Raw genomic sequence first — 72,089 nt, 5'->3', positions numbered from 1 at the left:
TTGAACAACCAACAAGGTTATAAAATACATAAATTCCTGGTTATAGGCCTATACAATACATGATTTATAATTATTTGGAAACTTCCCATCACTGCCAGTACGGCGAAGGTGACGGTGATGCAGGGTTGCAAGCTTCACTGGTTGTTTTAAAAACTGAGTCGCGGGTCACGGTTTTCTTGGGTATTTCCAAACCCAGCGCAGAAACAGTTTGGGTGTAATATGTATTGCATAATCTTCTTGAAAACTCAGTCAGAACTATTAAAAACCAGAGGATGGGCGGGGTTGGGCAGTGGACACACACACACCCCAACCCGGTATCACGCCAAGGCGTGAAATAGATACGTTGGTCCACATCGCAAGGCGTGTTCAAGGTCACGCTTTGCCTGACCAAAGCGTGAGGAGTACACGCTTTCTTCTCCATTCTAAATGAATGGGGGAATAGCACCAACAGGGGGCGAGACGTTCTCCTAGCATTTGGTGAAATTGTTACGTAGCCTATATTAATCTTTATTATCTGAATGGGAAATGCAATATTTTAGGACAGAATCACCATTAAACGTGTTTCTAATGACAATTCTAGCGAGAAATGCACTTTTTCTTTGAATAATCTGCAGTCAGTGTGTATTGTGTGTAATGTGTATGTATTTTGCTTCCTAACACACACACACACACACACACACACACACACACACACACACACACACACACACACACAATGCATTTCGCTGCTAAAACAAACAAAATAACAAAAATAAAACAAAAAAAATATTCCCTCAAATATTATTACTTTCAAAACATTGGCCAAAATGGAATGTCTTTTTTTATTTGGGCTGCTAAAAGACTGGCCAAAAGACTTGTATGCTATGGCAGAATAAAGAATAAATTCATGCATTATCATTCAACTTGAACATGTGTTTTTACAGTAGGCCTATAGGGTGGTGGAGGGATGACGTACACTCAAAAAAATAACTTGTTGAATTTACTTAAAAAAATCTTTGTAAGAAATTGCACTTAAAAAAAACTAAGTAACTTTAATGCTTTAATAATCAAGTACAACTTAATTGCCGGCAACAAGTAAAATGTACTTGCTGCTAACCTTGACATTTGTGAAAATATTAAGTATATTTTACTTAATTATGTCAATACAGGAACATCATGTTCATCCAAATATTGAGTAAATCTTACTCGTCTATAATATTTAGTGTTATGAACTGAATAAGTAGATTTTACTATACTTTTACTGTTTCTATTACTCAGTTGTATTTAGTGGTTTTACACACTAAAATTACATAAATGTTGCTTAATTTATTTTGATAAATATTACCAAATGGCAAATAGCTAAATGCTCAAAGCACTGATAAAACTATTGTATGAAAACAAATAACTTGAAGTGTTACTTATTTAAAGTAGCCCCACATACACAACTTCAATAACTGAATAAGTCAACAAAAAATAAGGCACTGAGCTTATTAAGCTTGAAAAGACAACAAGATATGGTACTGTAATGAAGCAATTTTAAGGACTGGATGAAGATGAAATGTCAAATCTTTTTTCCTATTGCAGTTTCTCAAAACGATGCGTATGTACGGGAACAGTAAAGCATTGCGTTTCGTAAGATTGTACAAACTCAAACGAATACAATGCATAGTAGACGAATGAACAAGAAAGACATTTAAAAAAATTTGAATATCTTAAATAAACATATTTTCCTCTTCTTCAGTCCTAACAGTACGTCTTAAAATTAAGTAGACTTTAGTGGTACTTAATTCAGTTTAGTCTGCAACTTAGCTTTGTTCTAAGAATCTTTTCCGTCTTGTTCCTTCAGGTTCTTTCTTCGAAATTTAAAAAGAGCCACGAGCTGCGACCACCTGCATGCATCATCCGCGACCCGCGAAATTTGAAAAGCCATGAGCTGCAACCGGCATCAACGCATCATCATCTAAGTAAATATGGCTGAAAGCCAAACGGAGGAGCTGGTGAAAAAGAAAGGTGCAACTTCCATCATTTGGAATTGGTTCGGATTTAAGCGGACCGACGAGCAGCAGCAAGCTATACTCTGTAGAGTGTGTGGGGCAACAATTCTGGCTAAGAGCGGTAACACGACTAACCTGTTTTACCACCTCAAAACGAAACATATCGGTGAATACCATGAGAGCCAGGCAATGCAGCCAACCCCAAGCTCAAGTCTGAAGAACGCAGTAAAGAAAAAACAGGAACCGATCCAGTCCTCCATCCAACAATCATTTTCAAAGGGAACACCTTACAATAGGAAGAGCCCGCGATGGATGGAAATTACAAGGGCCATAATTGTCTACTTGTGTAAGGACATGGTCCCCTTTCAAGCAGTAGAGAGGCGCGGCTTTAACGCCATGATCAGAGCTATTGATCCACGATACGAGGTGCCTAGCAGCAAATACTTTACAGAAACAGAGATGCCAAAATTGTATGCCGAGCTCCGCGAAAAGGTTGAAAAAGAGCTGTGTGACTTGAAATACTTCGCCACTACAACAGACCTGTGGTCGAGCCGTACCATGGAGCCTTACCTCAGCCTGACCATTCACTATATAACGGACGATTGGAATCTTGGCAGCCGGTGTTTGCAGACGTCGTACTTCCCCTCTGAACATACGGCCGAGGAGATAGCACAAGGACTCAAGGAAGCGCTTGAGTCATGGGGTTTTAAAGAAGAACGCCAAGTGTGCATCACTACAGATAATGGATCGAACGTGGTCAAGGCCGCGTCTCTGAATGATTGGACCAGGCTGCAATGCTTCGGACACAGGTTGCACCTTGCCATCGGTAGGTTAAAACATTTTAATATAATAATATTTTAACATGAGATAGCAAAATTTAAATGGACCCTTCTGATCCGATTAGGCCTATATTTCTAATCGGAATAGATCTATTCCTAATTCCTATCATGCAATCTTAATGTAAGCTATATATGGCATTCACAAAAGTGGTGAGCGTACGTTCGTATTTCTCTCGCGCTGTTATGTTGGTCTTGACTTATATGATATATGTAAGGGATAATGTTGTCCAGAACGCCGGTCATTATCGGGAAAATAAGCACTGACAGGGCGAACCGGACCCCGACGCGCAGCGGAGGTGCGCTTCGCCCTGAAGGGTATTATTTTCGATAAAGACCGGCGACGTTCTATATATTATCCCGCTTATTACAAGGCTAATTGCCAAAACGAAAAAATATCTTCACACGGTGTGTCTTTTTACAATTACCATTCGTAGTGATGATCAGCAGAGAAATAGTCTGCAAATAGCGCGTGTTCTCCACCGCAGCTAACATCATGAATAAAAAAAGAGAGCCGCAATTTTTCTCAAAAGTTATAGCTCTAATAGTAATGTTGCATTTGCGTTGAGAGATGTAGATTATGCCTCTGTTCAGTTGTATAGCCAATGCTATTTTAATGTTGCATTTAAATAGCGTGTGTGTGTGTGTGTGTGTGTGTGTGTGTGTGTGTGTGTGTGTGTGTGTGTGTGTGTGTGTGTGGATTATAGATTAAATTAACTAATAATATCTTACAAATTTGTCAACAGAAAAAAGCGTGAAAGACCCCCGAATCGGCCGCGCGGTAGCCTTGTGCAAGAAGATTGTGAGTTCCTTTTCACACTCTTGGAATAGAAGAAAAGAGTTGAAGAAAGCCCAGGCAGAGCACAATCTTCCCTTACATCGACTCATCACAGAACCACCAACAAGGTGGGGTTCACGCCAGATGATGATCCAGAGGGTGCTAGAACAAGAGAAGGCCCTATCACAGGTACTGAGGGCAAACAGGAAAACCAGGCACCTGGTACCCACTTGGCAAGATACAGATGTCTTGGAATCTGTAAGCAAGACCCTCGGCCCACTGCTGGAATTCACAGACGCGCTGTCTGGGGAACAGTATGTCATTATGTCCTACATCAAACCTGTTCTCCATCTTTTTAATAACACTGTTCTTGCTGCAGCTGAAGATGACACTGAGCTGACCAAGGACATGAAAAAAATCATCCTGGAGTACCTCAACGAGAAGTACTCGGACCCAGAAACGGTTGACCTTCTGGATATGGCCTCCTTGGTCGACCCACGGTTCAAAGATACATATATAGCTGATGACCGCCAGGAGTTCATGAAGACCAGAGCGGTGGCAGAAATTCAGTCACTGTTGGAGGTGCAAGCTCCAATGGTCACAGAGCCACACACAAACACAGATGTTGCAGCTGACGGTGCTGAAGCTGCTGATGTACCTGTTGAGAGGCAAGCCAAGAGGGTGAAACGGAGCCTGGGAAGCTTTTTCAAAAAGGCCTCCGATGGCACAGCCACTCTCGCTGACAGAAAGGCCATCGAAGTGGAGCTAAAAAGTTACCTGCAGACAATGCAGGTTGATGGAGAAACTGACCCACTGGACTGGTGGCGGCTGTACCAAACTAATTTTCCAAGGTTGGCAAGACTCGCCCAGAAATATCTCCGCATCCCGGCCACAAGTGCTCCTTCTGAAAGGGCATTTAGCATTGGTGGTAACATAGTTACATGCCATCGGTCTCTGTTGAAGCCAGAGACTGTGGACAAGCTTGTGTTCCTGGGGAATAATCTTTAGACCTGTAACAACTGAAAAACGGTGTAAACACAAAATCCCCATTCCAAGTTCCCATTCCTAAGATTTGTTGTTTCTCTGTTCTTTGCATCTTTTTTTACCTACATTTGGTGCGTTCTGCACGGTTTTTGCACTTTTTACTGTCTATGGCACTACTGTTAAGAAATGTTATACTTGAAAGTAAACATGTTCTTTAGTTGACATATATGTCCCTTATACTGGAAGTGTATTCTTTATTCAAAAAATGTATTTTACTAATTTCATGTTCATTTCAAAATTGTATGTGTGCACAATAAATGTTCTCAAAACGACATACTAAGTTTCTTTCTTCTTTTGTTTTATACATTTAGCAGTTTGGCTTTCCTTAGAGTCTATGTAACCTGTTCTGAAATGGTTCTATTATGATTTACAGTATATATCGTGATATATATCGTTATCGCAATAGCTGCAATGTATATCGCAATATGGATTTCAGGCCATATTGCCCATCCCTAACGTCCAGACGATATAATGAATCACAAAGGACTTCGTCGGGTTCTCCGACGTCTCTGGTTCTTCCACTTCACATCAATCTGTAGTAGACAGAACCGCGCGCTGCCTGCTGCCGGCGCGAGGCACCACCGCCCGGCTGCCCGCTGCCGGGCGGTGGTGCTTCGCGGCGGTGGTGCCTCGCGGCAACCGGCGGCAGGCAGCATGTCGCAGTTCATGTACTTCGATGTCGTTCTGCCATTGCATTCAAAATTCTGTAACTAGCCTGTTACTACGAACTAAGCAACTACCGTACACGTATTAGCATTTAGCACTAGCTCAATCACGACTCCTTCAGAATTCTTGTGGGTGGTTACAAACCAACCAAGTGGGCAGGGCCATGAATAATAATTTGACAACGCTACGTCACAGTGTCACCTTATCCAGATCGGCTAATTTCTTCTGCCTTTTTCCTTTCATTGCCTATTGCATTCAGCAGACAAACTGCATAGATTTCAAACTTACCACAGCTCACAAACTTATTCAGACCTATGTTATTTAACAAACAATAGGAAAAATGTGATTTTAATGGCATGGGCTCTTTAACAAAATCACAAATTAATAGGAACTTTATGTAACCAACTGTATTTTTAAAGGTAATAAAACAATGCAGTGGTGCATCAATTCCAGGTTATAAGGAGACTGGCTTGTATTCTTAATAGAACTCTGATAAAAGGAATAACACACAGACACAGTGAGGCACGTTTGACCTTTTATCTAACGATCACTCAGAATCAATCAGATTATTTACACAATAATAATAATAATAATAATAACAACACTGAACCTAAAACACTGAACTCAAAACACTGAACCCAAAAGAGGTCCCCAAGAAAAATAACAAACTAAATAAAATGGGTACCCAGCAAGTCTGCACTCGATTCAATGAAAGGGGGGCGTTCTGTTCCTACCACTACCGCTACGGCCGAACGTTCTTGAGCAGGGGCCAGTCGATGACAGGCTGTCCTCTTGTTCAAAGTAACGTCAAATCTTCCTCCATATCTTCTATTTCCTCCGTGATAACCTTTTATTCGTTTCTCTTCAAGTCTATATGTTCACTCTTCAAGTATATGTTCGCTCTTCAAGACTTTGTTCGCTCTTCTTAAGGTGCGGCCACACCAGACGCGTATCTCGCGTACTTCGCGTATGAAATCGCCATTTTTTCCATAGGGAACCATTGGTTTACGCGCGTATTACGCGTAATACGCGTATAAGCAACATTTTACGCGCGTATTGCGCGTATGAGGCGCGTATATTTACGCGCTATACGCGCGTATATCGCGTACATTTCAAGAGTTCAAAAAATTTAACTTTTTACGCTCATACGCATGACGATTAGCCATGTTGCCCAATCAGCGTTGAGCTTGACCCGACGTCACTGGCAGAGAGTAGTGAGCTTGGACAGAAGCATACGGCCGACATCTTTCTTTATTCTGTGTGGAAATAGTAACATAGTTACGCCATTAAATGCTTTTATGGAAACATTTCTAGCGAGAAATGTGCATTTTACTTTCATAATGTTCGCTCGGTGAATGTGAAGGATGTTTGGTTTGATAGTTATGACGAAGAGGGAACGCTCCGTTCACTTGCATGGACAGAGTCTCTGGTTACTAAGCAACCTCAACGTCTTGGCGGACTATTTCTCTGCTGATCAACACTACAGACACTACACAAACAGAAATGGAGGTGGATCAAAATATCATCGTCGCCGTGTGCGGCCGTCCTGTCCTGTACGACACCACGATGGTGTCGTACAGGGACAGGAACAAAACAGAGAGGGCGTGGGTCGACGTGGCAGAGGATATTGGCGTTCCTGGTAAGATCAGTGAATAATGTGTGTGTGTATTTTGCTTGGCTTCAGCTATCGGTTGTGTTCTACTATGAAAAAAGTTAGCGCCGGTTAGCGGTAGCACCAGTTAGCAGTAATATTAAGTGATACTACTACAACAGACTGTCCCGCTTGTCAGGTTACACAACTTAATATGTATATATGTTCTTGTCAGTGGACGTATGTCGCAGGAGGTGGAAGTCACTCAGGGACAGGTATAGCGCGTATTACGCGTATTGCGCGTATGCGACCATTTTTGACACAAAATGGTCAAGCAACATTTTACGCGCGTATCTCGCGTAAAAAGTACGCGAGATACGCGTCTGGTGTGGCCGCACCATTACGCGTCAAGCAGAGAACCACTTTTCCCGCGCCCGCCGATTCTGTCGCGCTGCGATGACGCTACTGCCTGTCGCATGTTTTGCCCTTTTAGGGAGCGTCAACAAAACACGAGCTGTGTTCGAAATCGTTCCCTATCATGGATGTAGTGCACTAAATAGGGTGCACGCCATTTTGTAGGGTGTTCGAATTCTCAGTGGTCCACTATATAGGGCACTATATAGTGGACTTAAAATAGGGTACATACGATGTACCCTGCATGTTACTCCCGTATACCACAATGCAATGCGGTCGTCATTTTCCGGAGGAGAAGAAGAAGCTATCCATTCACAAACCTGTCAACCCAGCAACCCTAAACGTTCGTTTTCAAAAATGTGCAAGTAACCGAGTGGTTAGTGGCATTCGTGAAGTTTAAAAAAAAATTAGCGGCGCAATATATGGTTTCTGTCGTGTTTTATTGCACATTTATCGCCAGTTGATTTCAGTTGGAAGACTCATTACTGCACGATGATATTACTCCGCCGAACCGGAAAGGTGGGCTGTTTACGTTGGTTTGAAGTGTACCGTGAGCACTTCGGATTAGGGAAAATCACATAGAAAATCACTGAAAATGGATTATGAAAGGTGGCTTCTGGAGGACGCACTCGATTTTGACGGCAGAGGATATCGTTTTGAACCAGAATTCACCCAAGAGGAGCTACGTGAGATGGAGGCTAGGGCTACGGAGGCGCCTGAAGCTCCGGCTGAAGCGGTCCCCCCAGGATCACGGGCGGGTGGTGTGCCTGTGGGAAGTGCAGGCAGATGCCGACGGAAGTCGAAAGTAGGTGCTGCACGGAGTGGGACCTTGTGCGGAAGTTTATATGCGGTTGTGAGGTATCTGAAAAAATAGTTCAATTTAGCAACTAACACGGATGGAAAACATATATTGCGCCGATATTTTTTTTTTAAACTTCACGAATGCCACTAACCACTCGGTTACTTGCACATTTTTGATAACAAACGTTTAGGGTTGCTGGGTTGACAGGTTTGTGTATGCACACAGACAACCATTGTGAAGCAGGCAGGAGCGATTCAAAATGAGCCAAATACCCGAGAAAGGACTAATAGTTCAAATTTCGGTGTCACCCACTCTATTTCATCCTAAACAAACCAGAAAGGGGGCTCAATGTTCAAAATACCGGAATTGTCCTTTAATGATGGAGTCTCCGGCTTTCGTGTAGAAAAATATCCCAAAAAAAATTGGGATTTAACATAGAAAATGTAACATTCAAAATTAGTTAAAAAAAAATTTAACAAGGAAATGTAACATTCAACATCAATACAACCTCCAGCTTTCCTCGTGAGTGCCCGGTTTGTTTACATGATGTGGGCGCATCTGTCTGCGTCACACAAATACCCGGCGCATTTACTGACGCAAATGACGTTTAGAAATTTTCAGCGTAGTGTCCGAATTCTCGTTCCCTATTCCCTATATAGTGCACTATATCATGTACACTATATAGGGAATAGGGAACGAGTGTATAGGGAACGATTTCGAACACAGGTACGGTCTCCAGTGAACCGTTTCAGTTAGCGGCCGTCAGGAATATATACTGGGAAATATATATATACTATAGATATACACCATACACACTACATTATATATATTATTACAATATATACATTCATATATATTGACACATACATATATTAGCAGAGAGAGTGAAATAGCATGGGTTACAATAACATTTCCATCCAATATTTTAGTAAAATAAATGACTAGACTGGAATCACATACGCAGCTTTTCACTTAACTAAATTTAAGATCTGATTATGGTTCCACGTCGACGCAACACAAGGGGGTTACGGAGCCCTTACGTCCTTGCGCCTCCAAATCGTTTAACCTTGAGTCGAGTCGACGCAGTCGCAAGGGCTAGGATTGGTAAATACGCTTTTTATGTAAAAAAATCAAAAGGCAAAAAATGTAACTTTTGCCTTCATAACCATAAACTGTTTTTTTCTCACTAGTAATCTGTAAAAGTGGAGAAGTTTTGTGTTCGGTCATCATAGACTACGAATTTAATTACCAGAATGGACAAGGACGACCAACTAGCATCTTCTGTATTTGTTGCACAATGTTCGAGTCGTATTCAGCTTTTAAGTTGCTAGAATCCATACCACTTAAAGCTTCTAGCAGTAGACCAATTGGAAAGTTATAGCATGCACAGACAAAGACCAACTATTTGTTCTCTCTTTACCACAGACATATAGCAACACGTGAACCCTACGGAGAACCATAAAGGTTCAGAAGCGACTGCGTGGTCTTTGCGTTGCGTCAACCTGGAATCATAATTCAGGCCTTTAGCCCATCAATAATGAATTGAATGATTTAAGTCGTTTTTATTATGTACATTTTAAGCAATGATTAAAAAAATACTAAAGGCACGGCCACACCAAACGCGTCACCTGCGTACCACGCGTATAAAATCGGCAATTTTTCCATAGGGAAGCATTGGTGTACGCGCGTATGAGGTGCGTACACGCGTATCATGCGTACCAAGCAACATTTTACTCGCTGTAGGGGCGTATGAGGCGCGTACATATACGCGCGTATATATACGCGCGCACATATACGCGCGTACATGTACGCGAGGAGTTCAAAAAATGTAACTTTTTACGCTCATACGCGCCGCAATAGCCAATCAGCGTTGAGCTTGACCCGACATCACTGGCAGAGAGTAGTGAGCTTGGACAGAAGCATACGGCCGACATCTTTCTTTATTCTGTGTGGAAATAGTAACATAGTTACGCCATTAAATGCTTTTATGGAAACATTTTTAGCGAGAAATGTGCATTTTACTTTCATAATGTTCGCTCGGTGAATGTGAAGGATGTTTGGTTTGATAGTTATGACGAAGAGGGAACGCTCCGTTCACTTGCATGGACAGAGTCTCTGGTTACTAAGCAACCTCAACGTCTTGGCGGACTATATATCTGCTGATCAACACTACGAATGCTGGAAACACACCAGACACACCATGTGAAGTTATTTAACCCGATTATTGTTATTTATATCCGAGATTATTTAATCTAACCCGATCTAAACTCTATCACCCAAACACGGCGACGTTTGGGTTTCCTACCTCGGACTCCAGAGCAGCCATGTCCATGGCAGCCACGGCCGGCAACTTTCTTTATTCTGAGTGGAAATAGTAACATAGTTACGCCATTAAATGCGTTTATGGAAACATTTCTAGCGAGAAATGTGCATTTTACTCTCATAATGTTCGCTCGGTGAATGTGAAGGATGTTTGGTTTGATAGTTATGACGAAGAGTGAACGCTCCGTTCACTTGCATGGACAGAGTCTCTGATTGCTAAGCAACCTCAACGTCTTGGCGGACTATTTCTCTGCTGATCAACACTACGAATGCTGGAAACACACCAGACACACCATGTGAAGTTATTTAACCCGATTATTGTTATTTATATCCGAGATTATTTAATCTAACCCGATCTAAACTCTATCACCCAAACACGGCGACGTTTGGGTTTCCTACCTCGGACTCCAGAGCAGCCATGTCCATGGCAGCCACGGCCGGCAACTTTCTTTATTCTGAGTGGAAATAGTAACATAGTTACGCCATTAAATGCGTTTATGGAAACATTTCTAGCGAGAAATGTGCATTTTACTCTCATAATGTTCGCTCGGTGAATGTGAAGGATGTTTGGTTTGATAGTTATGACGAAGAGTGAACGCTCCGTTCACTTGCATGGACAGAGTCTCTGATTGCTAAGCAACCTCAACGTCTTGGCGGACTATTTCTCTGCTGATCAACACTACGAATGCTGGAAACACACCAGACACACCATGTGAAGTTATTTAACCCGATTATTGTTATTTATATCCGAGATTATTTAATCTAACCCGATCCAAGCTCTATCATCCATCCAAACACGGCGGCGTTTGGGTTTCCTTCCTCGGACTCCTTAATCCAGCGCAGCCACAGGCTGGGGGGGGGGGGGGGAGTTTTGGGCGGTCTCATCTACGCGCGTATGCGTACGCGCGTATCTGACCATTTTTTACACAAAATGGTCAAGCAACATTTTCGCTGCGTTACGCACGTACATGGTACGCGAGGTACGCGCTTGGTGTGTTCGCACCTTAAGCCCTTTATAGGTTTAGGTAAAAGCCAGCAGCGCGCTGCTCTAAGATGCTGAAAGCACACACCAAGTTAGCAACCTCTCAGTCTTTGATATAACTGCAGAACTCACATGTAAGAGAATTTCACGGTGTAAGTGTGAAATAAATATCATGCCAAGATAATATAACATTAAGAGCCACTGTTTAAGTCGACGTTTTGAGTAGGTTAATGTGGACCTCAGTGAGAATATAGGCTAGCGCTAACTTAACAAGTTCAAGTGCAAGTCATCGTCAAACATGGCGCCAAAAAGTTATTTGTTTCTACTGGACGTCAACCATAAACACTTTTTTGAGAGAATACATTTTAAGTTAAACTTGTGCTTACTATTCAGAAACTGCAACTCACCTCTACAAACGTTAAGCTAGTCTCGCCTGGTAGACCAAAATGGCGATGGCGAAAAACGAATAGGCTATTACAGGCACTACAAACAGTATAGCGCTAACGTATATTGCGTCAAGCAGACTATAATCAAACTATCAAAATGTACACAAACTCTACGATTCTACGATTACAAATATAAAACAGAAAGGCAATTACTCACTCGTCTCGACCCGATCCACCAAATTGCGATCCAGAGATCTTGCTTCAGAGCTTCAGAGCCTTCTTCCCGCTTCTTCTCTGGCGCTTCACTGACTTTATGTTGTCAAACGGCGCATGCGCGAAATCCAACAAGCTGTTTCTTCAGAATAAAAGTTACTTAGAATGTTCAGGTGTTGGTGCAGTGACAATACATAATTTAATAGTATGAGTAAATATCTAGTAAAAAATACTCTTCCAAGTCAAGAACATTCATTCCATGAAGATGTTGTGTATAGTTTGCATGTTTTTTTCTAGTTCCTATTTGATCTTGAGAATACACTGTAAGAATTGCTCCTTTTGAATAAGTATATATTACAATGCCTAAAAGTCATTTTTTTCAGTGTATGTTGGCCAACCCAAAAGGGTTGGCCAGCATACACTCAACCTGTGGCTCCAGCCACACCACGCCTCGAGTAAATATCTAGTCTTTTTTACTTGATATTTACTCGAGGCGTGGTGCCGGCTCCTTTTGACCTTTTGACCCCAGACTTTTGGGGGAATAGCTGAATCAATTCATTAGTCAATCAGAATTATGTAAATATCTTCCCGGTGGTGTAAGAGGGCGAACAAGGTGTCCTTCAACATCTACGCTTCCAGGCGATTGCAACGGTGCCACACATGAGCATATTCGAACATGTTTAATGGTAGTAATTAGCTGTCGAAATTGGAGGCCTTAATCAATAATGAGCAGCTATTGATTTGCTTCCCGATAGAAATTTGTGACAAATTACATGTTATTTAGCATCTACACGTTGAGCTGAGTCCAATGACACCAAGCATGACACTCTAGCAAATGGTAACATGTATTTTACATGGTACACCTATGGTCTAGGACATGATCTCGGTGTGGCAAGAGGGCGAGCTTGATCTCATTGGACTCAGCTTAACGTGTAAATGCTAAATAACATGTAATTTGTCAAAAACCTCCATCGGAAAGCAAATCTATAGCTGGTCATTATTGATAAAGGCCTCCAAAATCGACAGCTAATTACTACCCCGAAACATATTCAAATATGATCAAGTGTTGAGATGAAAGATGATATCAAGAAATGTATAGAATATTCCCATTCACATTATGATTCTTCGTCATAACTATCCAACCAAACATCCTTCACATTCACCGAGCAAAGATTATGAAAGTCCATGCCCCCCCTTCCTGCACTCGGGGTCCGACTGGGCCAAGTTTCGGTGCGGGGCTCCCAGTTAGGCCCTAGAATAAGGTATTACAATTTCAGGGCGGTAGGACCTTCCTATCCCAAAAACAGTTTTTCCACCACATTCTGAACCATTAGGTCTTGCAGGCTACACTTCTGAGGGGCTTTGTCCAAATGACACTCCATTTGGGAAAACTTTTTTTCTCTAAGGGCTAGAACTCCAAATATGATATGTCGGATATGTCGTTCACGGGGCCCCGGGAAATGTGTGTAAACATTTTACCATCCCTAGCTATCTCGAAAAGGTCGGCAAAGGGGCGTGACCTCCAACAGTACAGTAAATGTACATAAGACAGAGCTTAGTTTCTAGTCCCCATTTTTTGTGGGATGGAGGTGTACATTTGTGGCTAAAGGTGTGTAGACACAGCTGGCCTGTGGCCACGTTTTTGAAGTCGGGGGTCAAAAGGTCAAAAGGAGCCGGCACCACGCCGCTTATGAGATAACAAAAAGTTAATGTGTGTTTCTCTCATAACTTTTTGTCATTATTAAAGAGAGGCCTGATTCTCAGATATGCATGTTGGATGGCTAGGGTGTAGGTCTGGGAAGAACTTCAGGCCAAAATCTTGCAAGCGAGCCGCTGGGTGAGTTGCAACGAGATGGAGCACTTGCTGAGTCATTTCCTGTAGTGCTGGAGCCACAGGTTGAAGCGTATGTGTCCTTTGAGACCCTCTTTGATATATAAGAGACCCTATACAGCTTAATTAAATGTTGTCGACTCAGTCACCTATTGCATCACTTCCTTTAGGGCTTCGGCCTCCTAATTGATCATTGTAGTAGGCTATAATTGAATGCCCTCTTTCATATATATATGATACCTCCACCACTGGGACGTGGCAACAATTCTTCAAATCCATATGGGGAGGGGGGGATGCTTGTGGACAGTAGGGGTTTACCCTAGACATAAATAGGAAGTCAAATCAGGAGAAGGAATGACCTCTCACAAATATTTATTTAATAAATTGTTTCAAATAACCCTCCCTCGTTAAATCAATGAGCTTGGTGTTTTGCTTTCATTATTAGTTATCAAATTAGTTATCAAATTAGTTATAGAAGAAGTCTAAACTGCAGAAAATAAACACATCCAAGCTGCCTATTAAGGATACCTTGGAATATCTGTCTATTTTTCAACCATCGGACCCTAGTTTACGACAAAAACAACCCAATTGACGGCAGCTCCTTTGCCGCGTGGTTTTTAGAGCCACGAGTATTAGAGGGGGCGGTCGATAGCAACCACCATAGCAACCATGACGGTCAAGTGACTGGATTCAGCCCCGTTGAAAAAAATAGAATACCTCCCTACACACTCAGTAGTAGATTAATGATATTTAAATTATTATGACCATGAAGTCTTTATTTGCATGGGTTTACATTTCGTTATGTAGCATGGAAAAATCGGAGAAACACTCCCATTCAGAATGCATTGGTTTACACTTCGTTCTTTGGAGCACGGTTATTTTTATTTATTTATTTTCCGTTTTTGAGGAGTTGAGGATTTTTCTGCAATAATCCAAAATCCAATGGAAAACCCGTTGGCTTTTTGTCAAGGGAACCGAGGGCGACGCTCACTTCCGGGTTTGCCAACATACGTCATCCCTCTCCACCACTCTATACTGTAAAAACACATGTTCAAGTTGAATGATAATGCATGAATTTATTCTTTATTCTGCCATAGTAATACGGTAAATAAATGGCAAAAATAGGCTGAGAACGAATTCGTATTTACGATATTGTAGCGACCCTGGGACAGTTAAATAGTTTGTGTGTTATGTGTTGCATTGTATTTCGTTGTCCGTTATGCCCAGGCCCCCAAGATAGGCGCATACTTCCGCAATCCACCAGTGCTCAGAGGCCAAGCCTGGTATTGCAGCTGTTTAAGCTGGGAGTGGACGGGGGTCCGTCATTTCATGTGGCCCAGAAGTAGATATCGCCGTCCACTCCAATACAAGTGGGGAACAGGATTGTGTCTCCGCAAAAAATGTCTGGATATCAATCAAAGGCTCATAATTATAATTCTACCCTGTTCTAAAAAGTAAGTTTTTTCTTTTCAAAACGCCTCCTCAAGCGTTTTATTAGCAGTTTATGTTGGGTGGGCAGCTGAAAGGAGCCGTACTGAAACAAACGGCTCCTTGCTATGGACCTATTTTGAAGTGCACGGCTCCGTCTGAGATTTGTCCTTTTACTTAACATGAATGGCGTTGAACACGGATATATAGCACACATATCATTGAAATAGCTGGAACAGGCACGGACGTATTGATTACCTGAATGATTATGGGAGACCTACGTAATTTTCATAATAGGCCTATTGTTAATTGTCTAATATTAACATTTCAGTTGCGTTGGTAGGTATTTCATTTTCATTTGCTTGTTTAGCTATGTATGACAGGGTTATGGTTAGCTATGTATGACAGTTGACAATGTTGGTGTATTACAATTCATTATTTGGGTAGGCTACTCCAACTTCGTTGCTGGTCGATATGTAAACATTTACTTTTATATAAATTATTGATTGCATTTTTCGTAAATAGTTAGTTGGAAGGAATCTGTTTCTTAAGCAATAACATTGAACTGGATTTTTTAGGCCTACATACGTTTACTATGTTACTATGGTATTATATGGAGCAATCTTACATATTTATGAAGTTTCCAGATCAATAAAGTTCTATCTCTTTTTATTTGAACTGCCTGTATGTCCTCTTGATTATAGTATTACAGTGTGTGCCTTGGTTATCAGCTATCATAGAATGGTGTCCAAATGGCTGCATGTGTAAGAAATAGGATTTGAACCAAGTGTTACAATAAAAAAAGCTTTTATTACAAGACCCCCCACCCCAAATTTTAACAAAACACTTTTTTTGGCTGTTTGGCTGGGGCAGAAGAGTGGAAGGGGAAACAAAGACAGGTAGCCTAAAGAAGAAGTAAGGAAAGGAATGAGAGGAAGAACAGTGAAATGAATGAACAGTGTGATAAACGCAAATGAGGTTATAATTACTGATTTATCAAATACGCAGAGAAGAGCATCATCGAATAAAGATTAAGGACCTGGATTATATTTTACAGTATTGAAAACTGTTGAAATTACAATTCAGAGTGGAGAAGGCTGAAGGCATTGGTCCTAAAAGTGTCAGTTTCACCCACTCTGGATTATCGCTTCAAGAGACTGTGAAATGCTTTTTAAAAAAATGTAATTTCCCCTATTGGTGAAATTAACCTTGTCTTTTAAGTATAAACCACAGCAGTTAAACCTTATTCCAGGATGCTCTACGCTGTTGCCTCCTAGCTCTACACTAACAAATGCGTTCATCACACTGTTCACCCATTTCCTAGCGTGATTTAGCTTCCCCGGATGGTCAGCCCTCCACCGGCGTCTCTCGTTGATGTTAGAGTAGACGATCTGCATTGCTGGGAACTGCTGGTGGAGGTACTGCAGGTCCTGCTTCATTGCGGCAACAACCTCAACTCCCTCCAGGCGTCCGAGGCCGTTGCCGCCACAGTGGATGAGCAGGACATCCGGGGCTGTTCTTCCTCTCAGGGACTGCAGGAAGAAAGGGATGAGGGTCTTCCATCTCAGCCCGCCCCAGCCAAACCAACTGACCCTGGCCTCTAGGCCAAGGTGGGGGCCACAGGTTTCCTTGGCTCTCTCCTCTCCACGGCGGACGTAGCTGTCCCCGATAATCCACACTTCTGGCCCTAAAGATTACAAAACACAGATTACTATACATGTAAATACAGAGTGAGGGGACTGTTAATTTATAGAACAATGTTGCTTAATATATCCTATTCATACAGTCATTAGCTTATGTCATATGCAGTATTTGTATGAATTCAGTACACATGTAATTCTAATCATTTGTCATATTAGGGGACACAAAAATGAAATTGATGATAATTTAGCTAAAAGATACTAACCTAATTAGAATAATTTAACCTTAAGTATATATATCTTTTTTTTTTTCTTTTTTTTTCATTTATTTTGTTAGTTTGTTTTATTTTGTTTATTTTGTTTCGTTAGTTTGGTTTTTTCTTTGAATTTATTTTTATGATTATTTGCCAACGTCCTTGTCACAAACTCCTGTGTAGTAGTCCAGTAGGTGGCGGTATATGGGGAAAAACTATGATCCTCCACTAAACTAGAAGAAGAAGATGATCTCTGCATCCGGTACGTCACGGACTAGGTCACGTGTCTTGGCCACATAACGCGGAAGCAAATCGCTCCTGTATGTTACCCATGGACATGATGTTACCCTGCGCCAGTGAGCAGTTTGCATCAGGCCCCCAGGATAGGCGCATACTTCCGCAATCCACCAGTGCTCAGAGGCCAAGCCTGGTATTGCAGCTGTTTAAGCTGGCTGTGGACGGGGGTCCGTCATTTCATGTGGCCCAGAAGTAGATATCGCCGTCCACTCCAATACAAGTGGGGAACAGGATTGTGTCTCCGCAAAAAATGTCTGGATATCAATCAAAGGCTCATAATTACCTTCATGCCATGTCCTAAAAAAATGTACGTTTTTTCTTTCCTTAACGCCACCTCAAGCGTTTTATTAGCCGTTATCTCGCTGGGGAAGAGGGGTGTGCAGCTGAAAGGAGTCGTAGTGAAGCAAATGGCATCCGAGAGGGCCTAGTTCAGTGCTCCGTTTTTTGGACTGGTTCATCTGCTGCTCAATAACTCTCACGGTCCTCTGCTTGCGATCATTGTGATTCATCATGTATTGATCCATTTATTCAAAAGATCCAAAGACAAAGAAGCGGTGCATTACGGTATCAGTTCTATATTTCTGCATCCGGTACGTCACGGACTAGGTCACGTGTCTTGGCCACATAACGCGGAAGCAAATCGCTCCTGTATGATGCCCTGCGCCACTGAGCAGTTTCCATAGGAATGAATGGGCGGCCATTTTCGGTCTGTGGTCCATCCTTTAATATGTCCATGGTTTGCATAGGAATGAATGGGCGGCCATTTTCCAGTCTGTGGTCCATCCTTTAATATGTCCATGGTTATGCCAGTTGTTCTGTGTGCATGTATTGTAATGTTCTTCTTGTCAATCAGTGTGGGGGCGAATCATTAGGTCAGCTGGGGGAGGGCCTTGGAAGAACACGAGGGTGGGGGCCTGCACGTGAGTGAGACCGTGTTGGGGGTTGCCGGGGTAACCGGGGTTTGTTTTGGGTGGGATTTCTGCCGTTGGTTACGGGTTTCAGTGACCTGGTTTTGGTTCATTAAAAGTTCCGACATCGTTATGTCACCGGCGAGGTCATTACAATATGTTCAATAAAACGTAATCACGGACAAAATACGTTTTTTAGACAAACGTAATTGAGAATGCCGAATAGTTCTCTGGGAACGTAATTTTGATGAGAAAGGGTTGCCCTGTCAGTTGTCAAAAAAAGCGCACGGACGTGGCCTCTATAGCAACGACCTCAGCTACCCAACACTGATCAAAAAAACGATTGTTTCTCTCAATCAAAACACAAAACAGGACAACTGATGCCCATAAACTTAACCCATACATGTTTTGTAATTAACAAAGACACGTTGGTGTAGTTGTGTTGAGGAATGTCACAGATTTCACTGTAACTTCGCCGTTAACTTTTATTACTTTTGTTCGTTCTTGTTTGTTTCACTTCTGACCCGGTGAAGTCATACCCTCTCTAACGAGGCTGCTTTTGAGTGTTTTAGTGCTTTTTTAGTGATTGTTTTTTATGCCGCAGCAACAAGCTGCCTTTGTTTACTCCGGGGAACAGCTGTTTGCGCTAATGCCGACCGGCATAGTGGACAGACCAGCTGATATCCCACCTGAACTCTGGAGGAAAGCTAACCGGCGATGCAGAGGAGGGAAACAATGTTGTGGGATGAGAGGAGGGTCGAGACGGGAAGGGCTTATAGTGGGGTCGGATGCATGTGTAATTTTTCTCAGTCATTTCAAATTGGTGTTAAAGTTTGGTTTTCACTTCTAAGTTGAAGTTTAGGGTCTATAGAAAAATTTGTGTCAAACACACAGATAAAAAATGGCCTCTAGGGGGCGCCGCAAAATATGTAAACTGCTACAACTTTTGATTAGATTAACCAAATTTAACAAATGAGGTATGTATGGATTCAGAATTAAAAGGAGAAACTGGTATGCTAAGCATTTGGTGACCAGATAAAAATAAATACACTTTTAGCCCAAAATATTACATGGACACAAGCGAAATTATGCTTTTTTAAAGATAAAGTCTGAAAATATCCTCACAGTTGCTAAGGAATTTTACTTTTTAATGTTATTTCACAAGTCAAGACTGTGTGGTGATTAAACTGAAATTGAAATGCTCCTCACTCTTCTATTCTATGCCCTAGGAGGCGCCGCAAAATGTAGTAACAGCCATGAACTTTCTATGTATTGATTTAGGATCAGGTGTCTCAACTTTTTTCAGTCAGTCAATCAATCAATCAATCAAGCCAACAAGCCAACAAGCCATCATTTTATTCACAAGAAATTTTCACAAAATAACTTTATATCTGGAAGAAAGTAAATCAATAACAATAAGAAGATAAACAATAGTTTTTCTGGCATTCAAAAAATGAACAGAGGACGATAGGGCTAACATTTATTCTGAGAACTTCACTCTACAATGATAACTATAATTTACTTCTTTGATTTATTCTATGTCAGTCTTAGAAGTTCTGACATGTGCACTTGCACAGACGTGTGCACTTTAACTTCGCCTTCATGCACTTGCACCGAGAACTGGCAGGTCGACTTGTACAAGTACTTGTACAACCACACTTCACATCTAGTTGGAATACGTCTTTGGCAAGTGGTAGCGTAGTCCAAATGGGAAGAAGTTTGCTGTCCTCTTCTTTCCACCCATGGTCAGTGGGGTTGTTGTCAGGCATTATAGACCTAAATGAATGAATACATAAATGCATGTTGCATACTGTTGCAAGGTGCATACTTACATGTGGGCTGTTGTCCAGATGCTTGCTTGGAAGACACTCCTTTTGAGATGTAGATCCAAAGCATCCATTGTTGGGGGGATTCTTTCAACATCCCTCGTCTTCTGTGAGAATAGCCTCATTCGAAGAAGATCAACATCATTTTCCTCATTTGATTCACTGGAGTACAGCCTACAGACAAAGTTTACTGCAACTTCTTTTAGCCTTGGAGAGGTTTGGAATGGAGTCTCAATGATGGTTGCGAACTCCTCTGTCAAGTGTGAAACTTCGTGCATCAATTTGCAGCAGGATCGCTTACCCCTGAACTTGAAAGAAGATGTGCTGTCTGATCCCGTGAATGCGTGGAAGAGAGCCATGGCTTTACATGTTTCTGTGCCCAGTTTTGTGGCGAGAGTGTTCAGGGATATCATTCTTGATGTCTTTCCAGTTTTGAAGCAGATCCAGATTTCTGCAGTTGCATTCAAAGCCTTGATATGATGGAAATTACTCAGCAGGATTACGACAACATCTGTGTCTCCAGTATAGACCATCCCAACTGATGCTGTTTGGAGGGCATGGAGAAGATGCACTAGGACACGAGTGTCAGCTTCCTCGTGGTTGCAGCGATCCATTGGAGGACTGTTTCCAACATGGTGGACGCAATCATCTGCTGTTATGTAGACATCTTTGTCATCTGGGAACTGTCCATTTGTTACAAGCGCAGTTGACAGGAATGAAAAAAGTTCTGTCTTATTATCCTCATTTGCCAGAAATGCCTGCCAATCTCTTGGGACTTTGGCAGTGCCAGAGATGCGTTGTCGGGTGCCTGATCCTCGCTTTTCTCTTGTTCCTCCTTTGATTGTCAAAGCACGATACTGGTAACTGGTCCCAGACGATGTCCACTCGTGTTGATCTTTTCAGGTCACGTTGAACTCTTGGGCAGAACACCTTGTCGAAGTAGGACTCAAAGGTCTTCCCTTGGACAGTCGTGCCAGGCAGTGAATGGATAAGTGCTCCACCATCAATGACAATGAAATCATAAAGATCTGGTGCAACTATCTCCTCACTGTCAGATATTCCTCCACTCTTAGGATTCCCCAGGATGTAAAACAACAAATCTGATTTCGTACAGGAGTTGAGGGATCCTTCGCATGACAATGCAGGTGGGTATGGAGAAGACTCGTGGCAGAAAAAATCTTCCAAATTCCCACTCCGGCTTTCCAGCACAATGAAAGCTTTCCCATAAAGCTCTGCATGACGTTTGAAGTGCTGCATCCTCAGTTTAGCTGCTGTCTTCTTGCGTGTTTTCTTCTCATGGAACAACATCAAGTTGTTTCGCTTGATCGGAGCTGTCAGTGGTGTGTCATGTGAGTCCAGCACATTCTTTTTGAAGTTGTTGTACTGCTCTTGTCCCATTGACTCAACTTTAAGGACCGATGCTGCAGCGGCTGCAGACTCGCACACCTTGTTATCTAAAGTAACCAGGTCTTTACTGCTCTCCTCAAAGGGATTCCCATTGCTGAGCAACAGCTCCATCAGGTATTTCGTGTGACGTTGAAAACGCTGCTGTGATGCTGATCCTTCCTCGTGATGAGGACGCCATTCGGAGTCATCACTGTCATTTACAGTGGTAAACTCTTCCAGGACACGGCTGATTTCCGGGCCTGTCACAATCCAGCGTTCCAACATGTCCGGGTTCTCTGTGAGGCCAATTATGCCACCCACTCCTTTCACCCTTTTGTTGGCTTGCTCGTGTGCTTGGTCAATCGGCATAGCTGAAAAGCGTTGATTGCTGCGAGTTACCGTCCAATGTCCCTTTTCGAACTCTGCCCGGATACTATCTGGGAGACAGTCCATGTCCTTTATAAAGACTGGAAGCCACCGGGCATAGTTATGATGGTCGAGAGCAAAGAACAGAGGAACAAGCTTCTGCAGGGTTGTGACCATGAGTTCGATCTTCCGTTCGCGATGTGCTCGTATGAACATGAAGATACTCTGTTGGTACTTGTACACAAGCAGCCAGAAGGAGAATGTTGGGCTCTCATGGGCAACTCTCTCAACCCAGTCCTCAAGGACCATCTCAGTTCCACTGTCCTCATAGGCTCGCTGTAGAAGGCTGTGGAGTACCACAACAGTAACTTGATGGGCATATCTTGTTCTCATTACATTGGATGCCTTCAGAAATGATGTGGCTGCTGCCACTGAATTCACTAGCCCAGCTTCTTTCAGGGCTTCAGGCCATCCTGATCCACGCAGAAGATCTCCCATGGTACTCCACAAAGCCATTTCAATGTGGAGCCCACCTAACATCACCACAAACTTGTCTTCTCCGAAGATGTCAGGGAAGGTCCACTGCATTTTTTTTGCAAGGTCATACAGGGGTTGGTCCACTACCATCACAGGGACTTGTTGTGGGTTGAGGTGCTCAGTGTTTTTCTTCACCAGGTTCATTCCATGGTGAATCATTTCTGGGGTTGCTGCTTTGTCATGAAAAAGTGGCAGGAGGGCCTCAATGCTTTTTTCCGGCTGTCCAACAACATCAGATCGAGCAGCATGGAATGAAGACCACATTGTTGGAGTGCCACTTTCTAAATCAGAATTGACATAGAGGATGTCATTTACTGCCTTCATCCATGCCTCCTCATGCTGTCTCTCTGCATCAAATGAACCTCTCACCACTGGCTGCACAACTTTAACTGGAGGTTGGGTAACAAGATTCCGGCCCACAGGTGGTACAGATGTATACGAATGAGGCAGGATGGGTCCTACTATGCTGCTTTCTCCTGATTTCTTTGAGTTGATTTTCAGACATTCTTGGTGCAACCCAGGCTTCTCTGATGTAGGAAACTGAAATAGTGAAATCCCAGTTCCATGGAAGGATGAGCTTGCAGTGCGTGATGTGGGATTATGATCCAAGTTATCAAGGGCTGCAACTGTGAAAATTTGTAGGACAGACTATATCTGCATTCTTCCTGGTCTGTTGTGCAATGGCCGGTGCAAAGCAAACTTCCATGCTGAGGACCTTCTCATATGATACTGTGAGTTTATATTTGTGTAGCAGATTGACTAACTTCTTGCTTCTTGTTTCCGAATGCAAATCAAGGGCAAGGAACACTGCAAGTGGAGGCTCACATTTCAAGTTTGTTGAAAGAGAGGTCATATTTAGCATGGCCACCTGACTCACAGACAGAGTCTGTCTGGAATTATCTTGATCTGTTGAGGATTTGGGTCCTGTGAGGAGATGGCGGAAGAAATACTTCATTTTCTGGGGAACAGACGTCTCTTCACAACCACTGGGAAATGAGCCATCAAATTTAAATGGAGTTTCATGATTAAAAACTGCTTTTCTGAGGATTGAAGCTGCCATTAGTAATGTGTGCGCTTCTTCATCTGGTGTTTGTGATGTGTCTGATATGATCTTCCTAGCAGTTTTCGAACACATAATGAAAACTCTGTCCCTGATACCTTTCTCCTCTGTCAAATCAGGAAAGTTCTTGAGGACTGTTTCCTTTAGGCGTGTCCGGTTCACGATTTTCTGGATACCATATTGTTCCAGTCTCTCAGTCATCATCTCTGTTAGATCTTGCAAAGCAAAGACTCTACTACCCCCGCTAATTTCTTCTTTTATGAATTGTAGCAATTAATTTTCTGCTGTGATTTCAAGGTTTTCACTCACTGTGGTTTGTTTACAAATCACATTGTAACGGCGGTTAAACATTGTGTAGCATTTCAGATGATACTTTGCTTCAATAGCAACCAGATCTCCTTCTGCAAGGAGTGCCAGAATACGATCTTCTCCTAGTTTAACTGCCTTGTCATGTATCTCTTGGGTAAGTGATAATTTCTGGAAAGAATGGTCTACTGCATCTGTTTCTTTAGCACAGAAGAGACATAGATTGCGGTTAACAGGTTCTCCAGTCCGACAAGATCTTCTATTTACACCAGGCAATCCCTCACGGGCAGTGCGTTTTTTTGCGTGTTCAAATGCTGAGGATCTGTAAAGCTGACGACATGATTTGTGCCAGGATGCACGATTCTGCTGCATCAATTCTTCATCTGGAAGATCTACATCTGGGTGGGGAGCCGCACCAATAGCTCTAAACTGACTCACAAGGTTGATGATTTCTTTGTAGGCTCCCACTCTACGACTGGCAACTGGATTCGCAAGAGGGCAAACAAGTTGTTCCTCAGTTTCTTTTTGGCACAGAATGCACAATTCCCATTTTCTTGCCTCAGCCATCTCATAAAAACAGAATTCAAGCAGCCCATACCCTGCTTGTTGAACTCCTGTATTTTGTCAACAGGAAAGATAAAATATAATAGTTTTGTATTTACCTTTTTGTAACCAAATCAAACTCAAGTATGTTATGTAAAATAAACAGCTAAAAACCTAAAATTTACACAAGTGCAAGACCCAGTAGACCTATTCATTCCATCCTGCTGCCAGCATTAAAGTTAGCTTTAACTGGTGCTAGCAAAATGACTAATGTTAATGCTAGCTACTGTTTGGATTTATTAGCTACTAGCTGTGGTTGATATTTCACAATTTATCACACATTATTTGTCGTACAAGTTCATTAAAAACATAACTTAGCATCCAAACATGTTCATTGTTGTTTTCTTACCTTCAACATACCAATATTGCCAGAGAGAAATTAGCACAGATGCTTAATTGTCAAATGAAGGGAAATGTGTCTGCTAGTCTGCCCTCTTGTGGCAGTAGATGGCATAACTCTACTATAACCTTATTTTTCATGGATGAAAGCAGCAAAATAATTAAAAAGTGCAACAATAACAAAAGGCCTGCAAGTTGGGTGCTTCATATCACGTAGGCTATATGCAGCCATATTTGTGTACGGGTATCCTAGCTATGTTTGTGCTATAGGGATATTCTGAACACCAATCTTAAATCCAGTCGAGTCATTACACAGCCTTTATTTACAATAACTTTAAAAATCATGTTTCATAGCAACTTTGAGGACATTTCCAGACTTTATCTCCAAAAAAAGCATAATTTCGCTTGTGTCCATGTAATATTTTGGGATAAAAGTGTATTTATTTTTATCTGGTCAGCAAATGCTTGGTATACCTGTTTCTCCTTTTAATTCTGAATCCATACATACCTCATATGTTAAAATTGGATAATCTAATCAAAAGTAGCAGTTTACATATTTTGCGGCGCCCCCTAGAGGCCATTTTTCATCTGTGTGTTTGACACTCGGACTCAAATTTTTCTGTAGACCCTAAACTTCAACTTGGAAGTGAAAGCCAAACTTTAACACGAATTTGAAATGACTGAGCCTTATACGACCCCACTATATAGCCTACGGTCTAATTTTATTGCTTATTTCAACTTGCTCTACCTGAAAAAACTATAATGCAAATAGTATCAAAACACTCCGAGGCGTCTTCCATACTTCTTGAAAGATGCATACAGCACACAAGTCATGACCTTGTAACTTTTCATCGGCCCCTCCAATATGCCGATTTGCATGTGAATACAGTACATAGTGCTATTTATTTGATTGCATTAACATCATCAAGTACTTAAATTAATAATTTTTTTCAAGTGTGGTTAAAACCATTCCAGGGGAAATATTTTGAATGGTGAGGCTTTAAATACAAATTCAGAAAATTCAGAAATTATGTTCATAGAGCCAAACTTCCACAATAATTAATCTAAAAGTAAAGCTTAAAGATTTCTCTTGAAGACAATTGATATTTCAACATTAAGTTTATAATAAAATCCAAAACAAGAACTGAGGAAAGATCAGATTTTTGATGAGTTGAAATTGAATGACCCCATATTTAGTGAATTATATTACAAATATACCTTGCGCTTATGGCAGAACTTGCTCTCGTCAATGTGGACAATAGCGTTGACTCCACCGATTTTCTGGCCTTTTTCTTTCCTGTACCTTTTAAGGCTTTTTAGGCAAATTCTTCGCAGTTTTTTAGACATCATTGAGAGTGTAGCAGTGCTTTTAGTGATGCCATCCTGAAGCATGTCTACCTGCCGTAGCTGCAAACCCTGTGCAAATCTACAAAGAAAACAAAGATTTAATAAGAACTGTTTACATACACAAAGAAAATATGTGCTTGTTTGATCAATCTGTAAGTCTACTTTTGTCACAAAGCTTTTTCTACTGAAAAACTACTGTTGCAACTTGCAACTATAGTTTCAGCTTAAATTGTACAAACATTTCACACTCTGAACCTAGAGCTGTAATCTGTGAAATACTGGAGTTGGAGAAAACCTAAAATGATTACCTGTGAATGTACTTCATCCATGTGAAGAGACTACAGTGTGAGTTTGAGAAAAGAGACTTGGTCCTTACACTTCTCCTCAAACGTCCACATCTTTTACGACGGCACTCCCTGAAAATTGCAAACAAATTGGAAATTTAAATGATGTCTATAAATTTGACATATACATACATACATTGTCTACCAACTGCTCAGCCTAAAACATTGTGGCAATGTAAATAACCCTTATTGATGATCATGTCATAAATTATAACTTGATCAAATAGATATCTTAAAACTTAAACTAGCTTGATACTACATATCAAGCTACATGCTTCCGGCTATTCGCTGTGTACAAGCTTATTCATCATTTCAATCATGCATTACAAAGGGGTAGGATTAAGTGTATAGTTCCTCCTACTTGTTTCAGGCATATCAATTAAATATATCTAATTTTTTGTTTATTTTTATTTTTTGTGAATTGATTTGAACATAATTTTTGTCTATTGTATTTTCATGCTTTTCATTTTGTTTTGTTTTTTTGATATGTCTGAAATAATAACATTGAATCAATCAAACCATTCATTAGCATTTGATTCATTAGTTACATATATTACATTCAAATGGGAATTGTTAATAAGGGCTACCATACAAATATTTCAATATTAGCATTTGTTTTTTTGGGGCGGTGTCACGTTAAAATTGTACCGGGGGCGAAAATTGTACCGGAACAGATTACGTAAGGGGTTGTCCATTGCCAGGCAGGTTTCAATTGCGCTCATTTTGCCGAAGACGAAATAATATAATACAGATAACGGATCGTGCTAGATAACACTTGTTTTTACTTTATATTTGTATTGCATTTAATTGTTATATCGAATTTAGCTAGTAAACTGAGTGTTTAATGTGTTCATAGTCTAGCTAGCTTGTGTTAATTTAATTTCCTTAATTAAATTTAGAGAATAGATTATAGATAGATAGATAGATAGATAGATAGATAGATAGATAGATAGATAGATAGATAGATAGATAGATAGATAGATAGATAGATAGATAGATAGATAGATAGATAGATAGATAGATAGATAGATAGATAGATAGATAGATAGATAGATACATAGATAGATACTTTAATAATCCCAGAGGGAAATTATTTTTGTCACGAATTCCAGATATACATATATATATGCATACAACATAAATACACATACATACACAAAAGATAAAAGATACAACCTAAGAAAAACAAAATATACAAATAACAAATTTAAGGACAATATAAATATATATACAACACCATATATACATACATATATATATATACATATACACATACATACATACACATATACATATATATACATACATACACATACATACACAAAAGACAGCACTGTACAAAAAGAATTGTACAGTATTGTGCAAAAGGTGCAAGAATTATAGTCCTTGTTTGAGGTCAGAGATTACAGAGAGGGACGGTGTCTGACATTCTAAGGGAGGCGTTGTAAAGTTTAATGGCCACAGGCAGGAAAGATTTCCTGTGGTGCATCTGGGTGAGAGGAATCTCCTGCTGAAGGTGCTCCTCTGCAGGGCCAGTGTGTCATAGAGAGGGTGTGAGACATTGTCCAAGATGGACTGAAGCCTGGACAGCATCCTCCTCTCTGCCACGGTCGTCAGGGTGTCCAGTTCCTCCCCCACAACATCACCGGCCCTCCTAATCAGTCTTTCAAGTCTGTTGGTGTCTGCAACCCTCATCCCACTGCCCCAGCATGTGACAGCGAAGAAGATTGCATTGGCTACAACAGACTCATAAAACATCCTCAGCATCGTCCGGCAGATGTTAAAGGACCTCAGCCTCCTGAGGCAAAAGAGTCGGCTTTGGCCTTTTTTGTAGACAGCCTCGGCGTTTCTAGTCCAGTCCAACTTGTTATTAAAGTACACCCCCAGGTACTTGTATTCCTCAACAGTGTCCACTGGGACCCCCTGTATGGAAACAGGGGTCACAGCTGTTTTTTCCCTCCTCAGATCCACAATGAGCTCCTTCGTCTTTGTCACGTTGAGTTGCAGGTGATTCAGCTCACTCCAAGTGACAAAGTTGTCCACAACAGTCCTGTATTCACGGTCATCCCCCTTTTCAATGCAGCCAACTATTGCTGAGTCATCAGAAAACTTCTGAAGGTGGCAGGACTCAGTGCAATAGTTAAAGTCTGAGGTGAAAAGGGTGAAGAGGAAGGGAGAGAGGACAGTCCCCTGTGGGGCCCCAGTGTTGCTGACCACCTTGTCAGACACACAGTTCTGTAGGCGTACGTACTGTGGTCTGCCCGTCAGGTAATCAACAATCCAGGACACGATGGGGGCCTCCACCTCCATCGCAGTCATCTTCTCACCCAGTAGAGCCGGACGGATGGTGTTGAAGGCACTGGAGAAGTCAAAGAACATGACTCTCACAGTGCTTGCCGGCTTGTCCAGATGAGTGTAGACTCTGTTCAGCAGGTAGATGATGCCGTCCTCAACTCCCAGGCGGGGCTGGTAGGCGAACTGTAGTGGATCAGTGAAGGGCCTGACCATAGGCCTTAGCTGCTCCAGGATGAGCCTCTCCAGGGTCTTCATGACGTAGGACGTCAGGGCCACCGGTCTGTAGTCCTGAGGGCCGTTGGGACGCAGCTTCTTAGGTACAGGAACGAGGCAGGACGTCTTCCACAGCACAGGGACCCTCTGGAGGTGCAGGCTCAGGCTGAAAACCAGACTCAGTACTACACACAGCTGATGGGCACAGGCTTTAAGCACCCTGGGCAACACACCATCAGGGCCTGCAGCTTTGCCGGAGTGGAGTCTTGTTAGCTGTCTTCTCACCAGGTCAGGCGTGAAGGACACTGTAGAGGTGACAGTTGGGGGAGGGGTGAGGTCCTCAGGTTGTAGAGGACATGATGCAGAGCAGGGAGGAGGGGTGGAGTAGGTAGGAGTGAATTGAGGTGTTAAGGGTCAGACAAGAGGTCTGTAAGGAGAAGGAGTAGGGGGAGGTGGAGTGGCAGTAGGTGTTTGGCAGCCAGCAGAAGAGTCTTGTGGGGGAGGGGCCGCAGTATCAAACCTATTGAAAAATAGGTTCAGTTCATTGGCCCGGTCCACACAGCCCTCCAACCCCATGCCACCAGTCTTCTGGAACCCAGTGATGTTTCTCATACCACTCCACACCTCCCTCGTGTTGTTTTGCTGGAGTTTATTCTCCAGCTTTCTCCTGTATCTGCCTTTTGCCTCCTTGATTGCAAGTTTGAGTACCACCTGTACTCTCCTCACCTCATCACGGTTGCCATCTCTGAACGCCCTCTTCTTTTCATTCAGGATGGCCTTAATGTCCTTGGTGATCCACAGCTTATTTTTGGCATAACAGGTAACAGTCCGTGCAGGGACATTGCAGTCCACACAGAAGTTGATATAGTCTGTGATGCACTCTGTAAGCCCATCAATGTCCTCCCCGTGGGGCTCACAGAGTGCAGGCCAGTCAGTCACCTCAAAGCAGCCCTGCAGTGCCTCATAAGCCTCCCCCGACCACCTCCTCACAGTCCTAGTGGTCGTAGGCTTCCTCTTCACCAGAGGCACATAGCAGGGTTTGAGGTGAACCAGGTTATGATCTGACCTGCCCAGAGGGGGGAGAGAAGAGGAGATGTATGCATCCTTAATGTTAGCATACATCAGGTCCAGGGTCCTCTCCTCTCTGGTAGGACAGCTCACATATTGCTTGAAGGTCGGCAGAACTCTATCCAAGGTGACGGGGTTAAAGTCTCCCGAAATGATGATGAGGGCACTGGGGTGTTGAGTCTGGAGTTTGGAGATGGTGGTGTGGACGATGCTGCTGGCAGATGTTGGGTTTGCAGAGGGAGGGATGTACAGTACAACAATGATAACATGCGGGATCTCTCTAGGCAGATGGTATGGACGAAGTCCAACGGCGAGCATCCGGGCTACAGAGCTGTTCTTTAATGGTGATGTGACCAGGGCCCCGTTTCCCGAAAGCGTCATTAGCCTAAGTGGATCGTGAAGTGCGTCGAAAGGGCATCGTAGAGTTTTCACCGCGTTTCCCCGAAAGCATCGTTGGGAACGAATGTCTTGAAAACGCTCGTAGCTAACGAGTACTCCAGGGGTGCTCGTAGGTACTCGTAGGACGCTAAGAGCATCGTCAGCTATAGCCTCAGTGGCGTCACCATCGGACATTCCGTCTATTGGATGCGTTTTATTAAAACGCATTGCGCCTTTATGTTCTTAGTTTGGTAATTAATAAAGATTATTAATTAATTTATTAATAAAGATGTTAAAATGGCCAAAATAAAACGGGACAGTCCAGAAAATGTTTGCGCAGGCAGGGCACTCAAAATGTGTGAGAGAAAGTGTGGGGATTTGTGCAGACTGACATAGGCTACTCATAAAACGTAGCATAAAATAATGTAAAAAAAAAATAAAGAAATAAAAAAAATTATAAAAAAACAAGCAAAGGAGCAGGCAAAAGGCTGGGATATTGTGGGGATTGGTCACGTTGACGGGAATGTTTAGTGACATGTGGGAGGGTGGAGGGGGTTAAAAAAAAGTCTCAATCACTCTTCGACGCGCATGAAAACCAGCCGCGTAGTTATGAGGGAGGCCGTCCTCACACCGATCTTCCTCGTCGTCCTCAACGTCCTCCGGTTCAAGCAAAGCCACCCCAGCCTTAGCTGCAATGTTGTGCAACATAGCCGTCACACATATCACGGCGCATGACTTGGCCGGCGAAAACTGGAGCCCTCCGCTGGACTTGTGAAGACATCTAAAGCGCAACTTCCACCTCCCGATCGTGCGCTCAGGATTAGGACTGATATAGGCCTATGTCGGTTTAAGCCTAATCAATTGTGTTTTAATGTCTTTAGCATTCATATAATTGCAGTCTATTTTTTTCGTAGGCTACTCTGCTGTTGTCCTTGATGGGGATATATTTTAACCCTTTTTAACACAATTTTCCTGCGACATTCCTGCGTCTCCCCCTCCTACGGAGCCCATTTCAGCACCGTGTCAGTAGACAGTTACAATCCTACGACGTCGTGAGTGCAGCGAATGCGCGTTCACGTTAAGAGGAGTTTCGGGAAACGCGACAAAGAAATTATCGATGGATCGCAAGATCCATCGGGAGAATGATCTTACGAGCGAAGATCCATCGATATCGGGAAACGGGGCCCAGGATTGCACCAACTGCTGTTTACAAAAACGGCAACCCCCCCTCCTTTCCGCTTACCGCTCTCAATACAATCCCGGACAGCTCGGATGGTGTGGAAGCCATCCACGGAGACTATCTGGTCCGTAATGTCCCTGTGCAGCCATGTCTCAGTAAAACACATCAGGCTGCACTCCCGGTACTCCCGGTGGCTCCGCGTCAGCGCCGTCAGCTCGTCCATTTTGTTGCTAAGAGACCGCACATTTCCCATAACAACCGAGGGGAGACACGGCTTAAATCTTCTCCTATCCATAATATATATCATATCAAGGTAATAATGCAACTTCTAGGTAACTGTCAGGTAGTTCAATGCATGAAAGAGTCATCAACTCATTCACTGTTGACATGCAACAACACATACTAATAATAATATGCATTCCAAACTTAAAAAAACAAAAGTTTTTATATTACTCCATTTTTTATATCATTTGAAAATTAGCATAATCATCCTACTTCTCACTGGCTGTAATATAACATTGAGTGGTTTTCTTGATTATGTATATATTTGACTGTAGGGTATTATTTATTTTATAACATTTATATTGTGTTTTGGCAGTACGGAAGAGGGCGCTTCGGGAACAGCTGGAGGAGAAAAAGGACATGGGTCTTTGGAATGCTCCAAATCAAACAGTCTGACAGGCGTCCTATTCTTCGCCTTGTGCAGAGACGAAATAAGGAGACCCTTGTTCCTATCATCAAAAAGCATGTGAAGCGTCACAGTCTCGTCGTAAGTGATGAGTGGAGAGTGTATGCCGGTCTCGCCACAGAGGGCTACAGGCATGTCAGGGTGAACCACAGCCAACATTATGTTGACCCTCAGACAGGACTCCATACTCAGAACCTCGAGAGAGCGTGGCAGACCTATAAAAAAGACATTTGGAGAATGCGGGGGAATCGGTCGGAGAAGGCCTTGAAAGAGCAGCTCTGCTTTATTGAGTGGACCTACTGGTTAGCGAGGGAAAATTCAGAAGGTGTCCTTGGCAGGCTTGTCAAGGACATAAGGCGTTCCTATCAGACATAGGAAGCAGAGCTTGGCATTGATCAAAATAGGCTGAAATGGACAGGAGAAAGGGGAGAGTGTTTTAATTTATTTTTAAAAGAAAAGTTTTTGTTGTATTTGTTCAATCGGTTTATAGTATTCTTGGTTCTTTTGACTCTTCCTTTGTAAAAAGAGTTCCGTTAAAGTTTAGTTTTTTTTTTAATAATAAAGTTGCTTTCTTCTCTGATATGCTGCTTATGTGTTGTTTATTTCACTTTGCGGTCATCCAGTGTTACTGATCAGTTGAGCAAAACTTGTCTCTATTTTGTACAGTTACTAGTTTGTAGTTTGTCTACTGTTCTCAACAGTTTTCACTTTAATTTGACAGTCCTAAGACCTCTCTACTAATACTTGGTTGAATATCGACTGATAGTTTGTTGAGAATCAACTATTTTCTCTGTTTTGCTCTGTTAATAGTTTGCACACACTAAACTGTTTTCACTTTAATTTGACAGTCCTAAGACCTGTCTACTAATGCTTAATTGAATATCGACTGATAGTTTGTTGAGAATCAACTGATCGTCAACTATTTTCTCTGTTTTGCTCTGTTAATAGTGTGTAGACACTAAACTGTTTTCACTTTAATTTGACAGTCCTAAGACCTCTCTACTAATGCTTAGTTGAATATTGACTGATAGTTTGTCGACAGTCATATGACAATCAACAGGTTGTCACCTACACAGGGTGCCTATTGATTGATAAAATATTCTAATCTTTATTTTACAATGAACATATATGATCAACAGAGGGTTGAATGTTCATTCATTAGATGTGTTCCTTGTGAGTGGAGGAAAGTTGATCCATATGAAACGTAAGTTGAGAATTGGTTAATAACAGCAGTTGATAGTCAACTTACTAGAAGTTGACACTCAACTGATAGTTGAATATTTGTAAAGAACATGTAGTAAAAAGCACAATGTCTGTTGCAGACTGTTTTTGTAAAAATAAATTAACAAAATAAAAATATCCTATAGTTAGCTTAACACTTAGTTGAATACATGTTACATATTTGTTGACAAGCTCTGTAGAGTATCAACTAACTCACTGTTTAATATCAACTAAACACCAGCTAATAGTGCAACGTGTAGTTAACTTAGTTAGTTGAATGCTTGTTTCTTATCTGTTGAAAGCTTTGTTGATTATCAACTAACCATCTACTAATAATGCAACTAATAGTTAACTGACAGTTATTTGAATGCATGCTACGTGTACAAAACAACATCTACTAATAGTGCAACTTATAGTTAACAGACAGTTAGTTGAATCCATGTTTCTTATCTGTTGAACAAGCTCTGTCAAATATCAACTAACCATCTACTAATAGTGCAACTTATAGTTAACTTACAGTTAGTTGAATACATGTTACTTATCTGTTGATATAGTTCAGTTGATTGTCAACTCAATTAACTGTTGACATGCAACTGAGTATCTGCTGTTGGCTTGTTGAGTGTCAACAGTGGACTATCAAACTAAAGTGTTACCGGATCCATTTGTAATCCAAGGCACAAGTCAGAACCATACATCGATATTGATAACTATTGATCATTTTAATGACCTAAAAAGAATAGGAATTACCATGCTGGATTCAAACACTTCTGTTTAACACTTAATATGACCTTCAACTGTTCTTCAACATGTCTACTGATATTGTCAATAAATATGGAACCGTGTTTGTGTAACATGTTTTATATTGATATTGATCAAAAGCCTATCACAATATGATAATTTATTGTTCTATTGGCTCTATTGTATTTCATGCAATGTAAGTGTGAATGGTACATGGAACTGCCAAAATTACTTTCAAACAATCTAGTAAGTAATAATAACAATACAAAGATTTTACAACTATACAAAGACTAATGTTGATGTTTAGCTACACTAACCTATTTCTCAGAAACATATGTAGATGAAATTTTATGCAAGCCATAGTTTTCGGTCATCACAAGTGCCCGAATTCAGCCAAGGGTTTCTTAGCTGAAAGGACCTCTGCCCTAGCCTGGTCCTACCAGACCATCGTACTTCATTTCATTTGTACAGAAGGTCTGGAACTGCTCCATTGACTTTCCTTGTCAACTAGAAATGCAATTCCTGAAGGTATTGCAGTGTGAATGCCAGGGATGCAATACAAGTATGACAAAAAAAAGAGAGAGCTACCCGAAGTCGGAAAAAAATATGATGGCGTAATATCCTATTGACATGAGAAGGCCTGTGCTATATGCTTCAATATATAGGAAATTATATTTAGTAGTAGAAATAGCAGCGCATAACAGGGGATGGGCAGTGATGGAAAGGTCCTCGCGAAGAATAGCATTTTAAGACCACTCATATGAGCGTGACAGCGATAAGGCCTTTAATTGGTCAGCCTGAAGGCTGATTTTTACTACTCCGTAAAGTGTTGTACGTAGACACGTACAACACTGTTTAAACACACGCAAACTAAACACGTAACGCATAATACAATCAATGGCAATGTCTATTACCGCGGGGACACATGCATATTAGGATAGCATACAATACTGATAAGAAACAATGTTTATAATGTATTGCGTATATCATTAAATAGAACCACAGTTACCGCATATCATATGTTATATCATATACGTTTTCTTTGCCGAAATTTATTTGAGGACTCAGTATTTCTGAAGTTGTGGAAGAAAACCCCTTATTCCATGTGTGAATTAGGCCATATTATTTGGCAATAAACTGAGCCATTTGCAGTTTGAAATGCATGTGCATCTGTCTCATCGGAGACTGCAGACGCGCTGTCAAAATATCAACTCGTCCGATTCAAATGCGCTCATGGCTCTTAAAGGGGATGGGAGCTGGCACTCTCATTGGTTTGTTGGACGTTACGCCCAAACCACACCTACGGGTAATTAGGCTGCTTCAGACCAACCCTTTTGACACTTGCGCCGCGACGCAAGTGTCATTTATCCGCCTGTAAAATAGCGATAGCGCCGTAGAACCGCCCACAAAGCTACTTGCGCTTTGCGCTTCCCACTTGCGTTTCAGACCGTTAAAATAGGGCCCGGAGAGCGCTCTCCGTAGCTCTACGTGCGCATCCACTATCTTTTAACAACGGAGATGGATGGAGATAAGATTTGAAAAGGTCTGGGAGTTTATTTACAAAACAATTTACATGGTTAGTAGCACTGTTGGGCAAATTACTTTAAAAAGTAATTAGTTACAGTTACTAGTTAGGATTCGTATACGCCCCGGGAAAAGTGATTCTGGAAAAAAAATTGTTAGAGTACCAATCACACCCCTTTCCGTCTCCGTTGAGTTGACGGATTGTGAAAAAATATGGGACACGCACGTAGATCTACAGAGGAGAGGGCTCTCCGTGACTACGTACAGCACTTTACGGAGTAGTATAAACTAGAATTAACTAGTTACTGGGGAAAGTGACTGTTGCGTTACTTTCAAGTACATTTCTAAATGTTCAAATGTGTCAAATAATTTGGAACCCACCTCCACTCATCTTTAATGGAACCCAAAATACATGTTAATGTTCATGCACGGAAGCATGCATCGTTCAAAGATGTTTGAATTACTTGACACCGACGTGGAGAGGCACTTTGTCCAGGGCATAATGTGCATTTCACGATTTCACTCGTTCCTTTAATTTCTTTGAGGGAAAAGTAATCTAATCCACTTCCATTTAAAGAAGGCTATTTTTGGATTATTTGGGCTCGCCATACATTTCTCGTTGAGTCACTTGTATCATTGTGTTTCCGCGTTTTCGACTTTGTGTAAACAACACCCGCCCAACTCTACCTCTGATGGCTTACAATGACATGTTACTCTACCTCAGCCAATCGTTATCATTAATGTGATTGTCTCGTGCCGACTAACAAAGGAAGAAATGTTAAGCTTGCTGGTAGTTCTACCAGGAGGACTCAAATCACGCGCGGCTGGCCGCCAATCACCAATCACCAATCACCAATCACCAATCACCAGCTACCAATCACCTGCCTACACCTGCTCTATAAAGAGTAGTCTAACATATGTCTTTGCTGCTCAGGTCTTCGTTCGACGCATGCTGCTGCTTTACTGTGCTTCTGATTATCTCGCATATCTCGTCGCTTAGTTGCTACGTCGGTTAATACACACCAAGAGGTCATAACTTCGGATTCGTGCTGGTCGGCCTACTACTTCTGGTCCCGGCAAGCGAGCGCAGAAAGCCGTTCTTTTCGGTCCCCGGTATCCTCAACAACACCACCAACAAGTTCCCAACACGGACATCCGCCTGGTTCTACAAACCCTCGCCGAGTTGGTGCAAAGCATTGGCGCCAGGATGGACGCCGTTGAAACGCCATGCGGAACTCCCGGACGGGTCCAGGCCCCCAACCCGCTGTCGTCGGTCGCCACGGCGCCTTTCTACTTCCAGCAACCATCAGGCTCGGCTTCCTCCGCCTTCACAGGCTACGCACCTGGCACGTGCCCTGCTACCATGGCTACTGCAGTCCCCGCGTTAGCCCCCGCAGCGTATTTTCTCTCACAGCTCTACCAGTCCAGCTTCAGGATGCGGCTCCCTCGGTTGGGTTAGGGGGTTTCTTCCAAGGGCAATGGTTTGCTGAGGGATGGCCAGTCGAAGCTGGTACGTTCGCCCTCGGGTCAGAGTCGTCTGTGCTGTTCGAGCTTTACCCTATCGCAGCAGCTAGCGTTCTGTGGGGCAAAGCATGGCGGCGTTAACGTATAACCATGTTTTGCGATAACAAAGCAGCGTCAAAACGGCTGGGAAGGTGGTCTTCCACAGCATACGGATTTTACATCCGGTTTAATTCGTTGAGTTCGTTGCACACGTCGGTGTGGTACAACACAGAACTCTACGTTCGCAATCAAAGGTTCATAATTATCTTTATACCGTGCACTGTTTGGTTAACTCTTTGTGTCTGAGGTTTTTCCCTTCACTTTAACATGAATGAAGTTGATGGGTTTTAGGCACTGTGGTAACTGATTATTACTAAAAGGTTTTTATTGACGAAGGGCCTTTCAGATTGGTTCAGCTGCTGCTCACTAACTCTCACGTTCCTCTGCTCGCAATACGATTCACATATCGTTCAATTTATTCAAAAGATCCAAAGACAAAGAACAGGTACATTATGGTATCATTTTATATTATTATTTATAGTCTTATTGTTAATAGCTTCAGTCGCGTTGGTATTTAATTTTTCATTTGCTCGTTTAGCTACGTACGACAGTTAACAATGTTGGTGTAGGCCTATTACAATTATTTACTCGTGTAGGCCACTCCAACTCGCTCGATATTTCAAAAAGATTATGCTCTCTCAGAGCTGGGAGATTTCATCCTTATTTTAACATATTACTCGAGACGGTGTTTTCTCACAGTTCTACGGGTTCATGCGTTCTCGGGTTCATGCGTCCACGTCTCCTACTCAGACTTTTTCCCCTACACGGGGTATTTCATTTTTCATTTGCTTGTTTAGCCATGTATGTCAGTTAACAATTTTGGTGTATTACAATTATTTATGTGTGTTGGCCACTCCAACTCACTCGATATTTTGAATAGATTAGTGTGCTCTCTCTGGGAGTTTTCATCCTTATTTTAACATATTACTCGAGTCAGTGTTTCTCACAGCGTTCTACGGGTTCAGGTGTTCTACGGGTTCAGGTGTTCTACGGGTTCATGCGTTCTACGGGTCATGCGTTCTACGGGTTCATGCGTTTTACGGGTTTATGCGTTCTCGGGTTTATGCGTTGGGTTTATGCGTACACGTCTCCTACTCAGACTTTTTCCCCTACACGGGGCCTGACTTTCGCTGATGTCACCTTCTCTGCAAGGCATTTTTTCATCTAAAAGCGATAGCCTAGGAGCAGCTGTTACTATTATCATTTCAAGAATCAACAACTCTCTGTCCTTACGCTTCCATGTTCCTTTATCTCAAGCTTCGGCAACGCACGTCCCCGAATCACCTGTTTATTTGCGGCCTGCCAATGACTAAAGGGTGGTTCAGAGTCAATCTCGCGACGGTGGTAGAAGGGTGCGGCCCACCATCTCCCCTCTACATTGGCCACTCCTTCCGGATTGGAGCGGCAACCACAGCCGCTGAACAAGGGTTGCCGGTCGCGTCTATCAAACGGCTGGGAAGGCGGTCTTCCACAGCTTACGAATCCTACATCCGGTCGAATTCATGGTTCTTCCTTCAAGCGCACACGATGCTCTAACGTCGGTTAAGGCAGGTTTATCACGTTTGCTACTACAGCTGTTTTTGGCGGCCTGTTTCCATTCTAGTTTTAGTCTTTGTGTCAAGGTGTCACTTTTGTTTTTATTAGTTTAGACACGTTCATACTCTTTCTAGTGATATGTGAGTATTTTAAGAAGCTGCATTTCCCTCACATAGCCACAAGGGGAGCAAGACCTTATTGAAGGCTGCTCCACCACAGAAGGAGCCGAAGCCTTTACGTCACCCCGGCCACGCCCACTAGGCCACGCCCACTTGACGTCCTCTCTAGCTGGTGGGTTCGAACTCGAGAGGCCAGAGATCAATAGGTAGACGGCAGAGAGCCACCCCGGGCCTAAGCCCGGGGGCTTGAAGTAGATCACGGTATTTTCCTCTCACACGCGTTAGATACAATTCCCTCCGTTAAGCTTCAGTTACCATACCGAAACATGCCGACTTTATAATAAATGAAGTCAGTTAAAAGCATCCCGGGATTGGACAACTTTCTTCAAGAATATGCAACATATTGAAATTCCGTTTAGGTATTATCAAAGATACAAGTGCGTAGATTTGTTAAATAAGGTAAACGGTCGAAAATTGATGTTGTTATGTCTTAAACAGTTGAAGTTCCGTTTGGACAAAACGTTATTACAGTTTATCGCCTAGTTTAGGTCAACGGAAATGAAGACATTTTAGCAGTCTTATTTTGTAAAACACTTTCAGTCTCGTTTGTATTCGCCAACAACATTGCACTACGCATTTAATTATAGTTATTGTCATATGACCAGCATTGTTTTCCTCACGCGATAAAGGTTTGTCGTTCGTCGACGACATTTAGTCATAATTTTCGGTGTCAAAAGCAACACTATTTGCAACTACTGGTGGTGGTGGTGGTTATCAGGTACTAAACTCATAAAGCAAAATTCGGCTATGTAACTCAAGGTTAACCTGCAGCAACCCCGGCAAGTTCGACCACGTCGGTTGATCATCTAGAAAACACTCTTTGAGTTTGGTGTCACGTTGGCGGCATATCATGGAAAAAATAAAACTCAAGGTTCGCTGCGGCGACCCCGGTGAGTGCGTTGACCAAAGCGCAGCGGTAACAACTCGGGCACTCGTGACTAGGACCACGTCGGCGGCACGTTATCTATTACTCATGGTTGACTGCAGTAACCCCGGTGAGTGCGTTGACCATGTCAACGCACAACTGGGGCACAACTCAGGCACTAGTCGTGAGTTCGTTGCACACGTCTGTGCGGTACAACACAGAACTCGACGTCCTACATCCGGTCGAATTCAAGGTTCTTTCTTCAAGCGCACACGATGCTCTCTAACGTCGGTTAAGACAGGTTTTACACGTTTGCAACCATAGCTGTTTTTGGTGGCCTGTTTCCTTTCTAGTGTTGGTCTAGTCTTGTGTCAAGCTGTCATTTTAGTTTTTATTAGTTTTAGTTACATTCATACTCTTTCCAGTGTTATCGTAATTCCATTTAGATATTATCGAAGTTACAAGTGCGTAGTTTTGTTAAATAAGGTAAATGGTTGAAAATTGATGTTATGTCTGGAACAGTTGAAGTTCCAGTCGAACAAAATAACGTTATAAGTCTTTATCGCCTAGTTTAGGTCAACGAAAATGAAGAGACATTTTAGCAGTCTTATTTTCGTAAAACACTTTTTAGTCTTGTTTTATTCGCCAACTATATTGTACTATGCATTTAATCACTGCTATTGTCACATGCCCAGCATCCACGTTGCGTCCAGTCTCGTTTTTCTCACGCGATAAAGGTTTGTTGATGACGACTCTTAGTCATAATTTTCATTGCCAAAAGCAACACTATTTGCAACTACCGGCGGTGGTGGTTATCAGGTACTAAATTCATAAAGCAAAATTCGGTTTCATAACTCAGGTTAACCTGCAGCAACCCCGGCGAGTGTGACCACGTCGGTGGATCATCTAGAAAACACTCTTGAGTTCGCTGTCACGTCAGTGGCGTACATAGGAAAATAAAACTCAAGGTTGCAGCGGCAACCCCGGTGAGTGCGTTGACCACGTCGGTGGTAACAACTCGGGCACTCGTGAGTATGACCACGTCGGTGGCACGTTATCTAATACTCATGGTTTGACTGCAGTAACCCCGGTGAGTGCGTTGCTCACGTCGGTGGGAACAACTCAAGCACTCGTGAGTTCGTTGCGCACGTCGGTGCGGTACAACTCAGAACTCTACGTTCGTTGCAGCAACCCCGGTGAGTGCGTTGCCCACGTCGGTGGGAACAACTCAAGCACTCGTGAGTTCGTTGCGCACGTCGGTGCGGTACAACACAGAACTCCACGTTCGCTGCAGCAACCCTGGTAGTGCGTTGACCACGTCGGTGGGCACAACTCGGGCACATGCAAATTTAATTACCACGTCGGTGGCATAATATCAAACACTCAAGTGCAGGGCACTCGGAGTTCATTGAACACGTCGGTGTTCAACACGGAAGTACACAATATTTGCTGCAGCAACACCGGTGAGTGCGTGACCACGTCGGTGGCACATCAAGGGCACTCGTGATTTCGTTGACCACGTCGGTGTTCAACATGGAAGTTCACAATACTTGCTGCAACAACACCGGTGAGTGCGTGACCACGTCGGTGGCACATCAAGGGCACTCGTGAGTTCGTTGACCACGTCGGTGGTTCAACGCGTAAGCACTCAGGTCACGCAGCGACCCCGGAGAGTGAATCGACCACGGCAGTTGGTACAGCACGAAAGCACTCGTGGCTCGCTGCGTAACAGCTGCAGAGTGCTCTAAATTTTAATTGATCTCGTTGAGGTATTTCAAGTCAACTGCTTTTACGTGATTCATCGATCTCGCTGACAGTTTTAAGCTTATCGTTTTACGGTATGTATGATTGACTCTTAATATGTCGTATATTGGGTATGCCTTTTATCTTCCAGAAGCAGTATAGAGCCTTGTCCACTTCTACGCAGGTATGTATGGTCTTATTACCCCCTTTCGCTATTCTATTTTTGGGGTCGGCTCCGCCCCTGCCAGTCCCGGCAGGACATGCCGAGTTATCACCTATTTCCGGCGTAGGCCTACGTCCTCTCTTTTGGGGAAGGCTCCGCCCCTGCTGGTCCTGGCAGGATACGCCGAGTCCGCACGTCACCCTGGATCAGTGACGGGGCTCATGCCAAAGATTTACCATGCAAAATATTCCCATGTCGTTATTTAAATAAATCCTGTTCATACTTATCAGTGATCGAGTCTTTATGGGAGAAATGTTAAGCTTGCTGGTAGTTCTACCAGGAGGACTCGAATCACGAGCGGCTGGCCGCCAATCACCAATCACCAGCTACCAATCACCTGCCTACACCTGCTCTATAAAGAGTAGTCTAACATATGTCTTTGCTGCTCAGGTCTTCGTTCGACGCACCTCCATCCACCCCACCACCACCAGGTCGGCCTCAGTCTACTTGTCCAGGGGAAGGCTCCGCCCCTGCTAGTCCTGGCAGGATACGCCGAGTCCGCACGTCACCCTGGATCAGTGACGGGGCTCATGCCAAAGATTTACCATGCAAAATATTCCCATGTCGTTATTTAAATAAATCCTGTTCATACTTATCAGTGATCGAGTCTTTATGGGAGAACAGTAAAGAGAGAGAGAAACGGCTCTCTACAAGCCTACCCAGGGGACTGTAGCAAACTATCCGTCATACATTGAGGTGGACACGCCCACTTGTGATTGCAAATTTTCAAAACGGCTAATATCAGGTAATATCAATAATGTTTAACATTTGGAACAATACTTATCTTATATTCTTGTATGCTTTATACTTAAAGTTAACCTTACTTATACTTATAATCTAAGTGAACTGAGAAATAGGCTGATGTCATTGACTACAGAGCAATGTCTGTCTGGTGGTTGTTGGTCAGCCCAGAACCCTCTCTACTATAATTCCAAACGTTTGGCAGAGATATCCTTTTAAACCTTCATTAGTTTCAACCATAGTACGTTTAAAGAGCATAATGTTATCTTCACTAGTTAATCATCACTTTTTCCCTCTTGGCATACTAGTGGCCTTGGGGTGCTTGTGTCTGAACATGTGGTCCAGCACTCGAGGTGGGCAGCCGCAGTGCACCAGGGAGCAGGTGGGGGTTTCAGGTGCCTTTGCTGGAGGACACCACAACTACTCCCCCGGTCCACATTTTTTGTGTACCGGTCGGGACTTGAACCGGCCACCTTCTGGTACCTTCTTAAAGAGCATGATGTTATCTTTCCTAGTTTACTAGGTTAGACTACCCTGCTACGTTAAAGGAGCAGACCCATCATTTTATCTTCACTAGTGAACTAGTTTAGTGTATTACCCTGGTACTTTAAAGGAGCAGATCCATCATGTTATCTTCACTAGTTAACTAGTTTAGTCTACTGTACCCTGGTACGTTAAAGAAGCAGACCAATCCTAACAGTTTTTAACTTCATAAGGAATATAGCTATAAAACATCACTTATTATATCTTATACTTATTATTTTGTTTAATTTCTGATCGGGACCATGAATCAACAACAACAGTCTTTGGACCCCAAATATATTTATTTCACAATAAAGATATCCCACACACACAAACACACACACATCTCTGTAACAGGTTCAAAGCTACGGCTTCAGACAGCCATTCATAGAGAAGCTCAAGATGTTTGATCGGGCTTTGCTTCATCCGATTGGCCGGTTTTCTCTTCCTCCTTCTCCGACTCGGAGGAAGAGGAGGAGATAGAAGAAGAAGAAGAGGAGGACGAAGATGAACTCGAACTCTTCTTAGCTTTTTTTTCTTATTTTCTTTATCGGCTACATTTCCCGGCACCGCTGAGACCTCGCCGTCCGCTCTCAGACCAAACGAGTCCGCCATTTTATTTTCCTTCTTCCTCCTGCCAGTTGTCCGCACCCTCTTCTCCCTCTCCTCCTCCACCTCCTCCTCCTCCGACCTCCAGGTCAGACTGCGTCGGTTCTTCAGAGGGACAGAAGAGTTTTAGTATCAGAACCATCCCAGAGGAAGGGATGAAGATCCACCAAGAAAAAAGAGAGAGGGGGGGGGGATAGAAGGGGCGAGACAAAAGGGGAGTGAGAGAGAGAGAGATAAAGAGAGAGAGGAGGTGAAAAAGAGACAGGGTGAGAGGGTGAGAACGGAGGGAAAGGGAGTGGGAGAGGGAAGGATGAGAAAGACACAGAGAGAAAGAGAGAGAGAGAGATTCCTTGGTTATTTGCATCAGGTCAAGTGTGCGGTGGCATGCAGATTTATGGGGGGAAGTGAGAAAGCAGCAGCTGATCTCTGCAGGGGAAATCACTTGGGTGGTCTGAAATTATTCAACAGAACTAGAGAGAGAGAGAGAGAGGCAACGTTTGGACCCTCTCTGAGCTGTGACCGGAACTTACTGCTGTTTAGCGCTTGATGTAAGGAAAACTCGAAGCTGTGGACGAAGAAGAGCACAGAAGCAGACTGATATGGCATGGCCTCTAGTAGAACCCCACCGCTGTGGGTTCCCCTGGGTGGAGTGCTTCTCCATCTGTTTCTACTAGTGTACCCCCTCTAAGAATTTTTTTCAGCCAAGTACCCCCTTCACCGGCATAAAACATTTTTGGGAGTTGAATTAACATAAATAATGCATGTGTTTTCTATTTGGCAGTGTAAACATGAACATTAAGGGGTGCAAATGCTCAAAATTGAGTGAGAAACATGGAACTATCTAAAAAAAGACCGTTTTTTTAAGTTTTTCTTTTATATATATACATATATTTTTAGGAGCTTTCTGAGTAGCCCCTGCAGTACCCTAAAGCACCCCTAGGAGAATGCGTACCCCCATTTGAGAACCACTGCCTTAGGTCTTAAGATGGATCGCCGCTTCTTTCTCGGTATAACCTCCTGAAACACTGTTTAGGGACGCTTCTCCTTCAACAACAACAACGGCCGCGGGACGGACCTGTCCTCGTCGGCGAAGATGCCGGCCATGAGCTTGCGGTACTCGTCAATCTCGGCCTCCAGCTTCATCTTGACGTTGAGCAGGTCCTGGTGGGCTTCCACCTGGCGCCCCACCTGGGCCCGCAGCTGGCCCTGCTCTGCCTCCAGGCCTTGCAGGACGCGCCGCAGGCGCGACAGCTCGCCGCCGTAACGCTCCTCTGTTTCCTTCAGGTTCTCCTCAAGGGAGCGGATCTGCAGAGAGAGAGAGAGAGAGAGAGAGAGAGAGAGAGAGAGAGAGAGAGAGAGAGAGAGAGAGAGAGAGAGCGAGCTTGTGTGTTAGGGGGGTGGCTTCTGATTGGACACAGAGTAATTGTTTAGTAGTAACTCTGATTGAATGGGTCTGGTCATTGTATTGAAGTATAAAAAGCACAAGATTGAGCAAATTGCTCTACAGCATGGGTAAATAAATCGTTAATTGTGTGACTTAGTGTTACTGTGTGTGTGTGTGTGTGGGGGGGGGGGTTACTGTGTGTGCGTGTTATTCTGTGTGTGTGTGTGTGTGTTACTGTTTGTGTGTGTTACTGTGTGTGTGTGTGTGTGTGTGTGTGTGTGTGTGTGTGTGTGTGTGTGTGTGTGTGTGTGTGTGTGTGTGTGTGTTGAGAGGGGGGCCCAGGAGAGAGAGATTATATTATAGTTAATATAAACACATAATTAATTAAGCGATTTTTTAAAGTGAAAAACAAACTGCTTCAACTTTTCCCCCCAACCTTCCATCCCTCTCCCACATCCATACAAACACACACACACTTCTGGACCCCTATTTGCTGGGTGTTAGTAATAAAGGTTCCAGGTGTTCATCGTGCAGACACGCATAGAATATTATTACAGAGTTTGTGTCTGTAATGGTAGAGGACTTTAAAGGCAAAGGAATGCATGGGGTGTGTGTGTGTCTGTCACTTTGCATGAACGGTATGTGACGGGGTGTTTTTTAATGTGCATGTCTGCATGGATGGCTGTGTTTGTGTGTGTGTGTGTGTGTGTGTGTGTGTGTGTGTGTGTGTGTGTGTGTGTGTGTGTGTGTGTGTGTGTGTGTGTGTGTGTGTGTGTGTGTGTGTGTGTGTGTGTGCGAGCGTGCGTGCGTGTGCGCGCGAGCGTGTGTGTGTGTACCATGCGGATCATAGACTGGATGTCTAGCTCTAGCATCTGCCTCTGTCTGGTGAGGTCATTGAGCTCCGACCTCCCCGACTGCAGCGCCTCCGTGTTCTGGGCCTCCTCCACCTTGATGTTCTCAAACTAAAGGGGGGAGGGGGGAGGAGAGGGAGCGGGGGGAGGGGGGGGGGGGTAGAGGGAGGGGGGGGGGGGGGGGGGGGTGAGAGAGAGATGATGAGGTTAAGTAACGAAGAAGAAGAAGACGAGTGAGAGGATGATGGATTATGCAATGACAAAACAAATCTACATTTGTTAATTGGCAAAAATGGAAATGGAATAAGGGAATTGGATAATCAGGTGATTAAATGGATGAGCGAATGAACAGATGAATGGAAGACTGATAGAAGTGAACAAATAAAAGAATGAGTGAACAATAAAAAGAAAACACCTACAACACCGACAAATTTACAAAGAAACACACAAACAACTGACGACAAAACGTATGAACAAGCTTACAAACGTCCGGCGCATGACGCGTGCGTACCTTGCTCTGGTACCAGTTATCAGCCTCCTTCTGGTTCTTCTTGGCCAGCTTGTCATACGCAGCCCGGATCTTGTTGAGGGTCTCGGCCAGGTTGGACTCCTGAGAGTCCACCTCCACGTTGATGCTAGAGTCCCTGATCTTCTGCCGCAGCTCCTCAACCTCCTGGGAGGAGCAAAAGAACAACATGCAACATGGAGTTCTGGCTTTATACTCCTTCCTGGTTCCCGTACATTGTTTTTCATTTCGTCCAATGGGCGGTCGAGGTTTTGACTATTCATCAATCATTCAATTAATTACCATCTGAAATTTACTTTACTCAGTTTGTGCATGCGTGTTTGTCTGTCTGTCTGTCTGTCTGTCCCTCTCTCTCTCTCTCTCTCTCTCTCTCTCTCTCTCTCTCTCTCTCTCTCTCTCTCTCTCTCTCTCTCTCTCTCTGTCTGTGTGTCTGTCTGTCTGTGTGTCTGTGTGTCTGTGTGTGTGTCTGTGTGTGTGTGTGTGTGTGTGTGTGTGTGTGTGTGTGTGTGTGTGTGTGTGTGTGTGTGTGTGTGTGTGTGTGTGTGTGTGTGCGTGTGTGTCCTCACGTCGTTGTGGTCTTTCTTCAGGATGGCCAGCTCCTCTTTCACGGACTCCACCTCGCCCTCGAGCTGCAGGCGTTGCAGCTTGGTGTCATCCAAGATGTTCTTTAGACCAATCAGATCGCGCTCCACTGTGCGGCACAACTCGTTCTCAGTGTCCAACCAGCTCGCGCCACCGGGAAAAGTTCGTTATTAAACTTCGTAAATAAATGTAGCGGTAGAGAGCTAGCGGAGTTCATTCGAAATGATCGATGTCGTAGCCTATTATATATGTAATTATACAATTTATAAAAACATTCTTACTAACTAATTAGGCTCACTAACTAATTAACTAACTGACAAAAATACACAATTCAGAAGCTATAGCAATGCGCAATACGCGTTGTTGTGCTCCTTTAGGCTACTTTAGATGATCGTTATGAAACCGACTTGTTCTGGAAGTCGTCGTTGGCCAGCTTGGAGTTGTCGATCTTCAGCAGAACATTGGCGATGTCCATCGTCATATTCTTGACCTTTGGGAACGGGACGCAAGCCATGCCTGTTAAAATAGCACTACATCATCGCATCCTGTTTTATTTCATTCATTTACCTGCAACACATTATATTTTTAGATTTTAATAACGTAATGCCGTCCCCATCTACGCAACATCTGTGCGTAATCTGTGCTTAAAAGTAGCCTGGCACACAAAGGACACGGACTGCAGGAGCTCTCGTCCAAACTGCAGTGTGAAGTTCCCCTGTTTTTATATTTAGTAATATTTAATGTTTCTATGTTTAGGAACTCATCCGGGCCAATGAGCCTCACCTTGTTCCTCAGGTCGTCCAGCGGTTTCTTGATCTCATTCCAGTCGCGGCCGTCCTGCGCGGCTCTCTTCGCAAGAATCTCATTGATTTCAGCTTGGATCTTCTTGTTGGCGTCGACCAGCTGGCCCTCCCGGGCCAGGTATTCGGCCAGTCGCTCGTTCAGCCCCTGCATCGTCTTCTTGTCGTCCGCGGCCACTTCAGCAGGCGCCGCAGCAGCAGCAGCCGCGTCCCTTTGGGGATCTTTACGCATGGCGTTGCGCAGCCCCTCCAGGCTCGATATGGACACCCTGGTGCCTCGGCCCCCCGCCCCGCCGAACATACTCCCCGCGGAGTCTCTGGGCATCACGGCAGCTGAGGAAGGAGAAGAAGGAGGAGCGAACTGGACGGAGGAGGCTGGGTGAGCGTCTGGGTCGGTGGTGACTTGCAGGTGTGCGATATGACGGGACCTATTTATACCTCAAGGTCTGTATAATTATTTCACCTGCCCCCCCCCCAATGGCGCCATTGGCTGCCCACGCGCGGCACACCCCCTGGACAAACAGGATTTCTGTGGAAATTCACGAATTTCCTGTAAAATATTTCCGTTTTCTTTTGAAGTGCCGCACCGGGCCGCTCTTGATTGGCCACCGGTCCTCAGAGGCGAGGTAGGGGGACTGGTCCCGGGACGGCTTAAAAGCAGGTGGCCCTGTTGGAGTTGGTGTGTCCCTGCTGCCTCTCTCCTACCGTCGTCATGTCCAGACCCGGGTCGTACAGCAGCCAGTCCTACTCCCCGGCCAGTCGGTCTGGGGCCCTTAAGAGCCAAGCGACGGGCTCCAACCTGGACCCCAGGGACCAGTCGGCCAAGAACAAGGAGAAGGAGCAGATGGTCGGACTCAACGACAAGTTCGTGGCCTTCATCGACAAGGTCTGAGGCCAGCTGATGTTGGTGTGGTTGTTGTTGTTGTTGTTGTTGTTGTTGTTGTTGTTGTTGTTGTTGTTGTTGTTGTTGTTGTTGTTGTTGTGGTTGTTGTTGGTCGCCCAACTACAACAACAACCACAACAGATTGTTGTGTTTGTGGTTGTTGCTGTCGTTGTTGTGGTTGTTTATGTTAAAAGGGGAAAGGCGAAGGCTGCAAACAAGTCTTTATATCGAGGGGATAGCCTACTGATAGACTTGTAATATGCGTACGCATCTGGTGCGCACGAGAAAGTATCATACGCATATCACTGGCAGTGTGTGTGTGTGTGTGTGTGTGTGTGTGTGTGTGTGTGTGTGTGTGTGTGTGTGTGTGTGTGTGTGTGTGTGTGTGTGTGTGTGTGTGTGTGTGTGTGTGTGTGTGTGGGGGGGGGGGGGCGAGGAGGGCGAGTGTCAGTTTAGTAAAGTAATGAACGTGTCCGGTTGTGTGTAAGAATAAAGAACTCTACCTGTCAAGAATCGGTGGCCGCTTCATTCCGACCTTATTCCGACCTATAATCAGATCCACGTGCTCCAATAAATAAAGCACATTAATTTGAATGATTTTAGCTCGTGTGTGCCCATGCCTGCGATAAATCACACACACGCTATCATTCAAATTAATGTGCTTTATTTGTATCTCGCACTATTGGAGCATGTAGGCTATAGCCTACTCTCTTGCGCTCCGCCTCCACGAGATGGTTAGCTACACCTGCAGTCGGCTCCCAGACCGAGGAGCACAGGAGAGACGTTCCCTCCAGGGCCTGATGCTCTCTCGGGGGCAACAGCCTCACTTTGACCGGCAGTGGGTCTGCTTATAGGTCGGAATATGGTCGGAATGAAACGGCCAGCGATTCTTGACAGGCTGGGTACTTTATTCCAAGGGCGTAAGTTTGGTCTCAGTTTGGGGACACTTCACAAACGTAACCCAAAATCTCTACGTAGACTGTATCATGCTGAACAATAAATACCTTATTAAAATAAAATCTAGATTTACATTTGCACTTATTCACATTTAAGGTAGCCTACTGCAAAAAAGATCAGGTGAGTAGAAGTTAAGTACTTCTGAAGCGAATAACGTGGATGCAGGTCAGAAGTGCTTGTGTGCTCCAGAGGTTCACGTGACTATTTAATCGGTGCTCGTGCCCATCGCGTTAGGTACACGAACCGAAGGGCTCTCCCCCTTCCCCCCCCCCCCCCCCCCCCCCACTTCACCCCCCCCCCCCCCCCCCACTTCACCCCCCCACCCCCTTCACCCCCCCCCCCAGCCCCCCCGCCCTCCCCAAATCGGCGTCTTCGAGTTTGGCAAGAGTTTGCGAAAAAATATTAAGTTAATTGCATTATGTAAAATATATTTCGGTTATATTAAATAATAAATCTAAATATTGGGACAATCCTTTCTTTCCCAAAGTTGTTCGGGACATGTAGACTACCTCCGTCCCTATGCAAATAACGCCCTTGCTTTTTACACACAAACGGACTAGTTTATTACTTCACTAAACTGACACGCACGTTACCGCTCGCTCTCCTCGCTCGTCCACTCACTCGCTGACGTCTCACACACACACACACACACACACACACACACACACACACACACACACACACACACGCACACACACACGCACGCACGCACGCACGCACACACGCACACACGCACACACACACACACACACACACACACACACACACACACACACACACACACACACACACACACACACACACACACACACACACACAGGGCCGCTGCTGGCCGTTTCGGTTCCCCACGCGAGCGGGGGGGGCTTCTTTTTATATATTAGGTAAAAACATCAAATTTGCCGAAATTGAGTGATAGGTTGTACAATTATTAAAAACAACGGTGGGCCTCTTCATAACTAATTTATATATATTTTTAAATTCGATAACGTTTTTGTGTTTTTTTTACAAACCTTGATATTTGGTGCCCCCTCACTCTGCGTACTCTGCGTATGGGAGCGGCTGGCCTGCACACACACACACACCTTTTTTTTACCCCATGTCCCTTTACGGGTTCTGTAGGGTTTGGGTGGCCTCAGACAACATTTAAATGTACTAATACATGAGGACATATCAATAGCCATGCTATTGATATGTTTGTATTAAAATGATATGAAATTGATATGAATGGAGTACAGTATGTATACAAACACATGCTCGCTTTCTCTCTCTCTCTCTCTCTCTCTCTCTCTCTCTCTCTCTCTCTCTCTCTCTGTCACTTGCTCTGTCCCCCCCCTCTCCCTCCTTCCCCCTCTCCCGCTCTCTCTATGTGTTTCTCCCTATCCCTCTCTCCCTCCACTCTCTCTAACTATCTCTGTGTCTCTCTCCCCTTTTCTCTCGCCTTCCATCCCTCCTCTCTCTCTCTATGTCTCCCCCCCTCCTCTCTCTCTACGTCTCTCTCCACCTCCTTTCTCTTACCGTTTAAAATTTTGTTGCTCTTTCCCTCTCTCTCCTTCCCTCCTTCTATCCCCCCTCCTCTCTCTAATCGTCTTTCTCTCCCTCCCTCCTCTTTGTAACTCTGTGTCTCCCTCTCCCTCTCTCCTCTTTCTAACTCTGTGTCTCCCTCTCCCTCCCTCCTCTCTCTAACTCTGTGTCTCCCTCTCCCTCCCTCCTCTCTCTAACTCTGTGTCTCCCTCTCCCTCCCTCCTCTCTCTAACCTGTGTCTCCCTCTCTCTTCTCTCTAACTCTGCCACGACACTGTGTCTCCCTCTCCCTCCTCTATATAACTCTGTGTCTCCCCCCTCCCTCCCTCCTCTCTCTAACTCTGTGTCCCTCACCCTCCCTCCCTCCTCTCTCTTAGTATGTGTCTCCCTCTCCCTCCCTCCTCTCTCTAACGCTGTGTCTTTCTCCCTCCCTCCCTCCCTCCTCTCTCTAACTCTGTGTCTCCCCCTTCCTCTTCCCTCTAACTCTGTGTCTCCCCCTCCCTCCTCAGTCTAACTCTGTGTCTCTCTCACCCGTCCTCTCTCTAACTCTGTGTCTCTTCCTTCTCCCACCATCTCCCTCACCCTCCTCTCTCTAACTTTGTGTCTCTCTCCCTCCTTCCCTCCCCTCTCTTACTCTCTCCCCCTTCCCAGATGAAGCACCTTGAGAATGAGAACAAGAGGCTGGAGACGCAGCTGAGGATCCTGCAAGAACCGGAGGTCTACAAGGGGAAGATCGACCAGGTGGTGCAGGAGATGGAGGCGGACCTCCTGAGGCAGGTGGAGAGCCTGACCCGCGACCGCCTCAAGCTGGGGGCGGAGCTGGACAAGTGCCAGGAGGAGGTGGAGGACAGCAAGCAGAAGTGGGTAGCTGAGGGACGGGCATCCCATCAAATTCAAATCAAACTTTCTATTCAAACTATTGAATCAAACTTTCAAATCAAACCTTCAAATTAAAATGAAACTATTTAATCAAACATTAGATTCAAGCTTTTGATCCAAACTTATGATTCAAACTTTTGATTCAAACTTTTTCATGAAACTATCAAATCAAACTTTCAATTTTAAATATTGAATGGAACTTTTGATTCAAATGATCAAATCACACTTTTGATTTAAACGTTTCATTCAAACTTTCACATAGAAATGTTCAAATCGAACTTCCAATTTGTCTTTTGAAACATCTATTAAAAGATCAAATGAAATTATCTCACCGGTGTTGCTGAAAAACCAAACGCCCACATTATTCAATAGTTCTATATTTGGATTCAATATTTGGATTCATTAGCCCAATTTTACATTCCATACGATCATTTGAATGCGCACTCCATCCTTTCGATTTGATGATTCGATTTGATGGCTTGATATGAAAGTTTGATTGGATAGTTGAATCCGATGTGAAAGTTTGGTGCAACAGTTTGGCGGTTCCATTCAATAGTTAATCCATTGTTTTTATTCAGTAGCTTGATTCAGTGTTTTGATTTGTATACTTTGATTTTGTCGTTTAATTCAATGTGTGGATTCCATAGTCCAGAGCATTGTGGCTCAGAGCGGTGTGCTGTGCTGATGCACACAGACGACCCACACTACCACAACCACCTCTCCATCCACCAGACCTGACACGCACGTCCCTCTCGCCTGCGCTGGAACCCGTACATCTGGTTCCCTGTGTTTCCTCTGCTCTGTCTCCAGCTCCACCAATCTGTCCCCTCACCTCCTCCACCAGCACACATTAGTTACAGAGCCCCCCTCCCCCCTCAGACCAGACACTGTGCAAAGGGAACAGAGATTGGGGGCGGGGGGAAGGATACCGTCGGTCCATCGTAAGTTGGGGTTCTCCCTCTGACAGACGGACCCTGGGTCTGGACCTGAATCTATACAAACTAACTCACAGGAACCACGGGGAAACCAGGCTCAACTCTGAAGGTTACAAAAGTCACGGTTTTGTGTTTTAAAGAACAAACGAACCCCAGTCAGATGCGTACCTGCTTTTCAAATGGGTTTCAGGTACGAGGTGGAGTTCCTGAAGAAGACAGATCTGGAGAACGAATTTATGATCACCAAGAAGGTGAGAAGGACCCCCCCCCCCCTCCCCCCTGTTCATAAGACCCTCTTTAATATAGGTAAACCTTGTGGAAGAGGATTTCCTCCAGTGTCTCTACAGTACATGAGTGCACAAATGCATAGCATAGGGGACCCTAGTGAGAATCATTTACACTTACACAGCGACTTACAATAAGTACATTTGTCAGAAGAAGGTGAAACAATAATATATCCCTTACAAGCACTTACAATCACTAAGTTAACCCATTCCTAGTATACAACAAAGATAGCTTGGATAAGACGCTACACAATGCAAAATACTATTTCGAAGTGCCAGGACGTACAACATATAATAAGTGTGTAAGAGAGGTGTGGGTGGGTGGGTGGAGGGGGTAAGGAATCGAACCCCCTAACACAGGCAGTGTTACCAATGCTTGGTTCACCGGTTGAGTAAGACACAACTATTACTAGGGATGGTGAAGTTGATAGAGTCTCACACCTTCTCACAAGTGTATCTGATGTCACATTTACATATTAGGAAGAGTGAATATTTAACACATGTCAAGTCAAGTCAATTCAAGTTTATTTATATAGCACATTTTAAAACAACAGTAGTTGATAATATATAAAACAAAACAAAAAACAAGAAGGCTTAAAATTGCATGTTAGCAACAACAATGAATAAGATAAAATAAAATCTTAATCTGTATTAAACGCCAATGTAAAAAAGTGAGTCTTTAGTTGCGTTTTGAACTGGTCGATAGACTGGGCAGTTCTCAGACTCAGGGGGAGACTGTTCCAAAGATTAGGAGCGGCCATCCAGCAGCACCTGCTGAGCTGACCGAATTTCTGACCAGCTCTGACATATATTTAGGTGTCAGCCAATGTAGAGATTTAAAAAGTAAACAACAGGATTTTGAATTTAATTCTAAAAACCACAGGAAGCCAGTGAAGAGAGGCCAGGACAGGGGTAATGTGGTCATATTGCCTTTTCCCAGTAAGGAGACGTGCAGCAGCATTTTGGACCAGTTGCAGGCGACGGAGCAGACATTGGTCCACACCAAAGTAAAGAGAATTACAGTAGTCTAAACGGGACATTATGAACAGGTGAATTACTCTTTCAAAGTCCTTTGGTGGGAGATACAGCTTTACTTTCGCTAGGAGTCTCTGCTGGAAGAAACTTGTCTTCACGACTGAGCTTATTTGCTTGTTAAATTTAAAACCATTGTCGAAAATAACTCTGAGGTTTCTGACAAAAGGGCGGCTGTAGGAGGCAAGGGGACCAAGAACACTGTCGATGCCATCCAGTAGTTCGGATTTGCCAAAAACAATTATTTCGGTTTTATTATTGTTTAGTGTTAGGAAGTTAAGTTCCAACCAGGTTTTCACATCTTTCAGACAGTTTGACAATGCATTTGTCAAACTGGAATCCTTGTTTGATTTTAATGGCAGGTAGATTTGTAGGTCATCTGCGAAGCAATGGAAAGAAATGTTGTGTTTTTTAAAAATGGAACCTAGGGGAAGCAAATATAACACAAAAAGAATTGGAGATAAAATAGAGCCTTGGGGGACCCCACAGACTAGTGGGGCTGCAGCTGAGGAGTATTGGCCTAGATGAACAGAGAAGGTTCTCTTTGACAGATATGACTTGAACCATTTTAAGACATTTCCAGTAATACCAACACAGAGTTCCAGGCGGGATAAAATAATCTGGTGGTCGACTGTGTCAAAGGCAGCAGTAAAGTCTAAAAGCACGAGCGCAGCAGAACTCCCCGAGTCAACAGTTAATAGAAGATCATTAAAGATTTTTAAAAGTGCAGTTTCGGTGCTGTGGCGTGATTTAAAACCAGACTGAAACTTTTCTGTTATGTCATTAAGATGCAGGTGTAGCTGCAGTTGTTCTAAAACCACTTTTTCTAACACTTGAGAGAGGAAGGGAAGCTTATGATAGGCCTAAAGCTGGAGAGAACAGAGGGGTCGAGGTTGTGTTTTTTGATAATGGGCTGGACTATAGCATGTTTAAAAACAGTTGGAACACAGCCTGAGGCAAGGCAGGTGTTTATTAACGTTAAAATGTATGGGCCAACAGTGTGAGACACGTCTTTCGGTAATCTTGCAGGAATACTGTCTAGCGGATATTGTGAAGGTCTCAATTTTGTAACCACCTGCGATAGCTCAGAGAGCGACAGTGGGTAGAACTGCTCGAAGACAGTAGGGCATACAGGAGACACCGCTGGATCTACGGTGGACAGAGGAGGTGAAGACTTGATTGCAGAGATTTTATCGATAAAAAACGCAAGAAATTGTTCACATAAAGGGAGTGATGGCACAACAATTTTTTAGAGTGACAAAAATAACCTGGGGATTATGGCTGTTTTTGGACACAAGGTTGGATATGAATTGGGTTTTCGCAGATTTCACAGCTTTCTGGTATTCTGTTAAACTATTTCTTAAAATCCCAAGGGAGACATAGAGTTTGTCCCTCTTCCATTTTCTCTCAGCACGCCTACATGTGCGTCTACGAGTACGAGTGTAATCATTGAGCCACGGCTCAGTGACAGGTTTGGGGCGTCTATCTCTAAAAGGTGCAATCAAGTCCAGGATATTAGAGCAGGTAGAATTAAAAGAACTGAGTATCTCCTCCGCAGATGTATTTTCTAAGTCACTTGTGGGAGGTGTAGAGTCAATAAAAGCAACGGAAAACTGTGATGCGGCCAACGGATTCAGCGCGCGCAGGCGGCGCTGAATCCGCCACCTGCGCGCACATAAATACACACACATTCACATGTGTGTGCATTTATATCTGTGTGTGTGTGTGTGTGTGTGTGTGTGTGTGTGTGTGTGTGTGTGTGTGTGTGTGTGTGTGTGTGTGTGTGTGTGTGTGTGTGTGTGTGTGTGCGTGCGTGCGTGCGTGCGTGCGTGCGTGCGTGCGTGCGTGCGTGCGTGTGTGTGTGTGTCAGGACGTGGATAACGGCCACCTCGCCAAAGTGGAGCTGGCTCTGGACCTGGAGGTCTCCATCGGGGAGCTGGACTTCCTCCGGCTTGGATACGAAGAGGTGGGCGGGATTGACAGCTCCCGGGAGCCAATCATATTCATCCTCATTTTAACAGCGGGAAATCCTGTCTCATGTACAGTTGAGAATATTTATTAGATTGATAGACTCTGTTTGGGTCACAATTTCACAGCAGTTTGAAAAACGTAGTTTGTGTCACAATTTCACAGCAGTTTGAACAACTTTTTTTATTACTTTAAAATGGTGGTCAGCAATATGCCAAATGGTGCTAGCCTGCTAGATGTTTTGGCACTCAAAACTATACATGTGCGGTACCACGTTAAAAATAAGATAAACTTTTATTCCTCTGTCCTCGATCTACAAAGGGAAACCCTCTGCTTAGCTAAATAAGTAAAGTTTTTTTTTTTTGTCGGTTTCGGTTGCTAGGAAATCAAGGAGCTGGAGTCGCAGGTACAGAACGAGACGGTGGTGGTGCCAGAGGACCGCAAGAGGTCGCTGGACATGGACGAGATCATCACCGTCGTTAAGGCCCAGTACCAGAACATGGCCGCCCGCACCCGCGACGAGGCGGAGCAGTGGAACCAGAAGAAGGTACGGTGGGCCTTATCGGGATCGCTATGCTTATGGTAGCTTATGGAGAGGGTATATATGATATATGATATGATATGAACTTTATTCGTCAGCAGTGCTGAAATTTGTCTTGCGACCCAGCAGCCGTTGCATGTAAAAACAGAAAACATGAATTACATGCATTGACATGACACATTGAAACACAACATATTTACATACATGGGTACATATAGTCGAGAGCACATTGTCCACCACTTCGCCTATCTCCGGTTTAGCATCAAAGTCGATTGATGGACAAAATCTTTTATAATGATACGATTAAAAGCGAAGAAGGAAGGAATGCGTCTGACAAGTTTATTCCATGTAGTAGTATTATATATATTAAGTTAACACTACTTTAAGTACGATTTATTTGTAGCGATTCATTCACGTAGTTTTACTCTGTTTGGCCCATGAACCCCCAGTGGTTTTCCTTTTCGGCCCACTTGTTAAGGAGGTTGAATAGCCCTGCTGTACAACATACAATAAGTAGGAGGGGTGGTATGTGGTGGCTAAGCAGATTCTAATTGAACTCTGAACAAGTGATTCCGGTCTACTACTTCATTCCCTTTCTTACAAATAATCTAATTCGTAACCTGACAACCATGCACAGACATACACAAACACGCTCAAACACACCAAAAAATGTAACTTGCTCCTCCAGCACTTCTACCGTAAGATCTGCTTTTGTGCGATCAGACTGGAAAGGAGCAGAGATTCCCGGGTTGAAGTGGCGCTTTAAACCATTTTCTCTCCTCATCCACTTGAGAGGCTGAGGCAGAGCAGTAAATTAGATGAACACGGCAGGATGGCCCCAGAATTCCTTGGAGAGCTCCGATGGAAACCAGGAGCCACTAACTGTCTAGTTATTGCCCCTCTGTAGACCCGCATAACTCAATGAGAGTAACCCAAAAGGCTCAGGAAGCTATAGTTACACACAAGGAGAGAGGCAGGGGCGGGGACAGACACACACACACACACACACACACACACACACACACACACACACACACACACACACACACACACACACACACACACACACATACACACACACACACACACACACACCCACACACACAAACACACAAACACAGGAAGTTGGGAAGGTGCAAACAAATACATAGACACATACACAGCCACACCTAGACACATACTCACACACAGGCGGGTACAGACCTTTGCGAAAACACACACTGAGAAAGGTAGGCAGGTATAAACATGTAAACAAACACACACACACACTCACACACACAAATACACACACAGCGACACATGTGTCTGGGATAAATGAGTTAATCTGATCTTGTGTGCGTGTACATTTGTTTCTTTATGTCTGTTGTGTGTTTGTTTGTGTTTGTGTGTGGTGTGTGGTGTGTGGTGTGTGGTGTGTGTGTGTGTTTGTGTGTAGATGGATGCCATGGTCCTGTCCGCAGGGCAGCATGAGCAGGAGGTGCGCGGTGTGAAGAAGGACCTGGGAGAGATGATGAGAATCATCCAGAGACTCAGAGCGGACCTGGAGGCACTCAGGAAGAAGGTACACACACACACACACACACACACACACACACACACACACACACACACACACACACACACACACACACACACACACACACACACACACACACACACACACACACACACACACACACACACACACACAGGGCCGGCCCTGACCAATTTGGCGCCCTAGGCAAGATTTTTGCTGGCGCCCCCTACCCCGTTGGATCGCACAGTATATTCGACTACCAATGTTCATAAACTCAGAGAAGCTACAAAGCTTTGTCTTTGAGACTCTTTGATTTTAGATAGAAAATTAAACACACGAAACGTATTACAAACCAAGTAACAAGCAATGAATCACTCATACAATAAGTATGCACAAAATACTGCAAAGAAATGCATGATGTTTACTAAAGGCATTCATAAGCAAAATAATAGAGTTCAGATTCAAATTATTGTAAGTACAATTAAATGTAGTATGGTTTATCTAATTTGGTTCTAACCAGAGTTTAAACAAGCACTCAACTGAAGTGTAAAAAAAATACAAAATTAGGGCTGTGCAGAGGTAGACGGGACAGCAGCACCTGATGCTGTGTCACTGGGGGTGGTACTGAACTATTTTAAAAGTGCATCTGAAGGGAGAAGAGAAGTATATGTGACGACTGCATGTTACATTTTAATAAAAAAACAGATGCTTGGTGTGCTATACATGAGACTAATATAGACTAATGAAAATGTGATGAGATTCATTCAACTTTATTGTCATTGCAATGCAATTCAGTCTAACCACAGTGCAAAAAACAGTAAAGTGCAGTGAAATGAATGTATATATAGCCTATGAATGATATGTGAAAGCTAAGGTGTGAAATATTAACATTAATACACTTTAACTGCACACTCTTGACCCTGCCCCCCTCACAGAGGGCAGGTACAGAGCAACGAGCCAGGCAGGCACCCAGAAAAAAGGCTTCTCCATTATTTAATAGCCTTTGCTATGACTTTATGTTGCTGTGGGCTTAAATAATATTTCGAAATAATAGTAGTAATGGCACTGAAAAAAAAAAAGTAGTATTATATATATATATAATTATTATTTTATTTTTTTATTTTTTTCTCCCCCCGTTTTCGGCGCCCCCCGCGGATGACGGCGCCCCAAGCATTTGCCTATACTGCCTATGCCTAGGGCCGGCTCTGCACACACACACACACACACACACACACACACACACACACACACACACACAGACAAACACACCTACACACATACAAACAGTAACACACACACACACAGATAACACGCACACACAGTAACCTTACTACTAAACAATTACTCTGTGTTCAATCAGAAGCCACCCCCCTGACACACATGCTCTCTCTCTCTCTCTGTCAGCATTGTTTATGCTCCACGCAGCAACATAGCCGGACCGTTCCACCGTTAATCACATGATACCATTCTGTTACAAGACCCTTTGCCACCAGTCACACCACACACATTGTTCTGTCGTAAATCTCTCTCTCAGAAGGACTCGGTGGAGAGGGAGCTGGAGGCGGTGGAGGGCGAGGGCCAGAAGAGCCTGGCGGTGACCCGGGACAACATGGCCCAGCTGGAGGAGGCGCGGCACCGGGCCAAGCAGGACATGACCCTGCATCTCCGGGAATACCAGGAGCTCATGAACCTCAAGCTGGCGCTGGACATCGAGATCGCCACCTACATGCAGCTGCTGGAGGGGGAGGAGAGGAGGTGAGGAGGGCAATGTGTGTGTGTGTTTGTGTGAGGGGGGACGTTTTTGTTTGTGTGTGTGTGTGCGTGTGTGTGTGTGTCTTTGTGTGTGTGTGTGTGTGTGTGTGTGTGTGTGTGTGTGTGTGTGTGTGTGTGTGTGTGTGTGTGTGTGTGTGTGTGTGTGTGTGTCAGATTGCCATAATTAACGTTTATGGCCATAAACGTTAATTATGTGTTTCCTCTTTAAAGAATGGACGACCACATGCGTCAATAGTCAGGTAAGACTTTTATTTGCATAATAATAAATACAATTAAAATAATAATAGTTACATTTTCACAACAACAGTTGCAACCTCAATGTATTACTTCACTTTACTTTGAGATGAATAAGTCAAGTAAAGTCATGTTTCCGTTACTTCTGTACAGATTTGGCGTGTTTCTGTATTGCTGTCAGCTCATTTAAATCTAGCCCTCTCTTTGGCTTAGATCTCGACAACAAACCAACCAATCCCAGTCCTCCTTACTCGCAAACGCTAAAACCCCGCCTGTGAAGACATGCCCCCACAACGACACAGCCCCCGTTAAACCTCAGGTATCACCGACAACAAGCCCCACCTGCCACAAGAGGCTGCTGATTCGCATAGAGGTTGAGGCGGGGAAAGTTGTGTCTGAGACTTCCTGTTACATCGATATTGACAGATGATCTGATGTGACATCACAAACAACACAATGACAACAAAAATATGTGTGTCATAGCCAGGCTGTACCACGCTAAAGTCTGTTTTGCCTAGACGTTGGTTTTCCCATTTGCAGCATTCTTCCTGTAAAATTGGAAACACATCCAAGTATGTGAAAATGCTTTAAACTGTAATCCTTGTTTGGGTTTCATAGATCATACCAAACATCCCCTTTTTTTTCTGTTTGCTTTTATGGTATTGTGTTTGTTTTTGTTGTTTGGGGTTGGTTTAGGTCAGTGGTGCCCAATACGTTGACCTGTCGATCGCAAAGGTAGTGCGGGTAGATTGCGTGACATTCCCAAAAAAATTTAAGCGGTTTACTTTAAATGTGCTATTTCCTTGACTGCATTATTTGGCTCTACTTATGTATGCCAGTCAGCCTTCTCCCACATGAATAATATTAAGTCGAAACACCATTCCATCATGACTGATGCTAATTTGGGAGCCTGCTTGAGACTAGCTACCAGCAGCTACTGTCTATGCAAACCTGGCTGACTCCATTCAGTGCAAGACATCAGAGTTTGTACTCTGTATATATAAATAAATATGATAGGTCTTTTTTTATGTAGGTAGATCATTTTGAAAGTAGCTCACAAGCCTAAAAGGTGTGGGCACCCCTGGTTAAGGTTGCTTATTTTAGTGTGTGTGGTATGTCACGGGTGTTTAACAATGTTTGGAATGAATTTGGGATGAATAAAAAGGGAAACATTTGGTATTGAACGTTGTGGTTGAAAAGCTGCGTCATTTTGTTCACTCAGATAGTATCTCGTGTACAAATGAACATTACGTATCGAAGGGACAGTTACATGTTTTCTACAAACCTTCCCAAAACTTCAGTTAAAGTCTGATGGAACTGGTTGATTCCAGTTTCAACTGTCTTAATGTGTATTTGAACAACATATTTTTCTGATGTATAGACAATATAAACCATGTAAAATCCTGTTTTAAAGGTTGTACTAGTTCCTTTGTGTTTGTTAAGATAAGATGAGGGTAGGGTACCTCATGAATCCCAAGCATGGAGATAAATAACATTTCCCCCTTAAAGTTAATGCCAACACTTATCGTTAAAAACACATTAGGGAGATATCAGGTTGTGTCTGTTTTGTGTGTTCTCTATGCAGGCTGGAGGGAGCAGGATTTAAACCCGGCACCCTCTGGTCTTGATAGGAGTCTGCAGCAGAGTAGCCAGGCAACGAGCCAGAACCTTAAACATAAACAGTGCTTTAGAGAAACGGTTCAGCCTTTGAATCACCTTTCGTTCTACCAGGCTGCCCATTCCCCATTGATCAGAATCAATATCATCTATTAATTTAGAGGGTTCTGCCCATGGCTCAACCTGGCATTTAGGACATGAAACCACGAACACCTGTTTTGAATTTTTTTTTGGGTGAATTGCAAAATTGAGAGTTTGTTTTATTTTTCATTTTCATTGTTGATGCTCATGAAAGCCACATCAGATTCAGAATCAGATTCCCAAACCCTGTTCACATTGACATTCCAATCACATTCCCCTTCCAATTCACTTTGGTGTTATATGAGAGGTTTTAGCCCGTTTGGCCAAAGTTTGACACAATTATATTCAACCCCATTTTGTGACTTTACATTAGTGGAAAACATTATGGTTCTTGTTCAGTCACTTTTAATTCTAATAATTTCAGCTGGCTAAAATGCATGCAAAGGAATAGTCCTGTGGATGAAAAAAGAACAATATCTGTGTCAATAATTGTTCATACACGTTCATGTGTATCTCTCAATGCTCACCAACATAACACTGGTGTCTTCAACTAGGGCCTTTTCTGGACTGCTCATTTGTGTCAAATCGTCCACAAAAATTATTTGTTTAAAAAACGAGTGCACTAACCACGGAAACATATCTTGCACCAACCACAGTTTTGTCCTTAATTGCGTTCAAATGCAGTGTCAACACCAATGCAACGTTACTCCCTGTCGGAACGAAGAACACGCAGGTCAAAGACGCCACACGTCTGTTCCCCCCTGATCTGCATTTCCATAACGCCTTAAACATAAGTTTAAGGCTTAAACCAAAGCTACCTTAAACTTAAAGCTAACCAGGCAGCGAACAGTCCCCCCCTGCGCTCAGACGAAGCGGGGGAGTTCGTCTTCTGGCCCCTCTAGCGAGCATGACCTGAGAATCTGTTGTGCGTCGAGGCTACCCCCAAGACGCAAGTTTGTACGTAACCCCAGGACGGCCGCTAATGTCACCGCGGCCCCTAGAGGGCGATCTCCTCGCTGTGCTGTGGCCGCCTGGTCCTCCAGCGTGCCCGCAGCTTGAGCAGGATGCGGCTGGCTGGGTCGGTGTACTGCCGGTTGGCCATGCCCAGCACCAGCGGCACCACCGCCATGCTGGCCACACCCGTGCACGACAGCACGATGTGCACAGTGGAGCTCCAGCGCGTCTCACTCAGCAGGAACGCCACGCACACGTGCATGTAGATGACGTAGGGCAGCCAGCACGCCAGGAAGGTCAGCGACACGGCCGCCACGCAGCGAGCGTACCGCAGCTGGAGCCGCTGCTCCCGGTCTGACGCCGCGGCGCCGCGCTCCAGCGAGCGGTGCAGCCGGCAGATGTCGCGCAGCTGGCCGCGCGTGATCCACAGCACGCGGCCCGTCATGCCGGCGATTGCCAGGATGGCGGGCAGCACCAGGCCGTACACCTCCAGGTAGATGAAGGCGTTGGGGAACACGCGGCGGTACGAGCAGCAGAAGGACGAGGTGGCATTGGCCGCGCACGGCGCCTCCGCCCGCCTCTCCTCCATCCGCCCCCCGACGCCTGTGGGGCAGCAGTAGTCCCAGTCCGGGGCGGACCAGTTGTTCCAGCCGAAGGCGGGCAGGGCGGCGTACAGCAGTGGCGGTGCCCACACCACCAGTAGCGCCAGCGGGAAGCGGCGGTGCACCCACAGCCGGCTGTAGTGCAGCGGGCTGGCGATGCAGGTGTAGCGCTCGTAGTGCACCATCACCAGGTTGAGCAGGAAGGCCAGGAACAGGAAGTTGGGAAAGACGTGTGCCACCAGGCAGGAGCTGAAGCTGAGCTGGCGGTTGAGGCCCATCCAGGGGATGAAGGGCAGGGCCACGCCCGTGCACAGGTCGGCCACGAGCAGGCTGAGGAAGAAGTAGTTGGGCGTGTTGTGCAGCTTGCGGTTCAGTGCGATGCCCAGGATGATGAGCAGGTTGGCCAGGATGATGGAGGTGGACAGCGGCACGGTGATGGCATAGATCAGCTGCTCGGCCGACAGCAGGGGGTAGCGGGAGGAGGGGGCGGAGCGGTTGGGCTCCATGCCCATGGCGGAGACCTCGCCACGGGACGGACGGGGAAGGACGGTAGGGGGTTGTTCCCCGACGGGGGGGTTGGGGAATGGGAAAGGTTGACCCATTCAGAGGGCGTCCGTCTGTCTGGCCGTCGAGGTGTTGGACACCTGGAGGGAAGCACAGAGATTTTTGTTTATATTTTTAAATAAACAATATTAAGGTAAAACAACAATCAGGCCAATAGCAAAACGGCAACATTTTCCAGCCAATAGATTTTTATCTATTGCATGTGAATTCTCCCCTGACCTCTGAAACACTCACGTATCTGACCACCACCCACCCTCGTACACCACTGCCTTTCCTTTTGGCTGCTGAACACGTTACACACGGGTTGTTTCGCAATGATGAAACAATCGTGAATTAACCAGAGGTTGTGTCATTTGGCAGGTAGAATAAAAAAAGTGGATTGGCGTGCAAACGATAGATTACGGAAAACAAAATTATGAAATGGTCACACACGTCACATTTTTCCGGGGGAGGAGGATGTGGTTGAAGGAAGTCAGATATCGGACAAGCTAACGATAGATTACACATTAAGATGAAGCGATAATTGATGTGTTAACGTAGAAAAGAATGTTGTTAACACATAAACCCAGAATGACATTAATATATGAATACCAGTGATGCCAGACATCCATGTGATACAAACACAGCAAGGTCATTATTCATAACAGTATTAAGTATAGCAGCAGTGTTTATGCTCCACGCAGCAACATAGCCGGACCGTTCCACCGTTAATCACATGATACCATTCTGTTACAAGACCCTCTGCCACCAGTCACACCACACACATTGTTCTGTCGTAAATCTCTCTCTCTCTCTCTCTCTCTCTCTCTCTCTCTCTCTCTCTCTCTCTCTCTCTCTCTCTCTCTCTCTCTCTCTCTCTCTCTCTCTCTCTCTCTCTCTCTCTCATTACTCGCTCCCTCTATTTCTCTACCATTCCCTCGGCCTACTTAATCATGGCTGACATGTGTGTGTGTGTGCAAAAATAATTGTGTGTGTGCGCTGGACATCGAGATCGCCACCTACAGGCAGCTGCTGGAGGGGGAGGAGAGGAGGTGAGGAGGGCAATGTGTGTGCGTATGTTTGTGTGAGGGGGAACGTTTTTGTTTGTGTGTGTGTCTGTGTGTGTGCGTGTATGTTTCTGTGTGGGTGTTTCTGTGGGTGTTTTTGTGCGTGTGTGTGTGGTTGTGTGTGCACAAGTGAGTACATTAAGTCAACCAGAGTAACATGCGGAATCTCTACAAAAACTTGGGACAGGAAACTATGGACCATTAATTAAAGATGAATCTGTACTCTGGAGTTACATTGAGCTTTGTGTATGTTGTCAGGAGGAGGCTACTGCATCAAGCACTTTGATATCACACAACACACACACACACACGGGTGGCCAGATCTCTGACCATCCAGTACCTGTGATAGGAACACAAACGCGTCTGTGTAAAGTGTGTTACCAGAGCAACAGTGTTTTAACAAGAATAAATATGGGTAAAGCTTTGAGAATAAACACATTATTACAGAGTTGAGGTCTGAATCAACATTCTGTAAAGAAAATAAATGGTCTACATTATATTTTATATAATGTATTTTGGATCCATGTAATTGATATACAGTATATAAAGGTTTATTTGTCTTTATTTGTTTAAACCCCTGGAGTCAAGACTGGATATTGGAATGAGAAATAATAAATAGTAATCTTAAAAATATTATTGTTAAGACTCATTTCTAGAAAGAGAAACAAAAGTTTGCTGTTGCTCTTATTGTATGTTGATAAACTGTTTATCTTTCTGTATGCTTGCCTGTTTCATTTGATCACCGTTTTATAATTTCAATACTCGTCTGCTGTCTCTTTTTTAAACCAGCTACAAAGCCTACTATACAAAAGCACAATATAGGCTTAAGAAAACACAGTTACTGTCTTCAGTACTGTTCAGCGTAGTTATTATATTCAACAAACTAGTACACCCTTACCTTCAAAGGGGTAGATTCCGCCTGCATATACATTTTAAGAAGTATATAACATCCAGAATTCAGGGCAAAGTATCAAAGACTCCCTCTGTCCCCATCCAGACACTTCTGTCTGCTGCAGCACTAAACTGAAAGGGTTTGGCTCAAGAGCCGGTCAAACTATCCAACGGAGTTAACCCCCGCAACCCGGTCTCTCTGCCAAACGGATCTATCAAGATCCTGAGAGAGAGCGGAACAGAGAGAGAGAGAGAGAGAGAGAGAGAGAGAGAGAGAGAGAGAGAGAGAGAGAGAGAGAGAGAGAGAGAGAGAGAGAGAGAGGGGGGGATGGAGCTATGATAGAGGTGTGTGTTTGTGTGGGTGTGTGTCTGTGTGTATTTGTGTGCGTGTTTATGTGTGTGTGTTAGTGTGTTTTTGTGCGTGTGTGTTTGTGCTTGCGAGTGTGTGTGTGAGATTTATATATATATATATATATATATATATAGATATGGAGATGGAGATAGAGACAGAGGTATGGGAGAGGGAGGGTAGTTCCATGTGGAGAGACTGTCTGAAAGAGGAAGTGCCCACTAGAGCACGAGGGGCACTTCCCCCTCATGCATCCTCATCCCCCTCTGGAAGAGCACCTAAACAATGTTGTTTTGGGTCTGACCGGGGCAGAAGACATGTCCCGCTGGGTTGGGGGGGAGCAGGCCTGGTCGGGAGACACAAGGCAGCATCCCTGTGTGACGCAGGCTGCACCTCTATCAGATCTGGATATGTGTGTGTGTGTGTGTGTGTGTGTGTGTGTGTGTGTGTGTGTGTGTGTGTGTGTGTGTGTGTGTGTGTGTGTGTGTGTGTGTGTGTGTGTGCGTGCTTGTGCCTGCGTGCGTGTGTGCTTTTGCGTGCCTGTGTGTGCCTGTGCGTGCATGGGTGAAAGCTTATGTTTGTGTGTCACATCTGTGCTACTGTCTAGTGCTCGGGATGACTTCGACTCCATGAGCTGACAGGTTGTGGGTTGAAGCCCCAAGCGTTCACAGGTCTCCATGTAGACATCCTTAACGAGCAGGAGGCTTGTTAAGGATGGCCCAATCCCCTACCGGCTGCTTGATACAGTCATTGATAGTCATATGGTAGTCCTATCAGAGGACTTCATATCTTATTCACTGTCTTTGTCTGTCATGGTCTACTGTATCTTACCCCCTTACCACCAACGCAAACCTGGTGCTGGTTTAGGGTTGGTTCTACACGCCGACTCCCCAAGAACCAGCTTGATTTTCCACAGACTTTAGGGCTAGAGTAGAGTCACGTCAAAGCGTCAGAGCATACGACCCGTTAAAATTCACGTTAAATTAACGTGTAAAATTACGCTAACCCAGTACTAGACGTCACTGGTTCTTGTTTCTGGACCGGTGTGGAGTTGGTGCTGAGTTGGAACCTGTTTGTCTGGCCCGGAGCCAGGATTATTTATGTGGAAAAGCCAAGAAACGGTTTGAGATTAGCACTGGCTCCGAACCAGCACTGGAATCGCATTGGTGGAACAGCCTTTAGCCTTAGCTCGTAATGCAGTACTATGGACCCCTGTCCGCATTGGCTAGCCAAGTTATTTTTCCTTGCATACCCTGTTGCTTTATGTGTTCCCTAATTGTTGACCGTCTCTGCAACGCTTGACGATTATCTTTTCGGCATTATGTAGAGGGAATGTAGTTGCCCCCTGCCGGGGGCCATCTTGTAAGACGGTACCAATAGTGGTCCTTAACGGTTAACATGGCCGTGTCTACTAATGACCTGGCCTGTATCAACAAAGGGGTTTCAATAGCAGCGTCTGCTAAATGACCAAATAGTTCAAAGTAAATAGGAACTGAAGGTCGGTGGTTCTGTTTGTGTGCGCGCGTGTGTTTGTGTGCGTGTGTGTGTGCACACGGTTGCGCGGGTTTGTGCCTGTGCGTGTGCATGCGTTTGTGTGTGTGCACGCGCGTGAGTTCGTGTGAGTGTAAGTGTGTGTGTGCCTTTGGGGGTTGTAGAATGTGTGGGTGTAAGGGAGAGGGGGTTAGATCCCAGCCTTATCTCCAGACCCTCTGGTTACTGAATCTGGCTACACAGTAGATGGTAGACATTTTGGTTCAGAATCCAGAATGTTGATAATAATAATTTGGCCTAGCAATTGTTTGTCCTCGACAGTTGTTCTATGAACATCCTTGCTGTTCCGACAGCGATATATTGTTGTATTTCTTTCTTCTGACAAATGTACTTATTGTAAGTCGCTTTGGATAAAAGAGTCTGCCAAATGCACTAAATGTATGTCAATTTGGTATTATGATTACAATATGTAGCCATAATATCTTTGTTCATATAACGCACACCATTTCTAAATTTGACCAAACAAAAGGTTTCCCTGCTTGTTCTTGAAGCCGAAGACGAAGACGAATCGGGCAACGTATCTTGTACTCAGGCGCAGACGCTTTTATCCAGAGCGACTAACAATAAGTACATTTGTCAGAAGAATGAGAAACAACAATATATCGCTGTCTGAGAAGGTGAATGTTTCATACGCACTCAAAGGTCCTAAATGTTGATGATAGGCTGTTTTTCCCTTCAAGGAGATAACTCCATTCATTCATATCCCATTCATTAAAACAAACATTTACATTTTACCATGTCAATGTCCTGTGTGTGCGTACACGTGTGTGTATTTGTGTGCGTGTGCATGCGTGTGTGTGTATGTATGTGTATGTGTGCGTGTTTCTGCATGTATGTATGTATGTATGTGTGTGTGTGTGTGTGTGTGTGTGTGTGTGTGTGTGTGTGTGTGTAAACCTAAACACAAATTAATAACAGTTGTCAAACATGGCTGATATTTAAACATACCGGATGGAACGGCCAGGAATGGTGGACGGTTGTGTGTTGATGGCCAGACGCGGCCATAGTTTGGACTGGGGGAGATGGACCTGTTCTGGTTAGATAGCGTTATGTATACACCCTACACCCCCACACCCCCCCACACACACACACACACACACACACACACACACCACTCTCCTCAGATGAGGCAGAGGAATTTTAACCTGGATGGTGAAGTCTGGAAACAACAGCAGATGTTGGATTCCTTTGCGAACCGTCGGCTGTTGTTTGGGATTACGTTGGTAACCAATTTACTAAGTTTGATGTAAAGTGAATTACAGGTAAATATGTTTATTCGAAAAGCCTCCATGTGGTGTTAACAAAGCTTAACTGGTCGGTAGCTAGTGGGTTTTGTGGGTTTACAAAGAACATTTGCAGCACAGCATTTCAGTTATTTTCCGTTATTGCGTTAGACACTTAAACTGAATTAGTTTGTCCTTTCCCCTTGTTTCTAACGTTGTAATGTGGAACTGATCTCCCAGCCCGTAGAGGATGTGGCCACGCCGGGCTGAGAGAGCTGCAGTGTGCAACTAACCCCCGTCTTACATCATCCTCCCACGCTGACCTGGCTCTAACCTCTGACCCCGACACAGTCACAGACCAGGGGAAAGAATGAGGGGAGTGAGTCTTTACACCCACATAGCGTACTCCCTCCGGTTTATAATGCATTTCCACCGGAGGGTGCGGTTCGGTTCGGTTCGCCTCAGTCCGGTAGTGAGGGGGCGGTATAGACCAGCTGAGTTCCGAGGTCGCGTTTCCACCTCCGACAGTAGGCCGCCGGATGTCGATCGCCGCGGTAGCTACGTACAGGGACGTCCTTAGGGGGGGGGTAAATTAGGATGATTCCAGGGGCGCAGCACTGACGAGGGCGCCCCAGAGGACACTGGTGGTATTATTAAAATTATGAAAATAAAATAAATAATAATAATTAAATCATCAAATTAAGGTGGTTTGTTTCGTTGTTTTTTTGTGGTTTGTTCCTCCATTTTTACAAAATCATTAGAAAGTCTTCACCCTATTATCACCCCTCTCATTTGTCATTATTTGGTACAGCCCACATCTTACGCTACTGCAGAGCAAAGTAGCAGCCAGGCAGATCAGAAGCAAGTGCAGACTGCTAGATCCTGTCTTAAACTTGCAGTCTAAAGTCAGTTTTTGTGTATCCCGGTCGGTGAAATGAAGAAGTCAGGTTGTCAGGGGAGGAAAGAGAGGAAAGAGAGAGGAAAGAGCTCAAAGCGGTCGACAGTTCGTCACCCAGTTTTTTACCAAGAAAGGTATATTCCTTCCTCTACACTTTCCCAACAACCTGATAACAAGCCTAGCCTAGCAGCTAGCGCTACTGTAGCTAAAATGAGCGGACTATTTAATATCTCCCTTATGCAGGTGAGGCCAAGCAACGTGGCCATAGCGTCTTCATAGGGTCAACGTCTTTCCTAGGTGTAAATTAACACTTCTTAACCTACACCCTCCAGCCAATCAGAATCGAGTATTCACCCAGACCATGGTATAAATGGAGATAATGCAATGATTAACATTCCATACTGCTTGCCAGCATGATAATAACATTTATGTAAACTGATTTTGAACATGTTGATTGGCTGCATGACAATATTAGCAAACATTAAACTAAGGATACTTACATTTTAGCTGACTTTTAAGTTTAAGTCAGCTACAATTACAAGTAGTCTACCCTTAGATTAATAGCTGCTATTTATTGTAGGCTAATGCAGCAAATCAAAACATACAAATACATATTTAGTCATGCCCAGCTCAATCCAATCAAATAGACTGTTGAAAACATTGTTTAATATGTTCAGATAATTATGAGACATATTCTGAATTATAAGATGTATCTTAGAGTCAGGGCCCTCTTCAAGCCATGATGATCCCACAGAAGAAACCAGTGAGGTTGAAATAGAAGAAGGGGAGAAGGAGGACATTCTAAGTAGAAGCAGCACTGTCACAGTCTATTAGCTTATTTCTGTCTATAGTAACTACAACCCAGGTAAATGTGTAACTAAATACTAACTAAGTATCTAGTGTACAAAGTAGCCTAGGTAAGTAGGTAAGTTTATCATGTTGTTATTCAGTTGTTATTCATTATCTTCTGATGATAATGACTACCCAATTTTGACCCAGTATTACCCAATATTTAATGATTATAAAATGTGAATGACTATATAACATAAAAAATGTAGGCTATATATAATTTCATTTTTTTTTTAAATATATATATATTTTCTTGGGGGGGGGTGCTCATAACTTAATTCTGTCAGGGGGCCCAGAATTCCTAGGGACGTCCCTGGCTACGTACACATCTTCCCATCATAGCAGCGCGACACAGTGTAGCCTGCTCAATAAAAACAATGGAAAAGAGGACCGCGACACATTAAACCAAGCGCTACCATGGAAGACGTCCAGCAACAGTTTCGGAACGTCTCCAACTCCTTGTTCTCCCAAGCTAAAGTTTTTGCGCGACATGTCTATTGTCCAGATTGAATAATACCTTGCAGGTACTGTTTGGAGGGCGTGTGTAGCTCGAACTTGCCGGCACCCTTTCAGGCGTCTCAGTACCCCAACGCAGGAGTTCTGTGAGACGAGTGCGAGACGAGTACGGCTCAGTACGGCTCAGTCCGGGTCACGCCCACTTTTGGCGGTGGAAACGCGATCTGTGCCGCACCTTTGTGAACCGAACGTCGCGTCTCCGGTGGAAACGCGCCATAAGGCTGTCTTCTAATTGGGCCACTTGTGCACTAGATAGGCATTATATGGCGCGTTTCCACTGCAGGGTGCGGAACGGATCGGATCGCAAAGGTGCGGATCGGGTCGCGTTTCCACCGCCAAAAGTGGGCGTGACCCGGACTTAGCCGTACCCGTTTTGGCCAGTTTTGGCCTCGTTTTCAGGACTCCTCCGTTGGGGTACTGAAAACGAGACCAGACACCTGAAAGGGTCCCGGGAAATTCTAGCTACACACCCCCTCCGTTGATTGGTCGACAGAATCATCACTTCCGGGTGACGCAGG

The 72,089-nt window shown here is 44.1% G+C and overlaps 3 protein-coding genes across 5 annotated transcripts; 1 reads left to right on the top strand and 2 right to left on the bottom strand.

Annotated features, from left to right (window-relative positions):
- Positions 1-43,436: 43,436 nt before the first annotated feature.
- On the bottom strand, positions 43,437-48,328 carry zgc:92380 (uncharacterized protein LOC445086 homolog). 2 transcript variants are annotated; one of them, XM_060050685.1, is made up of 8 exons: positions 47,892-48,328; positions 47,516-47,598; positions 47,093-47,249; positions 46,512-46,673; positions 45,986-46,111; positions 44,841-45,070; positions 44,296-44,330; positions 43,437-43,870 (listed from the first exon to the last, which is right to left on the bottom strand). In XM_060050685.1, exons 1-8 carry the CDS (start codon positions 48,231-48,233, stop codon positions 43,773-43,775), a joined length of 1,233 nt encoding a protein of 410 aa, XP_059906668.1. In that variant the 5' UTR covers positions 48,234-48,328; the 3' UTR covers positions 43,437-43,772. The 2 variants fall into 2 exon arrangements, with proteins under 2 accessions (XP_059906668.1, XP_059906670.1); XM_060050687.1 differs by lacking the exon at positions 44,296-44,330.
- A 243-nt stretch (positions 48,329-48,571) lies between these two features.
- On the top strand, positions 48,572-61,614 carry LOC132456357 (keratin, type II cytoskeletal 8-like). 2 transcript variants are annotated; one of them, XM_060050689.1, is made up of 9 exons: positions 48,572-48,794; positions 51,920-52,128; positions 53,273-53,333; positions 56,269-56,364; positions 56,749-56,913; positions 58,343-58,468; positions 59,958-60,178; positions 60,407-60,435; positions 60,644-61,614. In XM_060050689.1, the coding sequence occupies exons 1-8, from the start codon at positions 48,621-48,623 to the stop codon at positions 60,429-60,431; spliced, it is 1,077 nt and encodes a 358-aa protein (XP_059906672.1). In that variant the 5' UTR covers positions 48,572-48,620; the 3' UTR covers positions 60,432-60,435; positions 60,644-61,614. The 2 variants fall into 2 exon arrangements, with proteins under 2 accessions (XP_059906672.1, XP_059906673.1); XM_060050690.1 differs by having other exon boundaries at positions 60,584-61,614.
- Positions 60,222-66,667, bottom strand: gpbar1 (G protein-coupled bile acid receptor 1). The gene is made up of 2 exons (XM_060050688.1): positions 66,193-66,667; positions 60,222-64,328 (listed from the first exon to the last, which is right to left on the bottom strand). Exon 2 carries the CDS (start codon positions 64,284-64,286, stop codon positions 63,126-63,128), a length of 1,161 nt encoding a protein of 386 aa, XP_059906671.1. The 5' UTR covers positions 64,287-64,328; positions 66,193-66,667; the 3' UTR covers positions 60,222-63,125.
- Between the last annotated feature and the right edge of the window lie 5,422 nt (positions 66,668-72,089).

This window comes from Gadus macrocephalus, chromosome 4, assembly GCF_031168955.1.
Source record: "Gadus macrocephalus chromosome 4, ASM3116895v1".
In the NCBI taxonomy this organism is placed as follows: Eukaryota; Metazoa; Chordata; class Actinopteri; order Gadiformes; family Gadidae; genus Gadus; species Gadus macrocephalus.
This window is presented reverse-complemented; position numbering and strand designations above follow the sequence as displayed.

Coding starts and splice junctions, on each gene's coding strand:
- zgc:92380 (XM_060050685.1), bottom strand. CDS start 48,233: ATGCCCAGAGACTCCGCGGGGAGTATGTTCGGCGGGGCGGGGGGCCGA. Junction 47,599..47,891: donor TGGACGACCTGAGGAACAAG/GTGAGGCTCATT, acceptor CCGTTCCCAAAG/GTCAAGAATATGACGATGGA. Junction 43,871..44,295: donor ACATCAAGCGCTAAACAGCA/GTAAGTTCCGGT, acceptor GTCCCTCTGAAG/AACCGACGCAGTCTGACCTG.
- LOC132456357 (XM_060050689.1), top strand. CDS start 48,621: ATGTCCAGACCCGGGTCGTACAGCAGCCAGTCCTACTCCCCGGCCAGT. Junction 48,795..51,919: donor TCGTGGCCTTCATCGACAAG/GTCTGAGGCCAG, acceptor CCCCCTTCCCAG/ATGAAGCACCTTGAGAATGA. Junction 60,179..60,406: donor CTGGAGGGGGAGGAGAGGAG/GTGAGGAGGGCA, acceptor TCCTCTTTAAAG/AATGGACGACCACATGCGTC.
- gpbar1 (XM_060050688.1), bottom strand. CDS start 64,286: ATGGGTCAACCTTTCCCATTCCCCAACCCCCCCGTCGGGGAACAACCC.